Consider the following 72,089-nt stretch of genomic DNA (forward strand, 5'->3'; position numbering starts at 1 on the left):
GTTCAGTGATGAACCGTAGAGACCAACCTTTCTCAATTACAGCTGCTGGAGACCAGAACTCTGTGCTTAGCCCTCGAAGGATCGAATCACAGTAGTTGGACTTCCGAAAATGTTTGAAGTCTTATCTTTTTAATCGGTAGGGCTGTCTCCCTCATATCTTATATTTCCAAATGGCTTTGCAGCTTATTTATTGTGACATGTGTATAGTGCCAAGACTTCAAGCACTCTATCAAATAAACTAACTTAAGAAAACATAACAGTTCATCCACAAAGGCTTTACAATGGCAGAATCTCTGGAAGAGAGCACGATCCCCGATGCAGGTCTCAATCATGGTGGTAGTAACACTGGGCTACATTGTTAGTGTGACCTGTGGCATTTTATGTACACCTAGCAAGAGTATAAGATGATCCATGCACCATAAGTAAAAATTTTGGCAGCTGTTATCCAAAGTTGCACCGACCACAGAGCCACAGGAAAATGATCATCTTGGCCATTCATCACAGACGAGCACCCTGTCAAATGCCTTTTTTATACAATTGACCTACCTAGTGATGATCTGGCTCCACTATTCCTATTAGATTGACTGCCTGCCCAGAGTTCGCTAGAGCAACCAATATAGTTTATTTGATATGCTCTAGCAGAACTATTTCCCTGAGGACAACACAGAGCTGTTAGTATCTCTTTTGAAAGCTAATAACCCTGGACGGAAAGTGATATTGAGGTTAGGTATAACAGAGCCACATAGAAGAATCACACACAATATCGTAATGGGCGCATTTCTTAACGGTGCTAAAAGGTGAGGAGAACCACCAGGACAGACCTCAGCCCCCAAGAACAAATAACACTCCTTAGCACACGTATATCAATAATCAGAGTACCACAAGTACGCAATATACTGTTTTAATTTGTGGTGATATTTCCAACCCATCTGTGATGTGAGCGTACTTGGCATCACACTAACCGGGTGGCATCGCAAAGGTGATACCAAACATCGGAGCAAGCTCTGAGAAGAATAACTAGATAAAGGACTTGATACCAGTAAAATTATTAAATTCTGACGCCACCTCACCGGAAACTCACTGTGGGTTGGAAATATCACCACAAATTAAAACAGTTTACACACAAGAAATAGCCTTGAGAAAGTCACGAGACGACCTCCCGGTTGCGACAAAACACGTGTTGGCTCTTGGGAGCAATTTGTGAAGATTCGCATATATTAAACAGAACAACAAAGAAGAAAGAAGAAAATTGTGCCTATTATTTATGTCTGCACTTACTACATATATTGCGTACTTGTGGTACTCCGATTATTGATATACGTGTGCTAAGGAGTGTTATTTGATCGCTTTTGAAAGCCCCAAAACTGCATCACTGTCTGGATGTAAAGTCTTGGGCTTGGCCAGAGTCGACAAATGCAGGACATCCGTACTGGACAAAGTATTTCTCCCATGAGACCATTTGACAGTCATTTTTGTATATATTTTTGGATACATTTAGGCATACTTTGTGGGGTGATTAGTGATTAACATTATATCTGGAACTGTCATCCTGGTAAGTGCAAGAGTCTGGCGGTAGATACATACAAGGGTTAGTGGCTTTGAAATTTTGCATGCGAAACAGAGGTGGTTTCGTGTTGACATGCGCCTATTTGTATTATGCAGCTGGTTCATATCTAGCAGTAAGTTTAACATCAAAAGGAGTGGGACCAGCCAGCATCGCACAAGGGTCTCTTTAACAGATGTCGGTACCCTTGTACAATAGTGTCTGGCCCCACTCCCTTTGATATTTGACACCTTTTTTGTGAAGCTGAGTGAGAGACTGGTTTTCCTTGCTTCTCTCCCCTCCATTGATTCGTTTCAGTTTAGCAGAAAGATTATACATTTATGGCTAAGATGAGGCTAGTAAAACCATCAAAGGATGAACTGTGATACATAGAATCATTATCATCTCCAGCTATGAACTTGCTTTCTCAGTAGTTTGGCCAAGCCACATTTCATTTTTTGTCTCCTTCTGACTGCTTGCTAATACAAGTTCTTCCTTTCCTAAGCAACCCTTAACTCCTTCAACCATCAGCTCTGCTTTAACTGCTTCTGGTAACCAGAAAGCAAGGGATCAGGGCTTAAGTTTTACCTAATTCTATATAACTCGTTGCATTTATTGCGGTAGGTGCTTACGCGCTAACATTCTTTGTGATGATAATACATAATTGTCACCAGGGCAAATCTGCTAAAAGTAAGTAGTTGGCTGGTAAGCATAGGCAAAGCATAATGTTGTCACAGGAAATGACATCGCAACCAGTGATGTCATAACCCTGTAATTAACCTAGCTTCAATGCAAATGGATATACCTATGAGTGAAGCCTGAAGTGGGATTTCTTCATGTAAATGTATATAAAAAGAACATGTTAATATGAATGTAAATCAGTAAATGCATGAGGCTGCATTTAAAGACTAATGCACGTATGGCGATTGATTTAAATAAAATAAAATAGTGCATGCACGCACACTTCCCTCCTGAATGTTTGAATGCGACTGCAAATCAGTGAATGTGTGAGGCTGCATTTATTTGCAATATGTTATGTTATGTTATTTGATGTTATGTTATAATGCTTTTGTAGTGCGCAATGTTACTCGAGAGTGTCCTGGCGCGGAGCAGAGCACAGGTAAAGCATGCGTAAAGAATAATTTACATAGAATAAAAGGGTGAATACATGCACAGTTCTCTCCTGAATGCTTGAATACCATATAAATACAACAAATAAAATACATCTTACCACACATTAAAATGGGAAATACTACTTGTACTTGTTGTAGCTCACATGTTCATTTCCCAAATGTAAAGTAATAACTAGGCTTCTAAACGCATGGAAGTAAACACATTATAACATACTTGGGAAATTATTTCTAGCTTGCACATTTTTACACATGCACAGTAAAACTTGGTGTGTGTATTTGTAAAGCATGTCGTTTCTGGGTTTGTATAGCTTTTAATTTGGAATAAGGAATGTGGGGAGTTGGAAGTGCTCGACTCTATTCTGAACCGTTTATCTAAATTAGACAGTTTGTTCTGGGCGTTCACTGAAGGAATAACTAATTGGTGGTGGCTATATTTAACTTTTTTTTAAAGTGCTTTAGCATTTGATTTCATTAGCAATGAGGATAGCATTTGGAAAACCCCGATTGATAATGCATCAAAGACAAATAAATGCACTGAAAACATTCACCTCCTTATTGTACTTATTATTTCAGTTATTTTAGGAGATGCAGCTTTACCCAGATGATAAAGATCAAATCCTTCAGATCCACACACATATTGAGGCCTCCCCTCACCTTGGTTGCCAAAACAATGGGTGCCAACCTCTCTGAAGATTCAATAATCTCAATGACTCCACCCCTCAGCAATTTATCCATCTCTTCTGTGAGCGGGAGAGTGAGTGGTTGAATCGCATGGTAAAAATGTGTCTGTAATTGTCAATCGAGAGTTGCTGCCTAGGAATAAACTCACAAACGTCATAATATAGGGGCTAACATATGGTTCCCACAGCTTTTAGTGGAGGGTTCCCACATGTTTCCTTAAAGGGTAGAGAAGCTGGCACAACATTGCCACAAGTTTGGTTAAGTGGAGGAAAGGTGGTACATGCTGACAGGGACAAAGTTATGAAATGAAAACAACAAGATCAGTATAATGAGCAGTATCAAAAGCGTCATGGTGCAAAAGAGGGTGTGGAAGATTTGATGCTTGTGTGTCATCCTAGTCATAGATAAAATTATTTTTAATTGATGGGGCCTGTTTTGATAAACAAATGCTTCGCTTTTGGGAAATGGTCACACCTCGAGCATGGAGAGACCATACGAAGGATAAGGATCACTGAACGGGCAAAGGATTGAAGCAGCAAAACAGGAAACACAGTCAGTCTCTTTGCAGAGATGATGTAAACCACCAGGCTCACTGAGAGACCACACCAAATGGTTTCTATTCTTTTCTTGTTTCTGTTTGTTTTGGGAGGGAGATGTGTTCTAATGAGTTTCCTGGATTTAAATAGCTTTTGGTTGAGGAATATGAGACGTGGGAAAGTTCTGTTCTTGTAGCACACGAGAGAAATGATGGTGTTTGCATGTTACTTAACAATAAAGCACTCTCAGGTCCAGTTTCACACTTTATTTTACATTTTCGTTACCAAAGATCATGCTTTGGTGCTACTGTTCAGATAGATGTGAGAGATGGTTAACAAAAACACTGGCAGAGTAGCAGTCTTTAGCCGTGCTGCCCACCTCATTTAACACACTGTCAGTCTCTTTTAGAACTAGGTATCTTGGCATCGTATGGACTTAATATTGGGGTGGCCAGAGGTCGCAACTGTGTGACCCCTGTGGACGATAGTTGGCGTCAGTTGAAGCACAGACCAAATGAGAGCGTGCATTAGGAGTAAAGTAACCCAAAGTGCTATGCACGAGTTTAGCATATCAATTGGTCTTTTAGAATTAAAACCCAAGTTTAGAAAAGTTCACACCTTTCCATTCAAACTCACATTTCAGTTTTTCTATTTGTTTGTGAGCTAACTAAAATATTTAATAATTTGTGTATTTGTTTGATGCTTAATTGTTCTGTATTTTAGTGTATTGTTTAGAAGTTTAAATCATGGAAATTGTCTAGGTAGGGGTCCCTAGCTTCCAGTAGTGACTCATTAGGGGCCCTGGATTCTAGTACACATTCAGTGGGGGTACTCTGAGTCCATTGATGATTTAGTGGTGTCCACAGAAGGTAACATGTTATGACCAGCTGAGCTAAGTATCCGTATCCTGTGTGTATTTGTGGGAGCTTGCAAGAGGTGTGGCAGATCTGCAATGGTTGAACACATCTGTGTGTAACAGATGCTCACAGGTTTGATTGAGGGAGAGTCTGTTTTTTATTTCTATAAAATGTTGTAAAGGTAAAAACTTTTTTGCAGTGTTCCCCACTCCTCCTCTCAAACTGCTGCTTTATGTGCAGCTTCCCTGCCCAGGTAGGGAAAAGGAGCTGAGACCCCATTTATTACCCGGGCATGGGAAGCACCGGCCCCATCCCTACTCAAGAGAGAGTAGTAGAAGCCATACTACTTTGCCAGATCTGAGTACAGCAGGCTACGCCATCCACTCATTTCTACGTGCCCACATGTTAACAGGTGAGGAATGATTGCACTTGGCAGTGAGAGAGGGATTTCACTCAACGCGCACAGTGATGGCGGAGTGAGGACACTCGTTAGGATCCTACTGGTCTTTACCTGCTTCATTTTATTTTATATTGTAATTGCAGTTCTTGATACAGTGCTTTACACCATAGCCTGGGTGACTCAACATTTTGCATGCAGATATTACAGTTTCAAATAATTACATAGCGCTTGCCATGAACGGGGGTGCCTTTAGGAGTTTCGTTATAATAGGCTTAGTTATATTAGGTATTATTATTTCTCAACTGAATGGTAGTCTTTGTATAAACCGTGAACAGACGCTTTGCTCTGTAGGTCACGCAGGGATCTCTATACTAGATGCGTGAATCCATTGACCTGCTCCACCAGGGGTCACTGGCTCTTCATGTCTGCTCCTCAAGTAAATCATTGTTTCTCTCCTTGTAGGTGATTGGCTCTGAGAGAAGATCCACTTCCCATCTCTGAACACAACCCCTCCTGCTCCACACAACCAAGGGCGAGGGATCTGGAGGACCGGACCAGGGTCTCCACCATGCCAGGGATGGAGCTGGCCTTACTGGTGTGTGTGCTGAGCGCGGGCCTGGGAGTACCCGGACAGATCATCAAAGAAGGGCGGTAAGTGATCTCTGGCTCCCAAACACGCCTTGGCCACCTTCTTTGCCCTGGTTGGGGCCTTTGTTGGTCTTCAAGGGTTGAAGGACAATTGAGGGTTCCTTTCCAATTTACCATCCATTTTGGACTCTGGCGTGAAAGTAGAGATGACCTCCAGGGCTAGAGGGACAAGGATCTAGAGTCCTCCAAGGCTGGATTGACAGGGTGTTCAGGGTAAGACTGACCTATAAGGCAATCTGGCAGTACCAAATGGGCCAGTGTGACAGGTCAGTGTGTGGGCCTATTTTGTGGTGTTATGCACAGTTTTCTGGTTGTGTTTTTGCAAATGTAAACATCAGCCAGGAGTAGCAAGCAGCATTGTGGAGGCTGTGGATGCTGTTATCTCACCGCATGCAGTGTGTATGTATTTATAGCTCTTTTGGGCAGAAGAGTAGGGACTAGTCAATTATCTTCTTCTTTTTAGTAGGGAAGGAACACTGTGAATTTCACTGCCACATTTCTCTAATATAACCGCACACATTGCCTACAACAGGCACAAACACCTGCAGCCCCCCATAACCCAGAGACCAAAGAGACAGCGTGACCTCAGAGTTGCTCGATTTCCAAATATGGGCCACTTAATAAATGTGGGCCACTTATATTTACTACTCAGTTCATAAATGTGGGCCACTTATATTTACTACTCAGTTCATAAATGTGGGCCACTTATATTTACTACTCAGTTCATAAATGTGGGCCACTTATATTTACTACTCAGTTCATAAATGTGGGACACTTATATTTACTACTCAGTTCATAAATGTGGGACACTTATTTATTACTCATTTTATAAATGTGGGACACTTATTTATTACTCATTTTATAAATGTGGGACACTTATTTATGTTATGTTATGTTATAAAGGCTTTTATAACGCGCTCTATTACTAAAAAAGTATCCTGGCGCGGAAGGTGAGAATGTTCAGAGTACGAGGGAGAATTAGCAATTATAGGGTGATATTAAACAGATGAGTTTTCAGCCCCTTCTTAAAGGCAGAGATGGTCGGGGCAGCCCTAAGAAGGAAAAGGAGAGCATTCCAGGCCATAGAGGCCCTAACCGAAATGGACTGGCCTCCTAGTCGGGAGTACTTGAATCTAGGCACAATCATTTGACACTGATTAGCCGAGCGCAGGCAATTCTTGACATACCAGGCAAACCTTTTCCTCAAGTATACTGGACCAATCTGATGGGTCGCACGGAAGGAGAGAACCAGTGTTTTAAACCTAATCAGGTGGACAACCGGAAGCCAATGGAGACTGCGCAGATAGGGGCGGACGCTGGATCTCCTGGGCAGATTGAACAGAAGTCTTACGGCCGCGTTTTGGATGACCTGGAGTCATTGAATCAAATAAGCAGGTAGACCGCTAAACCGGCCGTTTGCGTAATCAAGTCTGGAAAGTATTAGGGCACGCAACACCGTCTCTTTTGCCTCTCTCGGAAGGAGTGGGAAAAACCGACGTAAGGCTTTGAGAGTGGCAAAACATACTCCCGTACGTTTTTTAATATGATCCTCAAACCTGAGGTCATTCCCAAACCAGAACCCCAGGTTCTTTGCTGGTCCACCCATGGATTTAGGACATGGCAGATCTCGTGGCCATAGGAGGTCTCTGAATTTATCCGGAAAAGAGCCATAAAAGGGAACCTCTGACTTGTCTTTATTACATTTAAGCTGGGCTAGTGCTAGCCAGCGAAAAACCGATGAGAGGCAGAGTCGGACCGCCGACGTATCCAAATTGTCTTTTGACCAGGTAAACAAAAGTTGGGTATCGTCGGCGTAAGCCATTATTTTGGCCCCCAGTTGTTCTGCCAGGTAAATCAGAGGAGTTAAATAAATATTAAAAAGCAGGGGGCTCATAGTAGACCCCTGTGGAACTCCAGTGTTGAGTTTCTTAGGTACGGAGGCGTGAGGTGGCATCCAGACCTATTGCGTCCTATTGTCCAGAAATGACGTCAGCCAGTCAAGTGCTAATCCGGAGATACCAGTGGCAGCTAGTCTAGTGAGAAGTAGGGCATGGGGCACCGTATCGAAGGCGGCAGAGAGGTCTAGTAAAATCAGAACCGCTCTACCGCCTCCATCAAGGCACTCCCGAATTGCCTCAGACATCTCAACCAGCGCCGTTTCCATGCTATAAGCAGCTCGGAACCCAGATTGAGCCGGGTGCAGAGCTTGAGATGATGCAATAAAGTTGTCTAACTGTCTAAAAGCAATCTTCTCACAGTCTTTCGCCAGGGCTGGCAGCAGTGAAATGGGCCGGTAGTTGGAAGGAGCGGCCGGATCCAACCCAGCCTTTTTTAAAGCGGTAGCAGTTTGGCTTGCTTCCAGCAAGGCGGGACAGTTGCAGAGGAAAAAGAAAGGTTAACAGGACATGGGTCAGAAGGGGACCCCGACTACTCAGTTCATAAATGTGGTCCACTTATATTTACTACTCAGTTCATAAATGTGGGCCACATATTTACTACTCAGTTCATAAATGTGGGCCACTTTTATTTTGGTTCTTGGGCCATGGTGTCTATTGCAACCAAAATGTTGGAGGCAAAACCCTCCATCAGTGTATTTCTGAATATTTTCCACCACGTCCCTGCAGTCATATTCAGTACCATATATGGACCTAGACCCGGACTGTGGGCCTTAATAATAAGGTAAAAAATACTGTGTTCCATTTGGATCAAAATGTTCCAATAAATGTGTCAATGCCATTCCTACCCACATTCGACTGCTTGCCTTAACAGGACTATCAAACCGGTTCCACCATCCCTACCTGTCTGATTGATAGGTGCCTTCTTCAACCCTTGGTTGGACTACAGGAGTACACTGCAGACAAGCAGTCCCAAAAGTAACCCAGCCCAACTTCAAGGCCACCAAAATGCATGGGTGTGACTGTCTGAGACTTTACAGGAAAGGTCTCACTTCTGAGGCCAGGAGAGCGCTTCAAGGGATCCAAGTGACATGTCTCTGCCTCATACTTACATATAGATGGAACTTGGCGTGTCTGCTTTCAAGAAGCAGAATCATACCTTACCAGCTCATTAGAACGACATGCTCGGTGGACAGTTCTGGCAAGGAATGATATGTTATTGATTCAGAAATCTGGCAACCAAAACTATCTAGATACCTTTTTGGTTAGATAGATTCAGATGAGATCAAATAAAAAAATGTTTAGCAAGGCTGACCCTATCTCACGTCCTCTTAACTTGGTAAATACTGCCCCAATTATCTATTTATTTAAAGAGCGCATCATTCATCCGATAGGATATCATGGCACTAGAGGTGCGAGATCTCATGGTGGGGTGAAGTGGGGTGCTGCTAGAATGTCCAACATTCGGCCTTGGGGAACAGGTGGGTTTGAGCTTCTTTCTAAATGCTATGTAGTCATCAGTGAGACGTAGGTCTAGTGGTAATTCATTCCATTGAGTAGCAGCCAGGTAGGAAAAGGAGCGACTTCCTGCCCTTGCTTTTTTTAATATGTTTTGTCCTAGCTTGCCCCTGATAGCATGACCTCAGGCACCTGGTCGGGTCATTTGTTCTGAAGAATTTTGGGACCGCATTGGTGTAGGGCCTTGTGTACATGGTTCAGAAGCTTGAATCTAGCTCTTTGTCATACGGCCAGCCAGTGGAGCTGTCTCAAACAATCTGACACTGAGCTATATCTGCTTTTATTGCACACCAATTTGGTAGCTGCATTTTGTATAAGATGCAGGCGTGCAAAGAGGTAGTCCGCCATGCCCACGAATAGTGCGTTCCCGTAATCTAGCTTATAATGAATAGGGCTTGTGTGATTGTTTTTCTGCATTCCATTGGAATCCAGGGAAAGAACCTTTTTAGGGGCTTCAGAGTGGCGAAGCTTCTTCCGCACATGGTCCTGCATGGTTAAGGTGTTATCAATAAGGACGCCCAAGTTTTTTGCGAACTGCTTGGATGCCGGGGCGTCTCCCAATGATTGGGACCACCATGATGCATCCAAGATTGGGTTAGCTTCTCCAAAGAGCAGGATTTCTGATTTTTCAGTGTTCAGTTTCAAACAGTGTTCTGACATCCAGGTTGCCATCTCAGAGAGGCAGTTGTTTCGTTTTATCCTGGTGTCCTCATGCCTTTCTACAAAGGCTATCATCAGTTGCGTGCCATCAGCATAGGAACAAATGCTGAAACCCCATTTCTCACTAATTTTTACCAGGGATGATACGTCGGCGTTAAAGAGCGTGGGGCTCAGGGAGGCTCCCTGTGGGACACCATAGCTGATGGTTTTTGGGCTTGGGGAGAACGCACCCATTTGTACAGTTTGCGTTCAATTGCTCAAGAAAGAGCTGACCCACTGAAGGGCTTTGGCATGTATACCTTTTTCGTGTAGAGTTTTCAGCAGTACTTTATGTGAGACCGTGTCGAACGCCGCCGACAGGTCCAACAGGATCAGGGCTGCAGTCTTACCCTGATCGATCAATGATCTTATATTATCTAGTTAGGAAACAAGGGACCCCTATAGTGACAGCTAGCTATAACATAGGGAATAGAACTAGTGTAGAATTTTATTAAATAGGCTATTGTTGATATCAGCATCTAGCTATAATCTTTCTACACTAGTCTTATATTATCTAGGACAGCCAGGAGGGTTGCCTCTGTACTATTGGTGGCTCTGAAGCAGTTTTGAGAGGGGTCTAGTAGTTTGTTGGTTTCAAGATAGTTGGATAATTGTCTATTAACCAACTTTTCCATAACTTTAGATAGATAAGGGAGTTGGGAGATTGACCGAGAGTTGGCTAGGTTGTGAACGTCCGTGACAGCCTTTTTCAGCATAGGGTTCACAATAGCCTGTTTCCAGTCTCTATAGATTGGTTGAATAGTTGGGTGACATATGGACATAGTGCTGGTATAAGCCGGGCAAAAATGAAGTGTGGGCATGGACCAAGTGGGAACCCAGATTTAACTTCCCCCATTACCTTAGCAACCTCTTCCTCTGTGAAAGGGGAAAAACTTCCCAGACATTCTAGGGTATCGGGGTGGGGATCCAGGTGTTTCCAATTGGTAATGTCTAACGGGGATTGATACTAAATGACGAATATATTTTGCTGATTTTATCAGAAAATAATTTGCTAATCTTCTCACAGCATTCTTCTGAGGGAGGCAGGGTTTGGGACATACTGGCTGGTATGCAGAGTTCTTTTACTATGTTATACAGCTCTGTTGGCGAGTTGCTGTTCTCATTTATGCGCTTCGCAAAGTAAGTTTTCTTGGCCTTCTTGATTGCGTTGTTGTAACTTCTCAATTACGTTTGTGTCTCGTGATTTCTTGTCTGAATATCATTCACTTTTTGTCTCCCTTTTCTTTGTTTTTGTTGGGAAATTAAGTGCCAGTAATTTCTTTGCCTCTTGGCACATTTCTTTCTTCGCCTGTTCCAATACTCTTTGGGGAATATTGTCCCAATTTTCTGTGCTTCTCTTGTCCCAATTTTCCCCGTTTTTTGGGAGAGGGGGAAGGATATTTTTGACAAATTCTTTGATCTACATGTCCTAAATGTCTTAGCTTCTCGTGCTATAACTTCCTTTTATTTTCCAGGGGAAAAAATGTCCTAATTTTCCTGGCTTCTCTTGTCCTAATTATCTTGACTTTCATTGTTGTTGAATGTTTTCCATGTTTTCTGTCCTTGTCTTGCCTCATTAGTCTTTGCTTCTCTTTTCTTATTTGGGTTTGCTTTCCTTGGGGTATTTTGCCCTAACCTTTCTTGCTTCTCTCATCCCAACTTTCTTTGCTTCTCTTATACAATAGTGTCCTTGGTTTTTGTATTCACTAGTTCCTATTTTCTTTACTTTTCTTTCAGAAAGTTATCCTTGTGTTCCTCATTTCTCTGTCTCAGTGGCATTTCTGTTTCCTTTTTCAACATTCTTCACTTTTTTATGGGGATATTCCCCACATTTGTTAGACTCTCTTGTCCCAATATTCTTTGCTTTTCTTGACCCATTTTTCTTCTTTGCCTATGTTGCGAGATGTTGCCCTAATTTCATTTGTTTATCGTGTTCCAATTGCATTTGCTAAAAATTATACTAATTGTATTCCCTGTTCTTGGGTATTACTGCCCAAATTCTATTTGCCAAATGAAATCATCATTAGTAAGTTCATTTTGAATATAAAGTTACTCTTGGCAAACACTGAGCCATTCTATATGCTGTTCTTAGAGAACACTGCTACTGGTTCCCTTGCTTGCTTGCCTTATGGAATACTGTTAATTACGTATTTACTTCGCTTTGGGAGTGCTGTGATTATTTTCCAAACTGTGGAGCGCACGAATCAATACTTCACGCAGCGCAACTCAGTAAGCCACCTTGCTGCTCTGTACTGCGTGAAGGGGAAAGGGCGCTGTATTTAACTTCATGTGGCGCATTCCTGTCCTTTCCTTGTGGTGGCACACTCTTAGCGGCCTAGCGCCAACACAGGCTCCCCTTTCACCAAGGTGCAAGGGTTGTAAGTGTTGTATCCTGTGATTTACATTCCTATGTGAATCAGCCTAGGTCCTCCTAGCTGCTCAGCCAGAGCAAGAGATGGTGACGGAATGTTGGTGTGCCTGTGATGCGTGGAATGCCTGGGTGCCTGTGTGTATGAGTGTGTGACAGGTGGAGATGGGCTGAGCAGCTAGGCAGGCTGCTCCTGGTGGGGCTGGCAGGGGCTGGCATAGGAGTTACTAGAGCTGGATGACAGTGGTACTTGCATGATCCCTGTTTGATGTTGATAGACATGGATTACTAAAGAAGAATGAAGAAACCTACATCCTTAATACAAGTGTCTTCTTATACAAAGTACAACAGTAAGCAGGATTTTTTTGTGCAAGAAGGGATGCCTTCCTGCACGAAAACAATCCTCTGTGGCATTGTCCTCTTTCGATGTGTGCTGCAAAGGGCAGCACACGTGGAAAGAGGATACAAAAGGGAGAAATAAAGGTATTTCTCCTCGTTGCGCCTCAGCTGGGGAGGTGGAGCGTTTAGAACATTCCCAGGTCTTCCATTAATCGTAAATCTGGGAATGCACCAAATTCCATGGGTGGATGAGTGGGAACACCCCCGATCTACTCATAGAACGCCTCCCTTGGGCAGAGTAACGCAATGCAGCGATTTGCGCCGTCTGACATTATTCTAGATTTGTCAAACCATGCAGGGCCACAAAAGGTGGCCTTGTGTGGCTTGATATATCTGACTTTGATGTTGCGTCGCCCTTGCACCCCCTTGCGTGGTAAAAGGGTGACGCAACAACAAAGAAAAATATGCCCCTGTCTTTGGAAGTAAAACCCATATTGTATTGTGCTGGACACACTGCTCTATATCCAGCCTCCAGCATTGATCCAGTTTAGTAGACAAGGACCCACCGACAGGGTTCTGCAGTTTGTTCACCCTGACCCCAATGCACTCCATCCCTTCGGTCTGTAACTGTGAAATAGTTGGAGGAGAGAGCACCAACCCTGGCTGATGGTCTCCGGGTTCCTGGCTCCATTTTCTGCTGTCGCTCCTGGGCGCTTCACCCTAAGTCTGTGCCTTTGCAGTTTGCACATAGCATCTTTGAACTTTTATTCTCACTTTGCGGATCACTCCAAGATCTCGTAAGGCCTTCCTCGTGTCATCACTCTCTCCAGAGCATCATCTCTACAAGTAAGTCACAGCAGTTTTAGGTCAGCCACTGTAGCGTCTCAGGTGCAGCAGCACCTTACGCCTCTGACACAGTCTCAGATGGCGGTGATACGGTCTGCCTTAGATGCAGCTTCTTGGTGGCACACACCGCCTCTGGCGCGACTTCTCAGCAGCACATGTCCGTCTGACACACTCTCCCTTGGTAACGACTATGACCACGTTCCCTTTTGGAACATCTCTTCCTGGTGAGACTGCTGCCCACAAACCTCAGGTCACGCAGATTTCTCTCCCAATCTTCCTTCAGCTGGCAGAGCCACAGAGCATCAGGGGTCAGGCAGCTCTGGTGCTATGGACAGCCACACCTCTGCAGCGTTGGCAGGCTCTTCCCCTCTCTCAGCAGCAGGTTGGCATCAAGGCACGACAGGTCAGAGGAAAAGCAGCTTCCATCAAGACAAGTAATCAGGTGATGTCCTCTCACCTTTGGGAAGTTGGCGGTAAGGCAGATACCAACTATGGTCACCCCACGGAGCACTCCCTTTCTTGGTTAAAGAGAACTTGGAACCTCAACGATAAGTGGGTCTGTTGCTTCTACGTTTATATACGTGTATCATGCCAGGGATGTGGATTCCCTGCAATTTCAGAACTGGTTTGGGTTGGGGTTTTACTACTGAATATCTTCACCAACAACATTGAGATACAAGAATATCGAGGGACTAAATATCGAAAGGGATGTGCCTACAGAGAAATAGAGATTTACTATTCCTAACTCCACATCTACATACCTTGAAGATATGTTTACAGCATAGGTGCATATATGTGGATTTAGGTATATAAAATCTAGACTCGCTTACCTTTCAGTATAATTTTTCAATAGTTTGTCCTCGATATTCCGTCCTAGAAATATTGTGGGTTCGCTATTCAGGGTGCCCACCTGGTCGGTTCTCTTTTCATGTGTCCTCTCCAGGCTACACTCCAGACACAACCTTTATGCAGAGTGATGCTCCGCACAGCAAGGTAATCTCCAGCCTGGAGTACCCACCACAGAGGCACACAGAGGTGTGATATTTCTGGGTGCACAGACAAAATATCGACTACAAAATATCGAATGGACAAAATATCGAGTTAAAAATATCGACAACAATAAAATATCGATTACAAAAATATCGTTGGTCAAAATATCGTATAAAATAATGATAAAAAAATATCGAGTACAAAAATATCGACTCAAAAAAATCGATAATATGTAGAAAAAAGGTTAAAAATTAAAAAAAATGTATTAATAGTAATATAAATTGTAGTTAATGTTTAGGAGCGGGATGTTGGGTTAATAGGGGATAAGGGTGGTGAGTAATTTAATAATAATTAATTAATTAATATATGTTTGTAAATATTTTTAATTAATAATTAATTGGTAATTAATTAATATTAATTAGTTAATTAATGAATATAATTTTGTTCATATTTTTAATTAGTAATTAATTGGTAATTAAATAATATTAATTAGTTAATTACATTAAATAGAGTAATTTATTTATATATATAATTTTTAGTTATTGTTAATTAATTAATTGGGGAAAAAAGAATATTAATTATTAAATTAAATTAATTACAGCTAATGTGCTAATATATTTACTTTATTGTTATTGTTAATTAATAATTATTTGGTAATTAAATAATATTAATTAATTTTGGGTAAAGGAGTATTTTTAGGGTTCAGGGTCAGTTTTGGGTTTTTGGGTAAAGGGGTATTTTTAGGGTTCAGGGTCAGTTTTCAGTTTTTGGGTAAAGGGGTATTTTTAGGGTTCAGGGTCAGTTTTCAGTTTTTGGGTTAAGGGGTATTTTTAGGGTTCAGGGTCAGTTTTCAGTTTTTGGGTAAAGGGGTATTTTTAGGGTTCGGGGTCAGGTTTCAGTTTTTGGGTAAAGGGGTATTTTTAGGGTTCAGGGTCAGTTTTCAGTTTTTGACTAAAGGGGTATTTTTAGGGTTCAGGGTCAGTTTTCAGTTTTTGGGTGAAGGGGTATTTTTAGGGTTCAGGGTCAGTTTTCAGTTCTTGGGTAAAGGGGTATTTTTAGGGTTCAGGGTCAGATTTGGGTTTTTGGGTAAAGGGGTATTTTTAGGGTTCAGGGTCAGTTTTCAGTTCTTGGGTTAAGGGGTATTTTTTGGGTTCAGGGTCAGTTTTCCCTACTGTTGCACCCACTGGAGTGGGAATAGTAATTTTAACCCCTACGCTATCCAACGCTTTCCCTACGCTTGCACTCTTTGGAGTGGGAATAGTATTTTTTACACTTCTGGTATCGTACGGTAATATAATAGTATCTTATTTAATTATAGTATGTTACTATATATATGTTTTAACAAATAAGATTGTAAAAAATTATTTTTATTATTTTCATTTATTATTTAATTATTATAAGTTAATTTAAGTATTTTTAAGTATATTTTAGTAATTAAATTTGAATATTAATTTAATTTAACACTGTTTTTAATAAAGTCGATATTTTTTACAACTATATTATTGTAAACGATATTTTGTACTCGATATTTTTGTACTTACCTGTTTGTAGATACAAACTCGATATTTTGACTGTCGATATTTTGTCCACGATATTTTTGTAAGTCGATATTTTGTCCCTCGATATTATTTCAGTGATCCATATTTCTGTATCCAGCTCAACAACAACATTGACAGTGAACTGGAAAGAGACAAACGCCTGCCAATTTCTAAGAGACCATTCTCACTCTGAACAGAGACTGTAGTCCCAATCTTTACCCCCACTGTCTACCAATGTGCAGCGCAACAAGAAGATTAATCAGCAGCCCCTCGCAGGAAAAGGACCTAATCAAATTTCTAAAGGAACCCTATCTCCTCTTTCCCCATTTAAGTGCCTGAGTTAATTCCTTCCACTTTCAGGAATGTCAGTAATTCTCCTCCACTCTATGGGAAAACAGCTTCACCTCCATCTTGTGCAGAGGGACAAGCCAAGGGCTTTCAAGATGGGAGTCGCGGGCCTCCCATGACTCTATTTCACCTATACACACCGCACAGTCCACATACACAAACAGGACCAATATACACTTGGAATGTTAGCACTAGGACCAAGGTTAAAGAGCGTAGAAGTGGAACTTTACACAAGTGGGCCAACTCCTGTCAGGGGACAGTCACGCCCCAACTCTGCGGGTTTCTGTTGGTGACAGAAGGGCCTGTTTTATATTAGCCGTAAGCTACTCTTACTCAAAGTAAACACCTCTCTAGGCAGCCTCTCTACCTCCTTCTCAAACCTCTACCCCATTTATTAAAACAAAAATCAGTAATATTACATGTTTTAGAATAGGATAAAGGGATAACTCTGGGCTTACAATAGGATAAATAAAACTGCAATGCACCTCAGACCAACGGGCCCTGAACCTAGTTTTGATTTTTAACACTTTTGGCAGTTTTACCTTTTGTACGCGAGAGGATACTCAGAGAAGGGGAAACTGTGTGCAAGGTGGGGACATTAGATGCGGGGAAAGTCGTTTTTGGAAACATTTTTTACAACTGAAAAAATAAGCCCTCGAAAAAAATATTCAAGCTCCTCCCACACCTATGAAGACTGCAACTAGAATGCAACCTAGGGCCATGCTTGGGCCATAGCAGCCATCCGAGGGTCATAGCAGCCATCCAAGGGTCATAGCAGCCATCCGAGGGTCATAGCAGCCATCGAGGGTCATAGCAGCCATCGAGGGTCATAGAAGCCATCCGAGGGTCATAGCAGCCATCCGAGGGTCATAGCAGCCATCCGAGGGTCATAGCAGCCATCCGATGGTCATAGCAGCCATCGAGGGTCATAGCAGCCATCGAGGGTCATAGAAGCCATCTGAGGGTCATAGAAGCCATCCGAGGGTCATAGCAGCCATCCGAGGGTCATAGCAGCCATCCGAGAGTCATCGAAGCCATCCGATGGTCATAGAAGCCATCCGAGGGTCATAGCAGCCATCCGAGAGTCATCGAAGCCATCCGATGGTCATAGAAGCCATCCGATGGTCATAGCAGCCATCCGAGGGTCATAGCAGCCATCTGAGGGTCATAGAAGCCATCCGATGGTCATAGAAGCCATCCGATGGTCATAGCAGCCATCCGAGGGTCATAGCAGCCATCCGAGGGTCATAGCAGCTATCCACTAGGAGCAACCACCATCCTGCAGCCTAACGGGGAAATGCCACAGTAGCAGAATGGCCCCTCCGGCCGTGACCGCGTCTTCCTCCCAAAAAAGATGGGTGATTTTACAGCCTTTACAGCCACAACTAAATTTAATTTATAGTTAACCGAAGATATTTCCTGTATAAATTTATTATTGAAATCAGGACGATTTGGAATACCTTCAGAGACTCTGCTCATCATTTTCTATAATTTCATAAATTCATTATTTTCATTTTACAAGCCAGTGGAATTCTGGATTTTGAGCACTTGAAATAAACATAGCATTTTAAGTACTACGCCTGTTTACTTGTCCTAACAGATGCTAGGAGGGAGCTAAATCTTGATGCAGAACGCTTAGTTCTACAGTTGCTTGATGAATGGAATAGAAGTGTTGTCACTTTGAGAGGCAGTGCCTCTGTACAGCATCTCTAGAAGTGAGCCTTTCTGACACAATGCCTGCTAGAAGTCTTGTAGGGATGACTGCAGTGCAGTGGAGGTCCGCTTAGGCCATCACTGGGCTCCTCTGAGAGCCAGCTGCATTGCCCTGCAGCAGTCCACTCTTGCAGTCGCATTCTGTACCAAAACATGTTGTCGCTGTCTGGTTGATTGTGCCTTGTGTAAGTAACTGCGCCTTCTGTATTGTTCTTTGTTCCCACAGAGGAGTATGCTCGAAGCAGACACATAAAGTGCCGCTCTTCTACAATGAGTCCTTCATTCAGCCGGTGTACCACCCCTACATCACCACCTGCAAAGGGCACCGGATCTGCAGCCTGTACAGGTAAAGTGAGGCGCGAGAACTGGAGGGAGCCAGGGAAGAGAACCAGAGTCCTGCTGAGGCCCTAAAGAATGAAGAGAGGGGTAGGCCTGGACAGAGTAATCAAAGTAATTTATTAACTTTGCTTTACTCTTTGACACGGAATTATCGATAATAACACGATTACGCAGGCTTGAGTATTTAAGAGTAATTTGGGGGAATTATCCTACTCCAAGAGCACATTTAGCAAGCGTGAGCAGCTGCTCGTGCGCACTATTTATTTTCTGCTGCATTTAGCGCTATTTCTTAGCACAAATTGCATCCTTGCATCCATTTTGGACACAAAGGTGCATTTTGAGCTAAGAAAATATTGCTGAATGCTGGGAGTAACTTGGGAGGAATCATACCCCAAGTGCACATATAGGGAGAGCGAATAACTGCTCGCTATTCACGTTCTGTTGCATTTAGTGCTATTTCTTAGTGCAAAATGTATCCTTGCGAGAGGACATTTTTGCATTAGTAAAATAGCCCTAAATTCAGGATTACTCCTCTCGTGTAATACCGTGTAATCTATCTGACTTTTTGGGTGATTCAGTGTGATTACACTACATGGAATTACGTGAGCTACGCCTACACCCAGAGAGGGGGCTGCATGAAACTTCAGTACACGGACAGTGTAACCTGATCGAATGTATTACTTCATGCATACAAAGAATTAATTAATGTATTGGGAATTTGTGTAGTACCCCATGCTTCAGTAAGTCTTGTTTTGTGGGCCTACAAGTGTTAACGATTATTATACAGCCTCGTTGAGACGGCAAAGTGACTTGGAGTTTTTTCTAACTTGATGTAAGCTATAATCATGGCTCGAGTCTAGGTACCACGCGGGTGGACGGCGTCCCCCCACTTATTTTACCGGGAGCTGGGTAACTAAAAACTTCAACTGAGTGCAAGCCACCTTTCATGATGTCACTTCCTGTCGTGACATCAGCGTCCCCCCACTTCTTTTTTAGGACTTGTGCCCAGGATACAATCGTCTGTTTTGGAAAAATGGCCCTAAATATTTTTAGGTATGTTTTTTTACAAATGTGTTTTAGAGCATTACGATTGCATGATGGGGACAATAGTACAACCTGTTCTTATTTCCTTCATGCTCAATGTCCTACATTTAGGTCCTTCAAAATGGCCGCCACCGGAATATTACAAGTACCCTGTGCGCCATTTTCAAGCTTGTCTGGAGACTATTCTTGTCTTCTCACTGACCCTTCTCCACATCCACCACCTCTTCTCCCGTCACATCTACCACTGCTATCCACACATGTTCAAGAACATGTTTATTGAATTGTGCCTTTGGTCTTTGCCTGGGAAACAAAGCAGGACTGGAAAAAAAACATAGGAAAGTGAGGAGCGGTGTATTTTTGGGGGTCATTGCCCGATGGAGACACGGATCTCTCCAGATGGTAATTGTTGTACCAAAATAGCCCATTTGTAACCCCCAAGGCCTAAAGAGAATCAAGAATTAATCAATTTGATATTTGAGCCAGACAGGTGGAGCAGCCATTGGCTTTATGTGCTGTGAAAGGTGTTGTGGGGGTACACGTTATTATTTCTTTTGCCCAAACCAAGCCTTTGTATTGAGGGCCACTCAACAGTCAACATTTCTTGTTTCCAGGACAACCTACAAAGTATCTTTCCGCCAGGTGAAGAAGGAAGTGCTGCAGACCAGTTACATTTGCTGCCCGGGGTGGCAGAAAAAGCACCCCAGTTCCACCAGCTGTGATGAAGGTGAGTTCTCACAAGGGCTGGAGGGCACTGAATATGGAGGGTTGAAGTATGAAGGGTGAGGTGAGTTGGGGTTGGGTAGGGGGAGAGGAGGTGGTGGTAGGGGCTAGAAGAGGTAGTGGTGACAGGAAGTCTTAAAAGGATAACAGAAAAGGCATGACAAATGTTAGAAATCAGGTCTCTAGTTGTGCGAGGTATGCACCCTGTCCAAGTAGGGACCACAATCCTAGTCAGGGTAAGTCACAACACAATCCTAAATTATCAGGTGCTCACCCTCTGGTAGCTTGGCACAGAACAGGGAGGCTTAACTTAGAAGGCAATGTGCAATAACTCATACAACAACACAGTAAATACACCACAAAAAGACTCAACACAACAGTTTAGAAAAATAGAGAATGTTTATCTGAGTAAACCAAGACTAAAGCAATCAAAAATCCATCAAGTAGAAGTCTAGATATTGAATTTTGTAGAAATAAATGCAATGAAGCATTTAGAAGCTGTTATGTTCTATAGCACCGGGACACTCTTTTGAGTAGCTGAGCGCTCTATAAAACCCATGTAACATAACATAACATAACATAACATAACATAACATAACATAACATTACATTACATTACATAACAGAAGCAGGTAATTCTAAAAAGATTACTTTGGGTCTCGTGTGACTGGTGCATATCCAAAGTTCAGGATGACCGCGATGGAGCACAGGAGCACAGGCCGGCTACAGGGACCCACTTGGGCCCGCTGAACACAGTACCTTGGATCCTGGGACGCAGTCTGCACAGCGAGGATTTGCGCTGGCTGGCTTCGGCTCCAAGAGTCTGTGCGGTGAGGATTTACGTCATCCGGCGTCGGTTCCAAGAGCTGTCAGCTGTGTGGAGAGGCTTCGCAATGCTTCACGATTTGGCTGAAACTCAGCTGCAGAATCCCCTTCCGAGGCCCAGAACTTGGAGGTGGCCCCCCAGGCAAGGGTTGGACTCCCAAAAGGTAGAGTCCAGCTGCACCAGCAGAAGAGCAGGAAGTCTTTTGTGTCCCTGAGACTTCAGAAACAGGAGGCAAGCTAACAAGCCCTTGAAGATCACTTGGATGAAAGGCAGAGTCCAGCTCTCCTACAGCAGAGCCAGGGAGCAGCAGTAGTAGGGCAACAAGCAGGAAAGCAGTCCTTCCAGAAAAATAGTCCTTCCAGAAAAAAAGTCCTTCCAGAAAAGTAGTCCCTCTAGAAAAGCAGTCCAGCTGAGTCATGGGCTCCGCAGTACACTGACAGAGGTTCCACTCAAGATTCAGAAGTGTCTGATTTGGGAGGGTCAGAGACCCAGTACTTATACCCAAATGTGCCTGTGAAGTTGGGGAAACTTCAAAGAATGGTTTTGAAGTGCACAAGTACCCCTTTTAAGCCAGTCTTGTCTTCCACCTTTTTTAAGAGGATTCCCAGCCATTTGTGTGGGGTCAGGTTATTACTCCTTGATGTCCTGAAGTGAACCCCCTGTCCTCCTGTCTGCGCAGCCTGGCCATTGGAATGCAGAGGGGTGTTCAGCTACCCCTGGCCTTCCTGGGTTTATGGCTGTCAGTGAATAATGCACGAATTAGAACTGTCATCCTATCTAGACGGGTATTGGAGTCAGGCTGGAGGTCACATAGAGCAAAGATAAGAGCAGAACAATGCCCACTGTCCGAAAGTATTTACAAAAAGGGGTGGTGAGGGACAGAGTCTCTGAATTAAACAGAATACTCTCACCCAGTCAAGAGATCAGGGCTAGATCCAACACCGTTTTTTAGCTCACTGCACCATCCCAGTTTCAGAACCCGGCTGTATGCAAATTAGTCTGTTCCTGTCCCAGTGCATGATGGGAACAGGGCAAACCAAACTACAAAAGCCAATTCTTACACTGGGAAGGAAACAAGCTACCGGGGACCAGTTTCTGGCATTTCAGCCTCTTCGGCCCGGCTTGCTTGAATCCTGATGGTGCAATGAGCAAGGGACTCACATCTGAGCATACCCTTCCACGCTTAGGGTGGACAAAAATATTTACAAAAAGGGGTGGTGAGGGACAGAGTCTCTGAATTAAACAGAATACTCTCACCCAGTCAAGAGATCAGGGCTAGATCCAACACCGTTTTTTAGCTCACTGCACCATCCCAGTTTCAGAACCCGGCTGTATGCAAATTAGTCTGTTCCTGTCCCAGTGCATGATGGGAACAGGGCAAACCAAACTACAAAAGCCAATTCTTACACTGGGAAGGAAACAAGCTACCGGGGACCGGTTTCTGGCATTTCAGCCTCTTCGGCCCGGCTTGCTTGAATCCTGATGGTGCAATGAGCAAGGGACTCACATCTGAGCATACCCTTCCACGCTTAGGGTGGACAAAAATATTTACAAAAAGGGGTGGTGAGGGACAGAGTCTCTGAATTAAACAGAATACTCTCACCCAGTCAAGAGATCAGGGCTAGATCCAACACCGTTTTTTAGCTCACTGCACCATCCCAGTTTCAGAACCCGGCTGTATGCAAATTAGTCTGTTCCTGTCCCAGTGCATGATGGGAACAGGGCAAACCAAACTACAAAAGCCAATTCTTACACTGGGAAGGAAACAAGCTACCGGGGACCGGTTTCTGGCATTTCAGCCTCTTCGGCCCGGCTTGCTTGAATCCTGATGGTGCAATGAGCAAGGGACTCACATCTGAGCATACCCTTCCACGCTTAGGGTGGACAAAAATATTTACAAAAAGGGGTGGTGAGGGACAGAGTCTCTGAATTAAACAGAATACTCTCACCCAGTCAAGAGATCAGGGCTAGATCCAACACCGTTTTTTAGCTCACTGCACCATCCCAGTTTCAGAACCCGGCTGTATGCAAATTAGTCTGTTCCTGTCCCAGTGCATGATGGGAACAGGGCAAACCAAACTACAAAAGCCAATTCTTACACTGGGAAGGAAACAAGCTACCGGGGACCGGTTTCTGGCATTTCAGCCTCTTCGGCCCGGCTTGCTTGAATCCTGATGGTGCAATGAGCAAGGGACTCACATCTGAGCATACCCTTCCACGCTTAGGGTGGACAAAAATATTTACAACAAGCATTTACAATGCAATGGTTTCGCCTTTGGAAATGTTAGAGTTATTGGCATTGTAAATGACAAAATGTGTATTTGTGTTGGTTTTGAAAACAGATAAATAAATGGCATTGTCATTTACATTGCCATTAGCTTAATCTCTGCAGTCACTCTGCACTCTCTAGCACTCCCTACTCACTCTGCACTCTCTAGCACTCCCTAGCACTCCCTAATCACTCTGCACTCTCTAGCACTGCCTAGCACTCCCTACTCACTCTGCACTCTCTAGCACTCCCTACTCACTCTGCACTCTCTAGCACTCCCTACTCACTCTGCACTCTGCACTCCCTATGCACTCCCTATGCACTCTCCTCTCCCTATGCACTCCCTATGCACTCTCCACTCCCTATGCACTCCCTATGCACTCTCCACTCCCTATGCACTTCCTATGCACTCTCCACTCCCTATGCACTCTCCACTCCCTATGCATTCTCCACTCCCTATGCACTCTCCACTCCCTATGCACTCTCCACTCCCTTTGCACTCTCCACTCCCTTTGCACTCTCCACTCCCTTTGCACTCTCCACTCCCTATGCACTCTCCACTCCCTATGCACTCTCCACTCTGCGCTCCCTATGCAATCTCCACTCTGCGCTCCCTATGCACTCTCCACTCTGCGCTCCCTATGCACTCTCCACTCTGCGCTCCCTATGCACTCTCCACTCTGCGCTCCCTATGCACTCTCCACTCTGCACTCCCTATGCACTCTCCACTCTGCACTCCCTCTGCACTCTCCACTCCCTCTGCACTCTCCACTCCCTCTGCACTCTCCACTCCCTCTGCACTCTCCATTCCCTCTGCACTCTCCACTCTCCACTCCCTCTGCACTCTCCACTCTCCACTCCCTCTGCACTCTCCACTCTCCAAGAACTTGCGTTTCTTGCTCAGATATGGACAAAAAACAAAAGTACTCCCTTGGGCATCTCACCCACTCTGTGAGTTCACACATTTCTCCTACACAGCACCAACCCCAGCAAATACAACATTTCTGCAGAACTGCAGGACAGAAGAAACCAAACTGCGATTATCCAAGATCCTCCAGAGTATCCCCCTGTCCTTAACATCCTACCCACGCTCAGGGCAGAAACACCCCCGAGACTGTCCTCGTCCGTCTATGCCACACCCAGAGCAGACTTCACCCTGACACCAAGCGAAGAGGAGGCGCTTCCATCACCATCTCTCCCACCTTTGGAGCGCACAGATCACCTCACTCGCCAAGAGCGCTCACAAACATTACACGCTGTCCTGACACGCCAGTCAATGTAAATCAATTTTTAAGAAAAAAAACATTTACCTAGCACAGTAATAAAAAAAAAAGGCATCTAGGCGCTGAAATGAATGACTGATATGGTGCTTCGCACGCAAGCCCAATGCACAACACGCTAGTGGAACATGCATAGAAGCACACAAATGAGCAAAAAAACTCTATCATACTTAAGAGGAAAATGTAAAGAAAGTATCATTGCGAGTGCTCACACAGCACGTGCACAGCCTCCCCGGGCGGATCTGGGCTACACAGCGCTTACAAACCGCCGAACAGAGCTAGGAGGCGCTACATAAAGAATAGATTGATAAACAGCAGGGGGTTCCTAAGCAGTGGCTCTGTGTACAAGGAATACCTTCCCTAATAACCACGAAGAAGCACATAAAAGTTGCCGCAGCTTTTATGCAGTAAAGATGTCGCAGTTCCTCACACACAGCATCTGCCTCAAATAAGCCTCCGCCCGGAGTGCTGTTGTGCAACATTTCCGGTGGGCCCCTGGGCAACTGACCAGCGTGCCCATGCGTTAAGCAGGCACTGCTCCACTACAGAGCCCTCGGGTCCCCCCTTCCTCTGCCCTCAAACAGAAACAACCATTTGGATATCCTACTGCCCTTCCGAGCAGGTTTCACCCTGTCACTCGCCCTCCGTTAAAGACTTCCCCCTACATCCGTCTAACACTGAAATGCTTCCTCCAACATATCGCTCACTCAGGAAATACAGATCTCACATGTATACTGTCCCAGGTAGATGCGGAGGTCCCCTATCTAAGCATTTATCCCAAATTTGTTTAACGTCAGTTGAAACCAATATGTTTATCATACATTATTGCACCAATAAAAAACATGCACTATGTTTACATAATAAATATGCCATGAACTTAGTCTGCAATTGAGTCCAGTATTACTGTACCCCGTGATCAATGTTACTTCACAAACTACAACACACTTCAAATTCACATATGACTGAATGGATATAGTATAGAAAAGACAAGCAAGGGCTGCTTCCTATGACATTTCATAATGTCATACACACTCTGTTCAAATAACAGGACTAATAGCATGAATAGCACTTACCCAGAAGTGCATATTGAAGAAGAGCAGGAACTTCACAGTACGACTGACGAAGGAGAAGTCTTCCCCAGGGAGGGTGGCGGCTGACCTCGGGGCAATTGTAGCTGAACAGGAATAGATGTTTTGGGATAGCAGTGGTGGTGGCTGTCAAATTAGGTGCCCATCAACTAAAACAAACTATCAACCCACTTGGAACCTTAAAACCTAAGTATGTGCATTACTACTAGTTATATCCTTAACAAAAACACACACACAGTGCCTAGTCAAAAGCAAAGCAGATAGAGGATACAGAATGTGCTCAAGGAAAACTTTCTGAAAGTCTGCTGTGGTCAGTACTTTATTTGTAAAGGAATTAAGAGCCAAGCTCCAAATTTCTGCTCATAACTCTGCGGCCAGAGCTAATGAATATTGAGGGTGGCGAAAACCAAGGCTCCATAGTTTTGATTCCACCTCATGCATCTCTAATCCACCACCAGAAACTCTGCCTCGTTATCTCACGCTTTCAGGTTCTTATCATCACTGCTTTGTCCCTTTGTCATTGTCCGTATTTCTCTTTCTCCTCCCTTCCCCTTGCATGTGTTTCCTCTCTCTTGCTCTGGGTCAAAGTCTGAAAACAAAAAATGAGTACTGGTCCCCAAAAATAAGTGCCATCGGGCCACCACCTGCAGCCACCAGTTAAAATTAGACACTGGCTGTGGAACTTGTGACCAGTGGTGGCGCCCTTTCAGATGGGTGATGCAGGCCCCAAGTGCACAATGGAGGTTCCATCAATGAGCCAGGAAGCAAGGCCGGATTTTTAAGACGGAAAAAAATGAGTCGTAGGTCACTAACCAATGCAGGTGAATTTGTGCAGCTTAGATGCTCAGACCTTCTCAGTGCAGGACAGGTGAGAAGAATCAAAGCTACAGACCCTGCATGCTACTGGCAGGTCAGATTGTGGTGTGTAGGTATGTGCAAAGGATCTATTCAAGGGGGTGAAGCGCATATTAGAGCAACTTACCAGTGGCTGTACCAGCTGTAGGACTTTACGTCTCAGAGGCATCCCCTTCTCAACAGAGTTGCCCCTTACCTAGCTGAAAGATCCACAACTCTACACACAAGAAGCACTTTACCCCCCTAAGCCTCCACTTTCTCTATGTAGAATCGTACTAATCAGTAAACGCATTAACAGCTTCCTTCCTCAGTACACACCGACAGCAGCTTACCTCGCTTGAGAAAAAAAACACTACACACGGAGACGCATTCGTCCTTCCTCTTATGCAATTAATATATGTAACAAATAAATAAATTAGCTTGGCCCACCTCTGTAATCTAGGGGCCTCCCTCTTCACCTAGAAGCACACACTCACTCTCCCAGATACACCCCCTACACTCATGGAATTGGGAAGCACCGTTTCTTTCACTGACAGCGGACTCCTCCGAACAGCGAAGATGTCCCTTCGGTTTTTGTGCCCAAATGACACCAATGAACCACGCTGCCGGGCTCACGCAGGAAATGCCTGTATAGCGCCTCCCTCTCCGTGTCTAGGCACCTCTGTCAAGATGTCCCTTCGGTTTTTGTGCCCAAATGACACCAATGAACCACGCTGCCGGGCTCACGCAGGAAATGCCTGTATAGCGCCTCCCTCTCCGTGTCTAGGCACCTCTGTCGCTGTACTAAGCCAGCAACCTCGCTGGACTGTAGTACACGTGTTCTTCCTTCTCTGCGCGGATTGCCTCCCAACGCTCAGGGGGTCACTGGCTGGGCTCAAGACCTAAACAGCTGATAGAGTTTGTCAATCTGCACTCGCGGTCGGTCTTTGGCTGCCCTTGCCCTGCCCACCTATTTTTGGCGACCGCTCCCCCCTTTCATTCCTCAGGTGTTCAAGAGCCGCCTCATTATCTACATAGGCCGCACCCCTATCACGCCCTGGTCCCGCCTCTTCCACTCCAATTGGCTGTGCCCTGTCATTCATCGTTTCCCTGCGCCCCCACCCCCTTTTTTTTGCTTTCAGTTCTACAGGTCTGTGCGGCACGTCTTGCAAGCTTTTAACATTTTATGTCCCGCCTCGTTACCCTCTATTGGTAGTTCACTCCACATCGTCTGTCTGAGATGGCAGTTCTTAAAAGGGCTACGACGAGGTAGCGCTATATGGGCTCCACTCTGACATTAGAACTGGGGCATAAAGCTCCCCGAGAAGTACTCTTAGAGGATGGCGAACCGTTCTCTGCACCTACCCACTGCAATCCCGAGATGTCAGCCTCCACGATGACAACAAGTGATAACCGTCACCACCAGTGATTGCTCTTTTAACTGAAAGTCAGACACGAAACAATCACAGGAATGCCAAGGACACCAGAGCAACTGGAGCTGATCCGGTGACTGCCCCTGGGTGCATTTCTGCATGCTAATGCAACGCTAACAAGTACATACACAGAACCACACCCGAGTCGAACGAGCAACTGCACACGCACTTCCGAGCGGGAGGGGGGGGGGGGAATGGACCCGAGCCGAGCTCCAGAAACAAATCACTTTCACACGGGGAGGGGGGCGGAACGGACACACGGGGAGGGGGAGGAACGGAAGCGGGAGGGGGGGGCTGGAAAGACACGGAAGCGGGAGGGATTAAACAGCCTTGCGTGAGGGGGCTCCTTTACGGCGGCTTCCCCAGCAGTTCCGGTCTCCCTCTCCACACGGGAGACCGGCAACGAACCACCAGCAGGCTTCCCCCGGGCAGGGGGAAGCGGAAATGGCCGCCTCGAGGCCCCGCCCACGTCGCACCACTGCGTGCCTGGCTTCCTGCGCTGAGGGCCGCCAATGGCAGCGCGGCCCTTGGCAGGGAGGCGGGCGCAGCTCCTCTTGCTCGATCTCCGGGCCAGCGGCGGTGAAATCAACACGGAGCAATGCCGGGTGGGCACCGGCCTCCAATAATTAAATAAAAACGGGGTGGCACCCGTAAATAAAAATATAACAAGCGGGAGGGGGCGGGAAAGGGGGAGGAGAGACTCTGACGACGGAAGGCGGGTGCCGGCAATGCCGGACCAGACACGGGGGCGTTCCCGGCGTCGCGTGACGTCGGCAAAAGCCAAAGAATCTCGGGAACGCCCCCGTGTCTGGTCCGGCATTGACGGACGCCTCTCTGTTCCAATGGCTAGCCTCCATTTATGGAGCTAGCCAATGAAGCAGAGAGGCGGGTTAAAGTCACCCATACTAGAAACTACAGATTTCGCTGGAGGAGGAGCCTAACGGCTCCGCCCCCCAGCGAAACCTAAAAAGGGGTGGTGAGGGACAGAGTCTCTGAATTAAACAGAATACTCTCACCCAGTCAAGAGATCAGGGCTAGATCCAACACCGTTTTTTAGCTCACTGCACCATCCCAGTTTCAGAACCCGGCTGTATGCAAATTAGTCTGTTCCTGTCCCAGTGCATGATGGGAACAGGGCAAACCAAACTACAAAAGCCAATTCTTACACTGGGAAGGAAACAAGCTACCGGGGACCGGTTTCTGGCATTTCAGCCTCTTCGGCCCGGCTTGCTTGAATCCTGATGGTGCAATGAGCAAGGGACTCACATCTGAGCATACCCTTCCACGCTTAGGGTGGACAAAAATATTTACAAAAAGGGGTGGTGAGGGACAGAGTCTCTGAATTAAACAGAATACTCTCACCCAGTCAAGAGATCAGGGCTAGATCCAACACCGTTTTTTAGCTCACTGCACCATCCCAGTTTCAGAACCCGGCTGTATGCAAATTAGTCTGTTCCTGTCCCAGTGCATGATGGGAACAGGGCAAACCAAACTACAAAAGCCAATTCTTACACTGGGAAGGAAACAAGCTACCGGGGACCGGTTTCTGGCATTTCAGCCTCTTCGGCCCGGCTTGCTTGAATCCTGATGGTGCAATGAGCAAGGGACTCACATCTGAGCATACCCTTCCACGCTTAGGGTGGACAAAAATATTTACAAAAAGGGGTGGTGAGGGACAGAGTCTCTGAATTAAACCACCCCCTTTTGTAAATCGATTTTGGCCACTATAGGTGTGGCAGGGTATACTCAGACATGAGTCCCTTTCTCACTGCTCCATCAGGATTCAAGCAAGCCGGGCCGAAGAGGCTGAAATGCCAGAAACCGGTCCCCGGTAGCTTGTCTCCTTTCTGGTAAAGAATTGGCTTGGTAGTTTAGTCTGCCCTGTTCCCATGATGCACTGGGCCAGGGACAGAATGATTTGCATATAGCCAGGTTCTGAGCTGGGATGGGGCAGTGAGATAAATAACGGTGATGGATCAAGCCCTGATCTTTGGACTGGGTAAGAGTGGTCTGCTCAATTCAGACACTCTGTTCATCACCACCCCCTTTTGTAAATCGATTTTGGCCACTATAGGTGTGGCAGGGTATACTCAGACATGAGTCCCTTTCTCACTGCTCCATCAGGATTCAAGCAAGCCGGGCCGAAGAGGCTGAAATGCCAGAAACCGGTCCCCGGTAGCTTGTCTCCTTTCTGGTAAAGAATTGGCTTGGTAGTTTAGTCTGCCCTGTTCCCATGATGCACTGGGCCAGGGACAGACTGATTTGCATATAGCCAGGTTCTGAGCTGGGATGAGGCAGTGAGATAAATAACGGTGATGGATCAAGCCCTGATCTTTGGACTGGGTAAGAGTGGTCTGCTCAATTCAGACACTCTGTTCATCACCACCCCCTTTTGTAAATCACTGTCCGAAAGTGGCATTTCTGCACTAGTAGTGTTAAATACAACCTTACCAGCAAAGCGCATTTATCACTACTATTCCTCCTATATCAACCATGATAAAGCTACTCCTCTGGGTTCAGGAATTACCACTTAGAATTACGTAAGGGAATTCCCAATGCTAGTCTAGGAGGAAAGTAGGCCTCGCCGGAGATATGGTTAGCGGGCTACTTCTGTGGGTGATACTATCACCAAAACAGTGCAGCGGGCATACTAGTATCATTTAAGTTGCAGGACATGGGCACCTGTAGCGCAAGTTACTAGGGAGTTAAAGGTAAATTAAATATGCCAATTGGGCACAGTCCAATGTTACCATGTTTTAGGGGAGAGAGAACAAGCGCTTTAGCACTGATTTGCAGCAGTAAAGTGAGCAGAGTCCTAAAGCCAGCAAAAATAGGTACAAAAAATGGAGGGAGGCAGGCCAAAAAGTTGGGGGAAGATCCTCCCAAGGTTGTCAGTTCTAACAAACAAACAACATGAAAGGTTAAGAGAAGCTGAGGCAGAAGGCCTTTTGGAAAATTGGGTGATCTCACTATACTCCAGTGCCTCAGAAAGAACAATGGGGCTGGAGCAGAGTCAGTCATGTGATGCACACAATTTCAGACAAAGATCACCTTGGTCCACTCAGAGTAATTCTACATCCTGCAGATCACTTTGTGATCGGTCACAAGAAAGGTGGCTTCATCACTCCTATCCTGCTAACCCTCCGGTGTTTTCTTATAGAGGCGAGAGCCAGTCGAGAGCCCGATTTAAAACTGCCCACACCACTCACAAAGCTCTGCACTCATCTTCGCCCATGCACCTAACTGAGAAACTGAAAAGTTTGGGCACCAAAATGGTATAAAAAAAACACACACACAATGGCTTCTCCTTGAGCCTCCCACCTTCAATCGAGAGCGATTAATAAATCAATCATTCTCCAGAAGTGCAACAAGAACTCATAACTCCCCCTCTTCGACCCTCCACTTGACCATGTGCCATGCTAACTTCAAAATAGATCTTAAATCTCTTCTCTTCGAAAGACCCTTGGGTTAAAATCCTTCTGCTTATCCTTGCTCTCCAAGGTACACTTTGTATTTGCCTGATGTGACATCTCAAAGGTACTCATGCACCACCTGTCCAGGATGTTGCATCCCTAATGTATTCTTGATGTGATTGTTTTGTAACAGTTCTTTTATAAAGCGCTCTGATGCCCCTGGGCCAAGTCCACGCAAGATAAAATCACAAAAATAAATAAATAAATGTGAAAGTATGGAGCTGCCCTTGTCTCTCACAGGGACACAGTTGACGAGCAGCTTTGTAGCAGTGCATGCCCATGCCTGCACCCTCCTGGGGTCCCCCACCTGATGTGGGGAGGAGCCCAAGAGGTGGGGTTTGAGCAAATGGGAATAGATCCCTCTCTATCCCAAATATACCTCCATTTCCTGAGTCATTTCTCTCTCCCAGAATCCAATACTTATTTCCTAGACCCACAAGCATTTTTTGAAATATCTGGCCAGCACTTCATTCTTCCTGTCGTAACATTAAAAAATGTCTCCCACTTCGCATTTTCTGGGAACGCAATGTAATGTGTGCTTGTCCGTTGTTTTTTTTCATGCAGCGGTGTGCCGCAAACCATGCCAAAATGGAGGAATCTGTGCCAGACCCAACGTGTGTGAGTGCCGCCCAGGCTGGGGAGGGAAGTACTGCCATGTTGGTGAGTAGAACACCAAAATATTAAGAAGAACATTTGCAATCATCCCATTTTTCTATTTTGCCACCTAATATTCCCCTACTACCCATACCCAATGCACCAGGCTATTCCTGTGCCACCCAGCTGCCTCATCATGCATTGGCAGACCAGGGCTGTTTTTTTAAAATGTATTATTCACTATTGAAATTAACTTTGAATTATGCGCACAGGGCCCTCAAGAGTGTGGGCTCCAGGGCAAAGATCCCCAGCTGTCTATTCCTCGTCACTGACTCTCTCTATCTCTCTCACTCTCTCTCTCTCTCTCTCTCTCTCTCTCTCTCTCTCTCTCTCTCTCTCTCTCTCCTCCTCCTTCTCTCTCTTTCTCTCTCCTTCTCCTTCTCTCTCTCTTTTCTTCTCTCCCTTTCCCATCTCTACCCTCTCACTCTGTGTGTGTTTCTGAGGGTCTCTTTTCTGTTCTTCCAGATGTGGACGAGTGCCGGGCACGAGTGCCGTTCTGCGCTCATCGCTGTGTGAATACAGTAGGCAGCTACAAGTGTGAGTGCCAACCCGGCTTCTCACTTGGATCAGATGGCAAGTCCTGTGATAAACTGCCTACCACAACATTTCCCCCGCTGCTGCCCGCTTCAGGTAAGCTCAGGGTGTATCTATATGTGTGTGGTGTAAGTTGAGTGTGTGTGTGTGTGGTGTAAGCTCAGGGTGTGTCTGTGTTGTTAGCTGAGGGTGTGTGTGGTGTAAGCTGAGGTGCATGTCTGTGTGTATAGTGTAAGATGAGGGCGTGTAAATATGTGGTGTAAACTGAGGGTGTGTGTGTATAGTGTAAGCTCAAGGCTGTGTATGTGCGTGGTGTAAGCTGAGGGTCTTTGTGTTGTAAGCTGAAGAGTGTGTGTGGGGAATAAGCTGTGGGTGTGTGTGTGTTGTTAGCTGAGGGTCTCTGTGTTCTAAGCTGAAGAGTGTGTGTGGTGTAAGCTGAGGCGTGTGTGTGTTTTGTAAGCTGAAGAGTGTGTGTGTGTGTGTGTGTGTGGTAAAACTCAGATTATATATGTGTGTGTATAGTGTAAGCTCTCGGTGGATACTTGTATATATGTGGTGTAAGCTCAGGGTAAGTGTACATTGTTATCTATATATACATATATTCCCTAAAACACTAAAGATGAAAGCGTATTAAGTGTGGTAATCAAATGTAGAGCTCTCACACTGGATCGCCTGAAAGGAGTTTATTGTATCAGAGATCAAACCCCATACTGCAGTCATGCCAGGCACAGCTACTAACTGAACTGCCTGATTCAAATAATCGAGATATATATAAAGGGGTCCCAGACCAAACATACAATCACTTATTTATACTCACACACTTTTGTTGAATTGATCCAAAACAAATGAGGGTGCATAGTGTTTTTATTTTCACCGCACAATTAGCCATTCAATGATTGAAAAATCAATAATAAAATACACAAAATTCAATGCGCCCACAAGAGGAAGGGAAAGAGTGCAAGGGAAGGAACACATTTCAAATAGTTACACATCACTAATCAAAATTTCCATATGCATAAATCCACAAGTCAAATCATAAATACCATTGATCCACATATGAGAGGTCAAATAAAATATGCATATATCAAAAACACATTTTTAGTAGAAGAAACACCTAGGTTACTGAATATATCAAGCTAAAGTTAGGAGTTCTTGGTTGTAGATGAATGTCTACGTTTCGACCCAGAAAATGTAGGACAGTAGATCCTTACTACGCGGGTCTTCGTCAGGACGTGAAGCAAAAAATAGGATACGGACAGCATACAGCGCAGAACAAGGCATTGCCTGGTTACGGACCACGTTTTTTCTGGCCGTTTTCTGTCTGCTCCGCCAGGTACTTACTACAATGTTCAATATGTGTTATGTGGCTTTATCCTCAGTATGACAAAAGAGAGAGTTTTTCCTTACACACACAGAAAGGACTGGGAAGAATAGCAAAACAAGAAAAAGTTGGTTCCTTTCTGTGGTTCTTGAATTTGAAGTACAATTAACTTTTTAAGGACTAAGACACCTACAACAATTCTGATCTCAATGATATGTACCCAGGAATTGCTCCACAATTATCTCTCAAAAAACATAATTTTCATTAAAATCAAATTTATTAAAAACATCATCAGAATCAAAATACGGTATATACTCAGTAATTCTACATTTAAAAGCAATCACAGTATATTAACATTATATTAACATTAGGCACAAAATACAAATTCACAAAAATTCACAAAAAAGTTAAAAAAGGTAGACAACTTGGCTACCTTTTTTAACTTTTTTGTGAATTTTTGTGAATTTGTATTTTGTGCCTAATGTTAATATAATGTTAATATACTGTGATTGCTTTTAAATGTAGAATTACTGAGTATATACCGTATTTTGATTCTGATGATGTTTTTAATAAATTTGATTTTAATGAAAATTATGTTTTTTGAGAGATAATTGTGGAGCAATTCCTGGGTACATATCATTGAGATCAGAATTGTTGTAGGTGTCTTAGTCCTTAAAAAGTTAATTGTACTTCAAATTCAAGAACCACAGAAAGGAACCAACTTTTTCTTGTTTTTTATCCTCAGTATAACTCCCCCCCCCCTTTTTTAACTTTTTTCAACTTAATTTAACCTAATCTAATCCTTAACCTTGAATGTAACGGACTTTTCCGTTATTCACTGTGTCGGGACTCCTTTGAGACCGGTTCAAGTAATTAGATTTCACCTCTATTTTTTGCTTAGGAATCAGCCCTACCCTACCCTCCACTTCCCTTCACGTCCTGACGAAGACCCGCGTAGTAAGGATCTACTGTCCTACATTTTCTGGGTCGAAACGTAGACATTCATCTACAACCAAGAACTCCTAACTTTAGCTCGATATATTCAGCAACCTAGGTGTTTCTTCTACTAAAAATGTGTTTTTGATATATGCATATTTTATTTGACCTCTCATATGTGGATCAATGGTATTTATGATTTGACTTGTGGATTTATGCATATGGAAATTTTGATTAGTGATGTGTAACTATTTGAAATGTGTTCCTTCCCTTGCACTCTTTCCCTTCATCTTGTGGGCGCATTGAATTTTGTGTATTTTATTATTGATTTTTCAATCATTGAATGGCTAATGGTGCGGTGAAAATAAAAACACTATGCACCCTCATTTGTTTTGGATCAATTCAACAAAAGTGTGTGAGTATAAATAAGTGATTGTATGTTTGGTCTGGGGCCCCTTTATATATATCTCGATTATTCACCCAGGTCCCACTGACTACATGGGTCCAACCCTATTATCTACAATATGATTAAAATAATGGCACTTATATGTGTCACCATAGAATGGTATGTTATGTTAGCAATTTATAGAGCGCACAAATACCCGAGGGTGTCTCGGCGCTATGGACTGAAAATTAGCATGAGGCTCCTATTGCTCAAATAACAAGGTTTTTACTTGTTTCCTAAAGGATAATAGTGTTGGGCTAGTCTTAATTTGTAGGGGGAGAAGGTTCCAAAGTTTAGCTGTTGCCACTACAAATTGTCTGTTACCCAAGTTTCTTTGTTCTGGGAACAGTCAGAAGGTTGGCGGCTGCAGAGCGTAGAGCTCTGCTGGGCGCATAAGCTCGAAAAGCTTTTCTCAGGTATTCAGGCCCTGTACCATGAACTGCTTTATAAGCAATGCATAGCGCCTTAAATTTAGTTCTCCTTTTTATGGGCAGCCAATGTAGCTGGCGCCTAACCCCAGAAATTGGCTTAAACTTTGGAGTGCCTGACAGTATTCTAGCGGCTGCGTTCTGTCTCCGTTGTATGTGAGCATGTCATAAAGGAACCAACAGCTACCTAAGTTAATTATAACACATTTCCCTCACCTGGGAAAAACGTATAAGATCAAGTAAAACCCATACCAACAAACACAACACTAGATTTATCAATCAATAAATCAATCAGTGGTTTGTATAGCATGGCTTGAGGGTCTCAAGGTGCTGAGGGAGTAGGTGGGGGCTGCTGATCTGTCTGGGTGTGAAGGTTCAGTTGAAGAGTCAGGTCTTGAGGTCCTTACTGAACTGTGTCAACGACGCGGATTGCCTGAGGTGGAGGGGAAGGGTGTTCCAGGTCTTGTCAGCGAGGTTGGAGAAGGATCCTCCTCTGATTCTGGTCTTGTGGATCCATGCGATGCGGGCCAGGGCGAGTTGGGCGGAGGGGAGATGTCTGGTGGGTGTGTGGAAGGCGAGGCGGTGGTTCCGAAATTCTGGTCCTGCATTGTGGAGAGCTTTGTAGGTATGTGTGAGAAGCTTGAATGGGGTTCTCTAGTTGGTTGGGTTCTCCAGCGTGTGGCGCTATTGTGGTAGTGTGTGTGTGGTGGCAGCTCCTCTGCTTTTAACTTCCCGTTTTTTCTATTTAATTTAAAAATTGTTTTAGGCACTTTTACCTTGTTCTTAAAGCCTGGCCCACATACCCCCACCTCTGTCACCCTTTACTTGCACTCTAATAGGCAAACTCACCGCGCTTTGCGGGTCCTTCGCCCTGTCTCGAGGCGGCCATCTTTGGTGAGGGAGAGCAGTGGGGTAGTAGTCCTTTGTTGATCTTGCTCGCTGTCTACTTAGGCAGGCAAGTTTGGCAGCGCGTTCTCTCCAGCGTGTGGCGCTATTGTGGTAGTGTGTGTGTGGTGGCAGCTCCTCTGCTTTTAACTTCCCGTTTTTTCTATTTAATTTAAAAATTGTTTTAGGCACTTTTACCTTGTTCTTAAAGCCTGGCCCACATACCCCCACCTCTGTCACCCTTTACTTGCACTCTAATAGGCAAACTCACCGCGCTTTGCGGGTCCTTCGCCCTGTCTCGAGGCGGCCATCTTTGGTGAGGGAGAGCAGTGGGGTAGTAGTCGTTTGTTGATCTTGCTCGCTGTCTACTTAGGCAGGCAAGTTTGGCAGCGCGTTCTCTCCAGCGTGTGGCGCTATTGTGGTAGCGTGTGTGTGGTGGCAGCTCCTCTGCTTTTAACTTCCCGTTTTTTCTATTTAATTTAAAAATTGTTTTAGGCACTTTTACCTTGTTCTTAAAGCCTGGCCCACATACCCCCACCTCTGTCACCCTTTACTTGCACTCTAATAGGCAAACTCACCGCGCTTTGCGGGTCCTTCGCCCTGTCTCGAGGCGGCCATCTTTGGTGAGGGAGAGCAGTGGGGTAGTAGTCCTTTGTTGATCTTGCTCGCTGTCTACTTAGACAGCCATGCTGACGCGCAGCGGCCACGCGCAGCGGGGACGCCGTAATGACGCCGGAGTTACGCCAGAGTTCAGCCCGTCTGTGCCCGTCCGGGCCCGGACGGGCCTAGGGCCTGTCACTATGCCCATCTCCTCGGCGCCACCTACCAATAGGTATCATTATGAGAGGGAGGCTCTCCTGTCCTTTCGTCCGTCCCACCCTTCCACCTGCTGTTTCGCACTAGAGGTAATTACTCCATTTCTACCGTGTAGAGTCTGTAGCACCGGTCATAATTCTGTGGCTGTGAAGTCTGCTCTTTCCATCGCGCTATTGAATTGCCGGTCATTGCCGAGTCACGCCATTGAGATTAACTCTCTCATTCTGGACCACGAGCTCGATGTGCTGTTTCTCACCGAGACCTGGCTTTCCCCCAGCTCGGGCCCTGATATGGTCAGAGCACTCCCTCCAGGCTATCTTATATCCCACCTAGACAGACCTGTGGGGAGGGGAGGAGGAGTTGCTATCCTCTTTAGAGACACGCTTGCTTGTAAGGTTCAGAACGGAGGGGTGGCTGATTGTGAGAGCTGTCAGTTCACCCTCCGTTTGTCATCTACGGTGTCTCTGACGGGCCTGTTGATTTATCGCCCGCCTGGCTCTCTGGGAAATTTCCCCAATTCCTTCCTAGAAACAACGACTCTTCTTGCTTCCTCAGCCACCAACTTTGTGGCTCTTGGGGATTTTAATATCCATCTTGACGACCCCTCTAACGCCCCGGGAGTAGATCTGTTGGATGATCTCAAAGCGTTCGGAATCACTCTGGCCAACCCGGGGACGACCCATGAGAAGGGTCACCTGCTTGACCCCATATTCTCTAACCTGGGCCACTTTATTCCATCTCCGGCGCTGCCCCTGCCCTGGACAGACCATTTCTTGGTGTCCGCAGTGTGGCAATTTGATAATCTAGCTGCAATGGTCCCAAGGGTCCACACTTTGGAAAGAGCCTGGTCGAGGCTCTCGATTGACACCTGGTCGGCACATTTGGAGGCAACGCGGCCCCCTCCTGGTTCTAACCCGTTAGTCGCGGAAGCGAATGTACACACTTGGCTTACGGACTCGTTAGATATCCTTCTTCCCAAAAAGAAACAACTTATGAAGGGGAAGAGAGTGGGTTCGGCGCCGTGGTATACGCCCGAATTGAGATCCCTAAGGAAGGGATGCAAGAGGCTAGAGCGGTCCTGGAGGAAGGACTGGTGTGAAACGAAGCGGAAGGATTATCGGGAGGCCCTGAGTATATACAAATCCGCCATTCGTGCAGCAAAATCTGGATTCTTTGAAGAGAGAATAGGCTCCGCGGCCAACTCTTCTAAAGAATCATTCAGAGTTATCAAGGAATTACTCAACATCCCTGAACCCCAGATCATCCATGAGGACCCGCGCAAAAAATGCACAGAACTGGCGTCCTTTTTTAAAACAAAAATTGATAATATACTGGCTTCCCTTCCCCACCCAGGTGAGGTATCTCCCCTGGGTGATATCCCTGGTCCGCAGGGTAGGATGCGATCAGTGGAGCTGACCTCCTTTGGTACTGTTACCATGGAGGAGGTTCTCTTGATTTTGAGGACCATGAAGAGTGGCTCCCCGAAAGATCCGGTACCTGTTAAATATCTTAAACAGGTGGCATCTACCATTGGTGGCCCAGTGACGGACCTTATAAACTTGTCCCTCACTCAAGGGGTAGTACCCCCCAGTTGGAAAGGGGCGGTCGTGAAGGCCCTTTTAAAAAAGCCTAATCTGGACCCCGCCGACCTTGCCAACTTCAGGCCTATCTCGCTGTTGCCGGGCCTTAGTAAGATCGCTGAGAAGCTGGTCAACTGCCGCTTGTCGGACTTCTTGGAGGCCAATTCCCTCTTAGGTGACTCCCAAACCGGTTTCCGTCCCGGTCAGGGGACTGACACCGCCCTGCTGGCGGTTGTGGAGAACGCTAGGAGCATTTTGGATTCAGGGGGATCAGTGGCAGTGATCCTCCTGGACCTCAGTGCTGCTTTTGACACCGTGGACCATCAGGTGCTTCTCCAACGGCTGGCAGGGGTGGGGATCACCGGTCTGGCCCTCAAGTGGTTTGCTTCCTTCTTGGAAGATCGCACATTCGAGGTATGGGAAGGCCCTGAAAAATCATCTTCAATCCCTCTCCAGTGTGGTGTGCCACAGGGCTCTTCATTGAGCCCTACGTTATTCAACGTCTACATGGCCCCCCTGGAGAGCGTGGTACTGCCACTGGGTATCAAAATCATCAGTTATGCTGATGATACTCAGTTGGTGGTAGGCCTTTCCCAGTCGGCTCACCATCCTGACCGGCTGCACTCGTGTCTGGAGAAGATCTACACATGGATGTGCAGCTCAGCTTTAAAGCTCAACGGCTCCAAGACGGAGCTGATGCTGCTGGGAAACTCCTCTCCATCTCTGTCTCCCAGCAGCTGGCCCGACTGCCTTGGACCTGTACCCACCCCCAAGCAGGAGATTAAGAGCCTCGGGGTCTGGCTTGAGCAGGACCTGTCGTTTAAAACCCATGCCAAAAAGACTGCTGGCGTGTGCTTTGGCCTGCTCCGCTCGGCTCGGAAGATTCTAACGCTGCTCCCAGCGGCCACTAGGAGACTTCTCATCCAGGGGCTTATCATCTCGCGGCTGGATTTCAGCAACGCGTTGTTCCTGGGTGCTCCAGAATCTACCATGAACAAACTGCAGCAAGTGCAGAATGCGGCCGCCAGGCTTCTGACGGGTATCCCCAGACATCAATCTGCTCGCCCTGCGCTCAAGGCACTGCATTGGCTCCCTGTGAGGGACAGGGTGAAGTTCAAGTCACTCTGTATCGCTCATAAAGTCCTGCAGGGGGCAGGTCCACCTATTCTGGGGAAGATGGTTCAGCCCTACAAAGCCCTCCGCTCTCTCCGGTCTGACCACCAACATCTTTTGCAGGTTGGGAGGGTGACGAAAGTAAGAACTGGTGGCAGAAGGTTCTCTATAAACGTAGCCACTCTGTGGAATTCTCTTCCCCTACAACTTCGCTCGGAAGCCAGTCTGCTTCGGTTCCGCAAGCTTTTAAAAACTTTTCTGTTTTCTGCTTAAACCCCCGCATTACTCTGTAGTTTCATTCCCTGGTGAGCGCTGGGATGCCTTTCTGGTAACCAGGCGCTATATAAAACTCAGAATAATAATAATAATATCTAGTTGATAGGGAGTCTGTGGAGTTGTTGGAGGTGTTGTGTCATGTGGTTGTGGCGGGGAATGTGGCGGGGACCAGTCTGTTTGTGACGTTTTAGACGTTCTGTAGTTTCCTGGGCTGTTTCTGGGTGACGCAGGCATAGAGTGCATTGCCATAGTCCAGTCTACTGGTGATGAGTGCGTGGGTGACAGTCCTTCATGATTCGGTGGGGAGCCATCTGAATGTCTTTCGAAGTTGGCGAAGCATGTGGAAACAGGATGCGGATACTGTGTTAATTTGGTGTTTCATTGAGAGCGAGGAGTCCAGTCTGATGCCAAGGTTGCATGCGTGGTCTGTAGGAGCGGGAGTGGTTCCTAGTGCAGCGGGCCACCAGGAGTCATCGCAGGCTGAGGGGGTGGCTCCCAGAATGAGTACTTCTTTTTGTCCATGTTGAGCTTGAGGACTGTCTTGTATTCAGGTGGCGACTGCCTTCATTCCGTTGTGAAAGTTGGTTCTGGCGGTTGTAGGTTTGTTAGTGAGTGAGATGATCAACTGAGTGTCCTGGTGTAGGAGGTGATGTTGAGTCTGTGGCTTCTGTTGATGGCTGTAAGGGGGGCTGTGTAGATGTTGAAGAGGGTGGGGCTCAGCTAGGAGACCTCGGGCAATCCGCAGCTGATCTCTGTAGGTTCTGAGAGGAACGGGGGAAGCCTGACTCACTGTATTCGGCTGGTCATGTGGGAGTAGATCCAGTCCAGTGCCTTGTCACGGATGCCAGCGTCGTGGAGTCTCATGATTAGGGTGAGGTGGGAGACTGGGTCGAAAGTAGCCGAGAGGTCCAGTAGGACGGGGGCTGTGGTTTCGCCCCAGTCAAGGAGGGAGCCGATGGCATTGGTGGTGGCGAGGAGTGCTGTCTAGTTGCTTTGGAAGCCCAATTGGGAGGTGTCCAGGACATAGTTGCCTTCTATGAACTCGGAGAGTTGGGCGTTGATGGCCTTCTTGATGACCTTGGCTGGGAAGGGGAGGAGGGAGATGGATCTGAAGTTATCGAGGTTGATCTCAGAGTGGCTCCAGTCATCTGTGTAGGTGGCGGTTTTGATGGAGCAGTTGATGGTGCAACGAAGGTGGGGGGTGATGGAGGCGGCTGCTGGCTGCTCTGTGGAAACTGTGGTATGGGCAGGGATCCAATGGGGCTCCTGAGTGGATGCTCTTCATGGTCTTGAGTGTGTCATCTGTGGTGAGCAAAGTCCAGTTGAGCACTTTCTGTTGGGGTTCGGCATGGTTGCATGCAGTGGTGGTGGGTGTGGTGGCGGGATCTTGGGTGTTTTGCCTGATCTACTGGTGGAATAAGGTGCTGAGTTTGTTGCATGGGTCTTGGGATGGTAGGACATCTGTAGTCTCGCTGTTGGGCCTGGCGAACTGCTTGATGATGGCGAAGAGTTGTTTGCTGATGTGTGCGTTGGCATTTATTCTGTCTGTCAAAACTGTTTTCTTTATGGCCTTATGGACAAACAAAGAAGGCATAGAGTTCCTGGCAGATGAATACAGAATACAAAACACAAAACAATTACAGCAAACACAACAGAGCACACTCCTTAAAAGCAACCTCCATCACACCCTAACTACAAACATAGTCTTCCAAATAACCTGGAGGGCTATTAGTCCTCACTTCTCTTCCACCTTGTAGTCTTTCTATTGAACCAACTCCACTTCCAAGAATTCCAGTTGTTTTCTGATAACTGCCTTCTTCTTGATGGTTTGTGAATAAATTGTCATTCAATAGCAACCAAGGAGAGCATGGACCTTTAGCAACACCTGTGTTCATTTTCACCCTACCCTGTCTTTGGTACAAAGCAACTCTCCTGAGATTCCATGTTTGCCCATTATCCAACTTGGCCCAATTGCCACCAACAGTCTTGGCCCCGTAAAGCCCCCGAAACGTGGGCAGTCCTTTGCCAACTCTTACCATGACCCAATCACCTACATCAATGAGATAGTTTAGCAAGTTTCATTTTGAGCACCCCCCTCCCCTTGTTCACATAAACTCCATCACACATCCATGCCGGAACCAATTTGGTTTCTGGCTACCTACCCCTCATCATCTCAAATGGGGTCTTTCCTGTACTGGTATTCACTGTAGTGCACTAGACCCAGACCATGTCTTTAATAGCATCCTTCACTGACAACCCAGCACCACATGCTAGTTGCATCGTAACCTTCACCAATGTATTGACCCTCTCAACTAGTCCATGCATACCTTATACCAAGGGTGTCTCAAAACAATTTAATCTCCTGCGAAGTAAGAGAGGGTATCTTCTAAACACTTCACCTAGGATATCAATGGTTGAACTAATAGTAACACACTTCATAAATACCACTCCACCCATTTAGAAGTTTGCATTAAGAAGCACAACAGTGACTTTATCTTGTTCGGTAAAGAGCGAGTAAGGACTAATGAAGTCTAAATACAACTTCTCCTACACCTCAGTAGCTTCTGACCCATGCTGTTTCTCTTCCAAATTGTCTATACCCACTCTCAACCTCTTCTCGGAATCTGTGCAAATTTCACACTTCTCTACCCACATGACTGTCCATGAGTGGCCAACAAAACTTTTCTCAAATTATCTTGATATTTAACGTCTGACTAAGGTGTCCCTCATGGACCAGAGTGACTAACCTAGGTCTGACTGCAGTAGGTGGCATACATCTTTCCCCTCTCATTAGCAACCAATCATCGTGAAGCAATAGTTCATCCACCATCCTGAGGAATTGGTTTACTATGTCTGGAAAGTTACTCTCTCTCCTGACCATTCCTTTCACCAATTTTACAACACTTTATAGGGTATCATTCTGCTCTTTGGCCCGATCCAGTCCTCCTTAGAGACTGATCTTCCTAAGCCTTCTGTGGCACCATCTACACTGGCCACCACTTCTTTCGCAGCAAACTCAGACTGTTCCGCAGCTTTGTCAGGCCATCTAGATAAACATTCAGTCACGTCATTCTTCCATCCCGGCACATACTCCACCCTACACTCATAATCCTGCAATTTGACTTCTAATCTTGCCAACCTCCATGAACAATTTCCTATGCTTCCGGATCCCAAAACTTTGAGTATAGGTTTGTGATCTGTCCTCATCCTCTCTAACAACACCAAATACTCATGAGCTCACCATATATACCCTCGTCCTCCTCTCACATATGTTCACCCTCTCCAACTGTACCCGTTAGCTTACAGTCCGGCACCCCTGTGTAGGAGTGAGTGCACTCAAAGAGTTCATTGTAGGCTATGCATCTGCTCAACTCAGAAGCGCCTGATCTGGAACCCTCTACCTGGAAGCCTCACATTACACCCCGCTAATCTCCTCTTTGTTTTCTTTCAGAGCCCTGGGATGCAGCCTCCGAACGGCTCTCAAACGAGGTGCAGGAGCTGAGGAGCAAAGTCAAGACCCTGGAGGAGGTGAGTGCCAGATTGGGACGTCCGGAAACTACCCTTGAATTGGGTCTAGGCCAAGCAATGCTAATATATGTTCTAGAGCATATAGTATTGCGCTTAACAAATGGCATTTACATTTACATATTTGCAGCAGGTTCAATTTGAGGGCTTGCAGTCATATCAGGTTCTGGAGCAGAAAATCACAAGAGGAGGTTTTAAATCAGTGTCTGTCATTGGAGCAAGTGCTAGAACATGCTTTACCAGTAAAGAGTCCCATAAAAAAAGCTGTCCTTGGAGAGGCGTCTAGCCAATACTGTCCTTGAAGTCGGTTCTGCAGCATAAACTGAGCAGGTTCTGTAGAATAAACTGCCCATTTAGTGGGTTTTAGAGCAAAACTCATTGACTTTGGGGAAGGTTCTAGAACAGAACCTGATTGCTGAGTAAGCTCCTCTGAGGAGAAGGTTGTGGAACAGAAAAGGCTACTGTAACAGGCTGAAGAGTACTGTAAATACTTGTTTGTAAAGCGCGAACTACTCACCCTTATGGGTCTCAAGACGCTGGGGGCTGTCGTGGAAATTAAGTGCGCTATTGCCCAGAGTCCCACAGGGCTGGGCTGGGCTGCCGCCGGAGATCGAACCATGAACCCTGTGCTTTGAAGTCAGCTGCCCTGGCTGCTGCACCACACCTCTCCACAAGTCCACTGTCCAGAGAGAAGGATCTACTGCAATCCATTCATTGAGCAGGGTCTGCAGCAGGCTGCTGTGGCTTCAGTTTAACAGCAAACATTCCATGGAACGTGTTCTCGATTACGCGGTCCCTGAAGTAGGTTATAGAATAAATCATCCCTACAGCAAGGCATTGCGCAGTCTAAAGGATAAGGATTTTGCATGGGGTAGGTATAGGGGCAGAGTTGTTCTGAAACCAGCAGGCGCCAGAGTGTGTTTATCCTTTAGATACAGTCAAGAGCAGGCTCATCCGTACTGAAGGTCCTAGAGCAGGAACCGTCCCCTACTCTAGATATTCCTTGTCGTGTGCTCTTTAGCACTACGCGTTCCTGCAGTGGCTTCTATAACAGTTTCTAAAGTAGATGGGATCAAAATGAGAACCATCATTTTTTTCCTGAGATTTATATAGCGCAAACTTGACCTGAAGGTACCAGAGACCTTTACATGAGCACCAGTTGTGTTAAGCAAGGACACATTCATTTTTATTAGGCCCTGGAAGATTAAGTGATTTGCCCAGAATCATAGCATGTTGAGCGTCATTGCCGAGACTAGAACCCGGTTCCCCAGATTTGAGGTCGACTGCCCTAGCTGTTAGGCCACATCCTCTCCCATAGTTGAAGCCGGTTTATAGAGGTGACAATTCCTGGAGAAGATTCCACAGAGTGATATCTTAAGCAGGACTTCTGCAGGCTCTGGAGGGACCAGTTTCCCTAGTGCATCTTTTAAAGAGTAGCCTCGGTGGATGCTCTGGGCAGGACTGTGCATCTGGGTAAGATTCTACTGGTGAGTGTTAGCCATAATACAGGTTGTGAAATGAACAATACTGTAGCTGCAGGTTGTGGAGTGGGGAGTGTTACTGTTTCACGTTCTAAAGTAGGCTGTGCTCTTTGGACAGGGTTTAGAGTTGGCAGATCCATCGCACAGCTTCTATGGCGGACATCTTTCCTGGTACAGGTACCAAAGTCAATGCTGTCCCTCTTGATGAGTCTAAACTGAGATCTCTATTTTCTGGAGATTTTGAAGCCGGTGATACCTAGGGGCAGATTTACAAGCCCCTTGCGCCACTTTTGCGTCACTTTTCCCATGTTAAAAATGACGCAAAAGAGGCGCAGGGGGCTTGTAAATCTGCCCCTAGAACCTGGTAGATCTAGATGGGTCCGAGGAGACTCTTGACAAAAAAAGGTCCTGCCTCATAGTCGAGCGAGTATCTTTTACAACTTAACTGTAAGAAGACCAACAATCTGATCCTGGGTGCTACAAACCAGCTGGCATTCCACAAAACAACACCTCCAATGGACCACCATTGGGGGCTGCAAGGTCTTCAGTCTAAGAGCTATATATGGCACTCCTTCCCATTGGACCTACAGCTAGAATCTTCTGTTCTATAGTTCAAGTGTGCCTTTAAATGCCACCTCTTCGTTTAACTCTACACCCTACCACCACAGTCAGCTCTGAGTTCAACAACACAGAGAGACTTGCTCTATATAAATATACTCAACTCTGTCCTGTGGTTGAAGTTCTTAGGTGCCTATATAAAACTTTATAAATAAATAACATTGAATGTGCCCCCCTCCTCAACAGGGGGGCCTGGACACCATACCTCACAGTCTGCCATTGAGCAGTGATGCACAGGTGTAATGTCATTTGTGTGACTCCGGGCTGCCCAGGGGCAAGCTGCCGGATTACAAGCACATAGTGCCATTTTAGACCAGGGTTTAGACCACGCACTGCCCTCTATACAAGATGTTCAGTGTGGGAAGCAGTAACTGTAGGCCACTGACCGGCTGCAACAGATCCGAAAACTGCATCCACCTGCAGTTTTTTCGCTGCTGGAGCCTGGACGGTTGGAGACTGAGTCCAGGGCCGGACTGAGAACCACAACCGGCCCCGGCAAAGTGCTCGGCCGGCCCCCCATCCCCACTCGGGGGGGGGGGGTTGGGGGGGGGGGGTTGGAGGTGCCGCCGAGCTCTTTGCCGGGCCGGTTTTTGGTCGCTTTTGGTACAGGGCCGTTTTTGCAGCTATGCGGCAAAAACGGCCCTGTAACAAAAACGGCCCCCAGGGGCCCAAAACCAGCCCCCACCCGTGCGGCGCACCGGGGGATTGCCTGGTGCCCGCTATGGCCAGACCGGGCCTGACTGAGTCTAATAAAAAATGGAGTCCGAAAGAGCGCCCATCAATACCACAGGGCCTGTATTATGATGAGAGTGCACCTTCCCTGTTTGCACCACAGCGCACCTTCAAACCGGTGCATGGTCAGCAAACAGGGAAAGAGTGCCCAATTATGTTGAACGTGCTGCCCTTAAAACAGCTGCAAACTTTTCTCCCCTCGGGGGCAGCGCATTCAAGTGAAATAAGGAGCGTCTGCTTCAAAGCCGATGCATATACCACTGTGCAGGCGTTGCCAGCTGCACTTTCAAAAGGGGTTAGAGATACCTTTGCAGGAGGGGGGCTGTGAGTAACTGCATGCGCCTGCAAGACGATGTCGAGTGGGCCAGGGGTACCCCTTAAACTCAAGAGTCAGGAGATGAACTGACAGTGCGCCTCCTTTTTAGGTTTTGCCTCGCCAAAGATGCGCTCTGCGCATCTTTTCGGCGCAGGCGAAAACCTGATGATAACAGTAGTGTGGCTTGGTTCGGCCCTCGTCGTTGATTGGCTGGCTCCGTAAACGGAGCCTTGCCATTGGACGAGGGGCCTGTCCGTCAATGCCGGACCAGACACGGGGGCGTTCCCGACATTCTTTGGCTTTTGCCGACGTCACGCGACGTCAGGCGAAAGCCGGGAACGCCCCCGAATCTGGTCCGGCATTGCCGGCACCTGCCTCTGCTATTTTGGTCCTCTAGCGCTTGGGAGCGCTTGATTTTGTTCTAGCGCTTGAGAGCGCTGTATTTTGCATCTAGCGCTGAGGAGCGCTTTGTCCGCCCAAGCGAGTGCCACCTCGCTTTTATTTGTGAATTCCCGGGAGGCTACCCCGGATTGCGGCAAAAAGAAGTTCCCCTCGGCCTCAGCAGCGCGACCCGGAGCCTGGGGGGCTCGTCTGCAGGGCCGCGCTGCCATTGGCTGTCTCGCCAGCCTATCAAGCTTTAGCCTGGCCGGAGGGTTGCCCGGCAACGGGAGAAGCGTCCTCGAGGACGTCGGGGAAAATGGCGGCCTAATCGCGGCTGGGGCGCCGGCCGCACGTACTGCCCAAGAGGAAGAAGGAGCCCAGCGTCTTGTCCTCGGCGAGGCTCTCGAGGGTGAGAGAGCCCCGCCCGCGGCCCGGTAAGGAGGAGAGCCAAGCTCCGGACGAGGAAGGAGACTGCCAGCGTCCCCGCAGCCTACGGAGAGACTGAGCCGGTGAGTGATTCGAGGGAGAGGGGGCGTCGATGCCCGCCCCTCCCCTCCAGCGAGAAGGCGCTGCGTCGGAGTGCTGTTTCCAGCGGGCCAAGGCTTGGCTTAGCTTGCGGTGAGTCGGTTTGGTGAAGGTTTTGTTGATTTTGCCGTTTCGGGTGAGGGTGAGGGGACAGCGCGGGTTCAGAGGCCTATGCCCTGCTCCAGTGCCCGGTCGCGGGTATTCGGGGGCATGTGTGCTGGGCCTGCGTTTGTGCGTGGGCGCTGGTCCGGGATCTCACGGAGAGGCCTTGGAGGGCGTGAAGAAGCTTTCCGCCACGTGGGACCGAGTGATGTGTTCTTTCCTTTTTTATGGTGCAGTCGGGGCCCTGCACCATGGGAGGTCGGTCACGGGTGCGAGGCATCTGCATTGTAACTTCCCTGTGGCACATGAGGTGGTTAGCAGGGTGCTGTTAGCATGGAGCGTAGCACTCCAGCCCGTGTGGGTTCGTTTTGTTTGGGCAATTTTGACACTATCGTGGGGGCATGGGAGGTCTCTTGTGCGGGCCCGCGCTCGACTTGCCAGTCATTCGGAGCGCGGGCATTCAGGGTTGCGGGAGCCTTGCCGTCTGGACAGTGTCTGCCCTTCGGAGGGGAGTCGTTGCAATTTTATTAGCCTCGTACTTGTAACTTTTCTTCGGCCTCCCATGAGGTTTTACTTTAGCGGTCTGTAGGATGCTGTTTTCACGGGATGGTATTGGCATTAGCATTTCACGGAAGGGATCTTTTCACACCAGCACTTCTTAGGGTTGATTCACTTTTATTGGGACGGTTTAGGCACGTCTTTTATGGGGCTTACAGCTGCAGCACTGATCAGCAGTTATGCGGTACTGGTTATGTGTGGTACTCGCAATTTCATTGGGAACTGCTATATTTCACGGGGCAAACCAGCGTTGTTGTATTAAAATTATGGGGCATTTCAGCAGTTCCTAACAGGTTCTGTAGTATAGCCTACGGTGCCCGGCTAGTGCTGGTGGCGGGGTTTGTCGCAGCCTTGCGGGCAGAGATGCAGCGTTAGCGAGGACTCATCGGTGAGCGGCGCACGCATGTCTCGGGCTTGCAGAACATCAGCGTTGTCGCACTCGAATTGGGGATTCGACCAATTTGTTGGTGGTGACCATTGTGCCTGCTTTATAGGGAGTACCCGCCCCTTCTCAAGGTGGAGGATAAGGTATAATGGCATTATTGGGTGTCCAAGATACCGATTGCGCAGCCGTGTCCTTACTGCGTGCAGTGAGGAGATCTCGCCACAGGGTGGTTCAGTCCTTCTGTTACGATCTCCGTCCCCCCTTCTCAACTGGATCTTATGTAAAGCGCTCTTCAGCATTTGTATATGGACCATGAGGGGCATAAGTTTTGACCGATCGCCTCCTGGTTGGGGGCGGTGCGGCTGCCGGTGGAAGGTGGAACTGAAGCCATTGGTTTTATGTCTTTTGTGTCTTGATGCGGAATTTCATACACTACGGCCATTTATGGGGCCTTTTGTTCTTTGGCCCGACGCACGTTGTTATGGCGTCGGTGCGCGGCCATTGTTGGGGCACTCCTCGTAGGTGTCCTGCGCAGGTGGTTAGGGTGCCCGGTGCGGCCATTTTCTTGGGCAGTTTCATTCGATAGGTCCGGCGCATGGGGGAATATAATATGCTGCCCGTTCTTCGGCCATTATGCTCCTGTTTCTATTTTGTGCCGTGTATGTATGTATTATGTATTTTCCTCGCGCAACCTTTTCGTAGTGTCCATCTACTGGCACGCGGGTCGGGTATGCGGAGGATTTCTCTCTGATGGTCAGTGGGTGTGTCTCAGGCTCTGCGCGCTCGCCTCCGGCCCTGCGGACCAGGGTTTGATTCCCTTTCATGCGGTTTGACCACCTGAATAATAGAATCAGTGTCTAGTATTTATTAGTTTATTATTCGAAATTATTTTCAGCGTCCCGCTCCTTATTTGTTTTGTTAGCGAGGCCCCCTACCTTCCCAGTTGGCGGGGCTATGCGTTAGTCTGCCAGCCGGCGGGCACACCACAGGAGAGGCTTGGCTGGCCGCTCTCTTTACTAGGTGGCCTCTCCTCAGACCCTCCGGGCCTTGGAGTCCTACGCACGCTCTTTTGCAATTTAGCAGTGCCTCGGGACCCCCCTTTAACTGGGTGTCTTGGGGTTTGGCGGTGGCCATCTTTAGGGGCGCCATGGTCCGGCTGAATGGGTCTGGGCGCCCAAGCGGCCATTTTAGGGGGCAGTCTGTCCCTTCGGTGCTACGGGGGAGGGGCGTGGGTGCGTGGCCAATTTCGGGCAGCGTTTCTTTCATGCCTACAATGTATTGCTGAGGGTGGAGTGTCACGGGGCTGCACCGCTTCCGCACCGTTACTCACTCCTCCGTCGTGCCATGGAGTTCCTCCCTGTATTTTCTACGTTTCTTTCATCTCCCGTTTTCGCCGTCTCGGCGTAGACAGTTGTGTCGTGCTCTGGTTATGAGTTTCGCTGGCCATCTACCCCCACCCACCCAGGGGTTCGAGCGTGATTCCATCGGAGCCTTCACCAGGCACGCGTGTGTTCTTTGTGTCTGGGTGGCCTATTGATTGGGCGTTTGACATTCGATCTTATGGGCAAGGTTCGATCGACTTTAGCAGTTCTTTTGCTTGGGCTGAATTAGTGAGTCCATGCAGTACCGGCCCGCCATCTCATTCCTCTCCCGGGTTCCTCATGAGAGCTAGGCCATTTGCACGGTGGTTAGTGCCGGGGTCGCTACAGCTTGCAGCATGTGTTCGATTCCCGCCATCGCGTGGCGGGATGGTTTTATAATTTCATTATTTATCTGTTTAATATTCAATATCGTCCAATTTTGGTAAAAATATAATTTTGTGAATCTGGGTTACCATTTAGTAGCTCTGGGAGGTTAGGGTGTATTCATTTTACACCCGGAATTTTCTTCAGGCCATTATACCTCTTCCCCAGCTTGGACTGTGCTTTGGGTTCCCCCCATTTCAGTTTTCACTAGCATGTCTCACAAATTAGGTCGTTGGGTGACGGACTCCGGTCTGCTAGAGTGGCGGGCTTTTCTGTGAGCCAGCACGCATTAGGATGCCATACGCGTAACGTTTCTATATTCATACTAGAGGGACACATCCCAAGTATCTGTAGGTATATCGGGAATGTATGCCACCTCCGTTCGATGTGTGTATTCTGTGTGCCCCTGTTGCCTGCTTGTGCCTCTGTGTGCCCCTGTTGCCTGCTTGTGCCTCTGTGTGCCCCTGTTGCCTGCTTGTGCCTGCTTGTGCCTCTGTGTGCCCCTGCTTGTGCCTCTGAGTGCCCCTGTTGCCTGCTTGTGCCTCTGTGTGCCCCTGTTGCCTGCTTGTGCCCCTGTTGCCTGCTTGTGCCTCTGTGTGCCCCTGTTGCCTGCTTGTGCCTCTGTGTGCCCCTATTGCCTGCTTGTGCTCTGCTTGTGCCTCTGTTGCCTGCTTGTGCCTCTGTGTGCCCCTGTTGCCTGCTTGTGCCTCTGTGTGCCCCTGTTGCCTGCTTGTGCCTCTGTGTGCCCCTGTTGCCTGCTTGTGCCTCCGTCTGCCCCTGTTGCCTGCTTGTGCTGTGTTGGTGTGTGTGGAGGGCTCTGTGTGGCTGTGTGTGTGGAGGGCTCTGTGTGGCTGTGTGTGTGGGGGGCTCTGTGAGGCTGTGTGTGCGGGGCTCTGTGTGGGGGGGTGTGTGGGGCGGCTCTGTGTGTGAGAGAGAGAGATTTGTTTAAATACCAGGATAATTGCCGGCAGCAGCACCCTTGCCGTGTAATGCCTTGTACTACATCTGTGTTAGCAGTCGCCTCAGGCTGTTGTTTTTTTTTATGCAGGGGACGGGATTTGATCATGCCCATTACGCCGTATTGCTTTTCAAAGGCAACTGTTGCAGAGCCAAGTGGGCTGTTGAAAATTGTGTTTTCTCCACCTGCCCCTGTTGCCTGCTTGTGCCTCCGTTTTCGTGCCCCTGTTGCCTGCTTGTGCCCCTGTTGCCCGCTTGTGCCTCCTTGTGCCCCTGTTGCCCGCTTGTGCCTCTGTGTGCCCCTGTTGTCTGCTTGTGCCTCTGTGTGCCCCTGTTGCCTGCTTGTGCCTCTGTGGGCCCCTGTTGCCTGCTTGTGCCTCTGTGGGCCCCTGTTGCCTGCTTGTGCCTCTGTGTGCCCCTGTTGCCTGCTTGTGCCTCCGTCTGCCCCTGTTGCCTGCTTGTGCCTCCGTCTGCCCCTGTTGCCTGCTTGTGCTGTGTTGGTGTGTGTGGAGGGCTCTGTGTGGCTGTGTGTGTAGGAAGCTTTGTGTGGCTGTGTGTGTGGAGGGCTCTGTGTGGCTGTGTGTGTGGGGGGCTCTGTGTGGCTGTGTGTGTGGGGGGCTGTGTGTGCGGGGCTCTGTGTGGGGGTGTGTGTGGGGCGGCTCTGTGTGTGTTTGTGTGTGTCATTTGCGATAGATAAAGCTAGTGGCATTGTAAATGACAATGCCATTTATTTATGTTAAAAAAACATAAATAAAAATAATGTCAAGAGCAATGCCAATAGCTCTAACTTTAACAAAGGCAAAACCATTGCATTGTAAATGCTTGTTGTGGCACGTTGTCGGTACGCCTCTTGAGGGCAGGTTTGCCTCTGTCCTCGCGCCTGAAATATGGCATGGGGGCAAAGGCGGAGAGATTCCCTCATTTGATTGAGGCCACGCCCCCACGCAAATGAGGGAACGCCCTCTTGAGATACTCTTGGCGCTACATGTGCACCAGCGCTGTCAGTGTTACAGAATTTGGAAGGGACTAGTGAGGCATGCCAGGGAAGCCACCGATGCAGACAGATCCGTTTCATGCTGAGGCCTGGTATGCTCTTGTACCACCTAAAGGACTGTGGATGCCTCTCACTGAGACTTTTGGTGACCCGCTGAGGCCTCTGGTAGTGACACTTGCTGACCTACTTACGCATATCATATCGCACTTACCGTTTATGAGTTCTAGATGCCTCTCATGGTGACCCTAGTGACATTGTCACACCCTAAGAGTGGCTTGTGGTGACACTTTTCTCATGATGACCCAGGGCAGCGTCATCAGTCCTACCGTGGTGACCCTTGGTGACCTGTTAACACCCCCCATGTTGACTCCTCCCTCAGGTTGACCCCTTACCAACTCTCTTGACCTCTCCCCTCTGACCCGTCCTGCCTTTCCTTCTGCAGAGGATCGAGTGGACGGTCAGCACCTTCCAGAAGCTGGTGCCCATGAAGCTGGAGGACCTGAAGGCGGAGCACGTGGTGGAGCTGTGGGCGCGGCTGCAGCAGCTGGACCAGGTGGAGTCCCTCAGCGACCAGCTCATGTTCATGGAGGAGAAGATGGGCACCTGTGAGTATGGGGGGGGGGGCACTGCTGCTGGGTCAGGGGGGGAGGGAAGAACCCACTGGGCCTTCCACATGCAGCAGGGGAGGAGGGGTGAGAGGAGGACAGAGGGAGGGGAGGGCAAATAGATGAGAGAGTGAGGAGAGGCAGAGAGAGCAGGGAGTGAGAGATAGAGAGGGAGATGAGGGCAAAGAGATGAGGGAGTGAAGGGGAGAGAGGAGGGAGTGAAGAAGAGAGAGTGAGGAGAGGCAGAGAGAGGAGGGAGTGAAAGAGAGCGAGCGAGCAGAGGCAGAGAGAGGAGGGAGTGAAGGAGAGAGAGGGGGAGAATGCAAAGAGATGAACGAGTGAAGAGGAGAGAGTGAGGAGAGGGCAAAGAGATGAGGGAGTGAAAAAGAGAGAGTAAGGAGAGGGCAACGAGATGAAGAGTGAAGAGGAGAGAGTGAGGTGAGGGCAAAGAGATACGTGAAGAGGAGAGAGTGAGGAGAGGCAGAGAGAGGAGGGAGTGAAGCCGAGAGAGGGGGAGAATGCAAAGAGATGAACGAGTGAAGAGGAAAGAGTGAGGAGAGGGCAACGAGATGAAAAGTGAAGAGGAGAGAGTGAGGAGAGGCAGAGAGAGGAGGGAGTGAAGAGGAGAGAGTGAGGAGAGGCAGAGAGAGGAGGTAGTGAAGCCGAGAGAGGGGGAGAATGCAAAGAGATGAACGAGTGAAGAGGAAAGAGTGAGGAGAGGGCAACGAGATGAAAAGTGAAGAGGAGAGAGTGAGGAGAGGCAGAGAGAGGAGGGAGTGAAGAGGCGAGAGTGAGGAGAGGCAGAGAGAGGAGGTAGTGAAGCCGAGAGAGGGGGAGAATGCAAAGAGATGAACGAGTGAAGAGGAAAGAGTGAGGAGAGGGCAACGAGATGAAAAGTGAAGAGGAGAGAGTGAGGAGAGGCAGAGAGAGGAGGGAGTGAAGAGGAGAGAGTGAGGAGAGGCAGAGAGAGGAGGTAGTGAAGGAGAAAGGGAGGAGAGGCAGAGAGAGGAGGGAGTGAAGCCGAGAGAGGGGGAGAATGCAACGAGATGAAGAGTGAAGAGGAGAGAGTGAGGGAAGGGCAAAGAGATGAAAAGTGAAGAGGAGAGGGGGAGGAGAGGCAGAGAGAGGAGGGAGTGAAGGAGAGAGGAGGGAGTGAATAATAGAGACTGAGGAGAAGCAGAGAGAAGAGGGAGTGAAGAAGAAAGAGTGAGGTTAGGGCAAAGAGATGGGGGAGTGAAGGAGAGAGAATCAGGAGAAGGAAGGGGTGAAGAAGAGAGCACAGAGAGGAAACAAGGGGAATTCAGGGGCATATGAACAACGGCCAGCGATAATCATCGCTGGCCGTGCTGAGTGATAGTTTTATTATCGCCGTCCATCTCTGGTATTTATCACCCTGGTAGCGCGTAATTAACAACGCGTTACCGCAGGGCGATAAAAATTCCAGAGATAGCGAGGTTATCTCCCTTTTGCAGGGAACATCGCTGGTTTTCCAGTGATATTCCCTGCAAAAGGGCGATCACCTTGCTGATACGACCCACAGGGTCGTATCAGCATAAGCCACCCCCTATGTTAGGGGTGGCTAAGTCAGGATTTTTGCAGAAGTTAGATTTTTGCAAAAACAGCAGTTTTCGCCAAAATCTAATGTGTGCTAAAATCATGTGGGCTGCCTTGTAAATATTGCGATGTAAACATCAGCGATATTTACAAGGTAGTCCATCTGGGGTACGGCCACTAACGCCCACTTTACATCTCATTGAAGATGCAAAGGGAGGCGTTGGTGAAAAGGTTGCTGACATGCTATTATGCATGCTAGCACCCTCTTGTAAATAGGACGCTGGTTTTATCTCCGCTTTTTTTGGCTTTGTATGCCAAAAAAGCGGAGATAAAGCCCTTGTAAATATGCCCCTTAGTGAAGGAGAGAGGAGAGATGAGAAAAAGGATATGGGAGTGAGGAAGAAAGGAGAAGGAGTGAACACGGCTGAGAGAGGGTGAAGAATAGAAAAGAAGAGGAGAGGGAATGTGGTGAAGAAAGAGTGGAGACTGGAGGGAAATGTGATGTGTGAAGAGGAGTGAAGGAAGAGGTTATCGGGAATGGTGAATAAGAGTGAGAGGTGGGAAGATGATAGGGTAAGGGTGTGGGGAAGGGGAAGGGGAGTCTGAGTGAGAATGAGGTGACGACAGATGGACAGAGAAGGACGAGTTAAAGCGAGAGTGAGAGGACGGAGTAAGGAGAGGGTGGAGAGTAAACGCAGGGATGTGGCGAAGGCAGATGGAGGGGGGGAGATCCTGTATTGTTTCACCACCGGCAGCTTGTGACGTGTAAAGCCGACGCACACCCTCGAGGCTTGCGTTGAATTTCGGATCCTCTATTATGAGAGGGAACAAACCCCAGTGTTAACCTGGGTTAGATCTCAAGTTTAAATGGCGACTCCTCCTGGAGCGTTGTCCTGACTGACCTCTCTCCCCTTCTCTGTGTCTGTCTGTCTGTCCCTTACACAGGTGCCTGCAAAGACAACGAGACAGCACTCAAAGTGGACCTGAACAGACGGTGAAGACCCCTCGGACCACCCGCCACTAGGAGAAGAACTTCATTCAGAATAGACACCCACCCTGTCCCTGAGATCCCCTGTACCCTCCCTCTCCAGGGCTGGGTGTGTACCCCACCCTGTCCCTTCTCTGTACTTTCTGATCCATCCAACGCTCTGTGTACCCCCCCCCCCCCTTGTCTCTCGCCAGAGGCCCTGCTGCTCCCCGTGTCTCCCTGTACATCTCTCCTCTCTCTCCAGTGACCCTGCCAGTGCTTAATTTGAGCCGGTGGTTTCCGGTGCTGGCCACCAGCACTTTATTATCAGCCCCAGCACTTATGACATGGCAGTGTTCTTTGCATCATTTAGAGATCAGCACATTAGCAGTTATTTAAAAAAAATGCATATTGAAAGTGCCACCCACGCTGTTCTTAAAGCTTTGGGGCCTGGAATAGTCTGAATTGTGGCACGTGTAGAAGTGTTATGTTATGTTATGTTAAAATCAATTTATTAAAGCGCTCGTACGCCCGTGGGCTTCATGGCGCTATAGGAAGTGTGAAGAGTCCGAGCAACATAACACTAAGCTGACAGAGGCTAATGGTAGGCTTGAGAGAACAACCAGGTTTTTAGTCCCTTGCGGAAGGTGAGCAAATCCTTACTCTGCCTAATCGGTAGGGGGATGGAGTTCCAGAGTGAAGCTGCTAGATGGCGAAAGCAGCAGCCGCCCTGTCGCTTCCTTTTAAAGCGAGGCACCTCCAGTAAGGATTTTTGAGCAGAACGCAGGCTTCTAGTGGGAATATATTTAGAAACCAGGCTGCGAATAAAGGCAGGGCCTTTATCTTGTGTGGCCTTGAAGGTGATACAGCCAGCCTTAAAAGCAATGCGTTGGGAAATCGGAAGCCAGTGTAGCTTTTCTAGTCCTGGTTTGATAGAAGACCATTTTGGCTGTTGTAGGATGAGTCTAGCCGCCTGGTTCTGGACTAGTTGAAGTCTCTTTAATAGGCCCACTGGAAGTCCCAGGTAGACGCTATTGGAATAGTCCAAGCGGGACATGACTAGGGCAATAGTGACCTGGATTAAGGCAGACTGGGTGAGTAAGTGAGCAATTTTTTTTATTTTCCTCATTTGGAAAAAGCTTGCGGAAACCACGGCACCCACCTGGGTTTTTAAGGACAGGTCCGTATGGAGCGTGATCCCTAGGCTCTTTACAGCAGTGGACCTTACAGGAGGAGTGCCCAGGTCTGCTGGCCAGTAGTTGACACTCCAGCTGGATAAACTGTTCCCGGGCAAAAGTAGTTCTGTTTTGCCCGGGTTAAGTTTTAGATGGTTTTCGTTCATCCAGCATTGGATGTGTCTCATGGTGTTCTGAAATTCGGACACGGCATCAGGGATGTTCAGTTGGAATAATAGCTGTAAATCATCCGCATAGTTGAACACCGTGACTTTAAATTTCTTAAGGGAATGAAGAAGAGGGCGGAGATAAAGATTAAATAATAAGGGGGATAATGACGACCCCTGCGGGACTCCACAGGTGGATGTGTGCCTAGTGCCTGTAAAGCTGCCAAGTTGAATTGCCTGAGTCCGGCCCTCGATAAAGGAAGTGATCCAGCTCAACGCTGATCCTCTCAGGCCTGCCTGTTCGACACGGTTGAGCAAGATGTCATAGTCAACCGTGTCGAACGCAGCCGAGAGGTCAAGCAACACCAAGGCTTGGTGTCTGTCGGCGTCCGCGTTGGCTCTAAGGTTGTCTTGGAGCGCCAGGATTACCGCCTCTGTTGAGTGACCTGGGCGGAACCCCGCTTGATTAGGCTCCAAATAGTTGGTGGTCGCGATGAAATTAGAGACACTCTTAGAGACATGGGCTTCCAATACCTTTGAAAGGTAGGGCAACAGGGAGATAGGTCGATAGTTTGTAAGATCCGAGGGATCCTTCCCTTGTTTTTTTACTAACGGTATAAGGAGGGCTTTTTTAAAATCTGTGGGGACTCTGCCTTGTCTGAGGGATTCATTGAGAATAGGCAAGAGTGCATGTGGAAGAGATAAGCCTAATTCTCTAAAGATGGAAGGGGGGCAAATGTCATTGGGTGACCCAGATTTGATCCGTTGAAGGAGTTCCGACAGTTGTTTAGGGTCAATCGGAGGAATGTGGTCTAGAATCTCTGGATTCTTGTAAGCATCCTCAATGGTATTGCTGGCAAGGTGTAGTGGTATACTTTGTTTGATTGTGATGATTTTATTAATGAAGTAGTTGTTCAAGTCATCACATAAAGCTTGAGAATGTGCGATAGGTAGTGACGTACGCTCGTCGTTACAGAGGTCGTTCACTATTCTAAAGATGTCTTTAGTTTGATTGCGAGAGTGCAGAATTATGCCTGAGAAATAATCAGTCTTCCTCTTAAGAATGGTTTTTTGGTAGAGACGACGACTTAGGCAATAGACCTCTTTATCTTGTGGAAGATAATTTCTGCGCCAAATTCTCTCTTTTTGCCTGACCTCTAGTTTAAGTTGTTTGAGGTCCGCAGAGAACCATTTATGAGCCTCTTTGTCGCGTGAGCGTGAGAATTTTACACTAGGGGCATGAGTATTGGCAGCACTTTGGATCCACAGGAAGAGCGCTTCATAGATTGCATCTACGTCTCCCAGGTTGTTGAGTGGTGGCAAAGTAGAGGCCAAAGTGTCCAGAAAAGCAGGAAGATCTATCGACCCCCATTTGCGTGTGATGGTCAGTACTTGTGTTGGCAGCACTGACAGGAGCAATGGGTGGTGCAAGTTGCAGAGGCCTCCTGACGAGAGATCTGGCACTTATTATTATTATTATAATTTTTACAAATTAAGCACTGCCAGGCCTCTTCACTCCCCAGAGGGTCTGTTCGCTTCCCGTGGCTCTTTGCACATCCCTCCTCTGTCTCCAGTGGCGTTGCTCGCTCCTTATAACTCCCCGCACACCTCTCTCCTCACTTCTCCGTGGGCACCTTCAGCTCTTCAAAGACCCTTCCATCCTATGCTGCGCTCCACCCAAGAGACGTTGCACCTCAAAGACCCTTCCATCCTATGCTGCGCTCCACCCAAGAGACGTTGAACCTCAAAGACCGTTCCATCCTATGCTGCGCTCCACCCAAGAGACGTTGCACCTCAAAGGCCCTTCCATCCTATGCTGCGCTCCACCGAAGAGACTCCGCTCCTCAAAGACCCTTCCAACCTATGCTGCACTCCACCCAAGAGACTCCGCTCCTCAAAGACCCTTCCATCCTATGCTGTGCTCCACCCAAGAGACTCCGCTCCTCAAAGACCCTTCCATCCTATGCTGCGCTCCACCCAAGAGACGTTGCACCTCAAAGACCCTTCCATCCTATGCTGCACTCCACCCAAGAGACTTTGCACCTCAAAGACCCTTCCATCCTATGCTGCGCTCCACCCAAGAGACGTTGCACCTCAAAGACCCTTCCAGCCTATGCTGCGCTCCACCCAAGAGACGTGGCACCTCAAAGACCCTTCCATCCTATGCTGCGCTCCACCCAAGAGACGTTGCACCTCAAAGACCCTTCCATCCTATGCTGCGCTCCACCCAAGGGACGTTGCACCTCAAAGACCCTTCCATCCTATGCTGCGCTCCACCTTAGAGACGTTGCACCTCAAAGACCCTTCCATCCTATACTGCACTCCACCCAAGAGACGTTGCACCTCAAAGACCCTTCCATCCTATGCTGCGCTCCACCCAAGAGACGTTGCACCTCAAAGACCCTTCCAGCCTATGCTGCGCTCCACCCAAGAGACGTGGCACCTCAAAGACCCTTCCATCCTATGCTGCGCTCCACCCAAGAGACGTTGCACCTCAAAGACCCTTCCATCCTATGCTGCGCTCCACCCAAGAGACGTTGCACCTCAAAGACCCTTCCATCCTATGCTGCGCTCCACCTTAGAGACGTTGCACCTCAAAGACCCTTCCATCCTATGCTGCACTCCACCCAAGAGACGTTGCACCTCAAAGACCCTTCCATCCTGTGCTGCGCTCCACCCAAGAGACGTTGCACCTCAAAGACCCTTCCATCCTATGCTGCGCTTCACCCAAGAGACGTTGCACCTCAAAGACCCTTTCATCCTATGCTGCGCTCCACCCAAGAGACGTTGCACCTCAAAGACCCTTCCATCCTATGCTGCGCTCCACCCAAGAGACGTTGCACCTCAAGACCCTTCCATCCTATGCTGCGCTCCACCCAAGAGACGTTGCACCTCAAAGACCCTTCCATCCTATGCTGCGCTCCACCCAAGAGACGTTGCACCTCAAAGACCCTTCCATCCTATGCTGCGCTCCACCTTAGAGACGTTGCACCTCAAAGACCCTTCCATCCTATGCTGCACTCCACCCAAGAGACGTTGCACCTCAAAGACCGTTCCATCCTGTGCTGCGCTCCACCCAAGAGACGTTGCACCTCAAAGACCCTTCCATCCTGTGCTGCGCTCCACCCAAGAGACGTTGCGCCTCAAAGACCCTTCCATCCTATGCTGCGCTCCACCCAAGAGACTTTGCACCTCAAAGACCCTTCCATCCTATGCTGCGCTCCACCCAATAGACTCTGCTCCTCAAGGACTCTCTGTACATCCCTTCACTCCTTAAGTCTGATTAGTTCTTTCTCTCTCTCCAGGACTCCTGCACTATGTACTATACTCTGTCCCAAAGACGCACCAACTCACACTCTCCCTACATATCTGCAGCCCTCCAGTGTGCTCCTTCGTGGGTCCTGCTGCCCCCCAAAGACTCCTGTACCCCACACTGCACTTTCTTTCCCAGCCACATACCGCTCTCCCAAAGTCCTCCCCAAGGCTCTCTTCCTTTCTCCCTGCAATGTTCCAGATTAAATACACACTTCCATGAGAGTGTGAAGGGTGTGAGTTAATTTGTTGTGCCTTTTTTGTCAAAATCCCTTCAACTAGTAAAAGTATTCCCTCGCTTGGAAGTAGAAGCTTTAAGCTGCATATGTCATCATTAATAAACCCCTGAGATCTGGTGTATATATACTAAGATAATTTAAAGTGCTAGGCATGTGCAACAGTGATTTCACAGTAATCAGTTTCAATTGGTGGAGCGCACTGTTCTCCCACATGATGTGATAGGGAACTACTGGCATGAACTGGGTCCCAAGAATATGGCCATATTGGCCATAAAAGAACCTGGCCCTAACTAAACTTCAGTTCCCATGATCCTCTGCACGCCTGCTCAGTGGCACACTTCCTGTTACGGTCACATCTCCCATGGATTTTACCTCTTATGTTTAGCTCATTTGCAGGCCTCACAATCAACAGATTACTAGGATAGCTACTCCAGCTAACCATCTCATAGCAGCCTGCTGCAGCAAAAGGCAGAACCTTCTTCAGGGACCTAGGAACTCTTCTCCCCTTCCTCATTCCATAAGAACCCACCTCTTTCTCCAAAGCCTATGATCCCTGAATTACCACGCTCTTTGATGCCCTTCTTCATCCCCTGCCCTCTTTCGCGGTTCTTGTTTCTCTTTCATATTCTTTGCGTGCTTGTCCATGCCCCTGTTCCATGCTTCCTGGCTCTCCTATTATGCTTCCTGCCATCCATGCTCCATGACGCCGCCATGTTGTCTAGCATTATTCAGGGCTTACGTATACCCTTCCACGCCCATTTCTGTCATTGCTTAAGACCAGGCGACTTAAACAGAAACTGGGCGCCCTCTCTGTCTTCTGCTCATCCCATGCCTGTTGGAGCAACAACACCACATCACTCCGTGCATATCGTCGACGTTCAATGGGTGTTCTACACAGACCTACTGTCCGGTGCAAGGCTACTGAAATTATATTTTTTTTGCATTTTTAATATATGGTCTAATTTATATTTTGTAGTATAGCTATTAATTATTAATAAATACATTCCTGATTTTTGTACGGTTCCCCAAAATGTTGTGATTGTCTTGTCATGAGTATTTTTATGTGAATGGCCTTCTCTTTGGGGAGTGTCAATGCACATATTTCAGCTGCCCTAAACAAAAGTGACATTTTGGCAACTCATTCCCAGGTAGAAGAAGACATGTTTGATGCTCAAAGTGGTAAACTGGTATCCCATCGGTGGCGACACCATCCGCGTCTCCTTAGTGTATCTGCTGCAGAAGTGACTCAGCCCATAGTAAGAGCCACTTTGTAGGCATATAACCCTAAAGGAGGGTCTGAGTGAAAAGCCTGATGGGGTGGTCGCCAGGTACTACTTAAACTATGAAAGATAATCACTGTAGTCTTCTTTTGGCTTGTGTTAGCGTGATCTTTAAAAGCTGGCCAATGATGATGAAAGTTGAAACAACTAATAATGAGATTTGTGGACAACTCAGCTCAAAGCACTTTGATGTTGGGAATTGCAATGTCTGACTAGTAAGCGTATGTAGCAAAACCAAAGGGGATGATGGACGGAGTGTTGAACATTTATTTTTATTTATTTATTTATAAAGTTTTACATAGTGCAAACTTGATCCCGAAGGATATCAGAGTGCTTAAGCACTCACCCCCAGTCAACTGATCTGGGTTTAATCCATCACCATTCTTTAGCTCACTCAGCCACCCCAGTTCAGACATGGCCATATGTAAATCAGTCTGACCCTGTGCCTCATGGGAACAGATGTAAGCATATGTGGCAGACTTGAAGACAAAGCAATACGGTTTTGATGATCTGTGAGTAAGGCGGTATATCCAGGAATAAACGGTAGGAGAATTACAAGACCGAATGACGGGCTATATTGTTTGGTTTTGTAGCATATGGTAAAAAATAAAGACCACTTATTGGAGGCAGAAGGTCACCATCATAGATGACCTTACGATAAGTACACCACTTTGTACAATTTTGAAAGACTTCCAACACATATAATAGTCCCAGGAGCACGTTATACTGCATGTGGTATAGCAGTAATTTATTTATGTTTGATTACTTGAAATCATTACATGTATGTATCTTAAAAGGAAAGTCAAATAAATAGTACAAAAAAAATGATATAGAAATGCTTAAAATGTAGTGCTTAAAGGGAGTTTTTCCTTCAAAAATATCTGTGATTCAAGGATGGTGTCCTCTGAGCCGGGTATCTCGCTACTCCAAGTGATGTGTGGAGAAGTGTGGCTCAATGGTTAGAGCGGCAGACCCTGATGCAGAGGTCTGGTCCGGGACCAGGGTTCAATACCCGATTCAGCGGGTCTTTGGCTCAATTTCCTCGGACCTGATAATTCTCGCCTCGGTGCCTATTCTAATCTTGGGTCCCGCTCTGCAACTCTGGGCAATAGCTTGCTTAATCTCCACAATGGCCCCAACAGCGCTGGGATGCCTGGCTTCACCTTGGGGGTGCCCAGGAGTGGACATTTCACAGGGAAAAACCAGGAAGGGTTCCTAAGCGGTATATGGACAGTGCCGGGACACCTCCGTTGGAGGTAGCTGTGCGCTTTACAAATGACATTTACATGCTTAATCTCTCAGATGATTCAGAAAAGGGGGTGGTGATGAACAGAGTGTCTGAATTAAGCAGACCACTCTTACCCAGTCCAAAGATCAGGGCTGGATCCATCACCGTTATTTATCTCACTGCACCATCCCAGCGCAGAACCTGGCTATATGCAAATCAGTCTGTCCCTGGCCCAGTGCATCATGGGAACAGGGCAGACTAAACTACCAAGCCAATTCTTCACCAGAAAGGAGACAAGCTACCGGGGACCGGTTTCTGGCATTTCAGCCGTCTTCGGCCCGGCTTGCTTGAATCCTGATGGTGCAGTGAGAAAGGGACTCATGTCTGAGTATACCCTGCCACACCTATAGTGGCCAACAACGATTCAGAAAAGGGGGTGGTGATGAACAGAGTGTCTGAATTAAGCAGACCACTCTTACCCAGTCCAAAGATCAGGGCTGGATCCATCACCGTTATTTATCTCACTGCACCATCCCAGCGCAGAACCTGGCTATATGCAAATCAGTCTGTCCCTGGCCCAGTGCATCATGGGAACAGGGCAGACTAAACTACCAAGCCAATTCTTCACCAGAAAGGAGACAAGCTACCGGGGACCGGTTTCTGGCATTTCAGCCGTCTTCCGCCCGGCTTGCTTGAATCCTGATGGTGCAGTGAGAAAGGGACTCATGTCTGAGTATACCCTGCCACACCTATAGTGGCCAAAAACGATTCAGAAAAGGGGGTGGTGATGAACAGAGTGTCTGAATTAAGCCGACCACTCTTACCCAGTCCAAAGATCAGGGCTGGATCCATCACCGTTATTTATCTCACTGCACCATCCCAGCGCAGAACCTGGCTATATGCAAATCAGTCTGTCCCTGGCCCAGTGCATCATGGGAACAGGGCAGACTAAACTACCAAGCCAATTCTTCACAAGAAAAGAGACAAGCTACCGGGGACCGGTCTCTGGCATTTCAGCCGTCTTCGGCCCTGCTTGCTTGAATCCTGATGGTGCAGTGAGAAAGGGACTCATGTCTGAGTATACCCTGCCACACCTATAGTGGCCAAAAACGATTCAGAAAAGGGGGTGGTGATGAACAGAGTGTCTGAATTAAGCAGACCACTATTACCCAGTAAAAAGATCAGGGCTTGATCCATCACCGTTATTTATCTCACTGCACCATCCCAGCTCAGAACCTAGCTATATGCAAATCAGTCTGTCCCTGGCCCAGTGCATCATGGGAACAGGGCAGACTAAACTACTCTGTTCATCACCACCCCCTTTTCTGAATCATTTTTGTCCACCATAAGCGTGGAAGGGTATACTCAGATGTGAGTCCCTTGCTCATTGCACCATCAGGATTCAAGCAAGCCGGGCCGAAGACGGCTGAAATGCCAGAAACCGGTCCCCGGTAGCTTGTTTCCTTCCCAGTATAAGAATTGGCTTGGTAGTTTGGTCTGCCCTGTTCCCATGATGCACTGGGCCAGGGTCAGACTAATTTGCATATAGCCAAGTTCTGAGCTGGGATGGTGCAGTGAGCTAAAAAACGGTGATGGATCAAGCCCTGAACTTTGGACTGGGTAAGAGTGGTCTGCTTAATTCAGACACTCTGTTCATCACCACCCCCTTTTCTGAATCATAATCTCTCAGATGGTCAAGTTTAATGGGCACATTAATCATAAAATGGTGGAAATTAGCCTTTTTGGGAGATAAATGTTCACAGTCAAACCTAGTGGAAGAGACCCACAGAATGGCTTCATTCCCGTTATCATTCCACACTAAACATCTTTTAAAAAAAGAAAGCCAAGGAGTTGTGTTTTTCATTTTGCAATTGCCTATCTTTTAGCAAGCATGTAGGGGACAGGTGTGTTTTGAGTGGCAACAGAACATGGAATGGTAGACCCTGGAGGCTGTCAACTATTAGCAGATAACTTGTGCATTCTCTGCATGTAGCTTTGCCAAACGATAATGCATTTTAAAGATGTGGCAAAGTCATTGTACAATGTGACAACTAGTGAGGGAATGTGGTTATTCTGAAATACTTATAGATAAACTTACCTATTAAAAATATGCACAATTGGCCCTTTGAGATCATTGAAATACATTATTTTTGGATTCCATTTTGAAAGGATCATGTGCAGGAAAAAAATATGATTTGCATGTAGACAAAGCTGCTCCCCAGTGCATCTTTAGCTTGAGGCAACACACTTGTGCAAATTAATTAATGTATATGGTTATCTTGTCCCATCCAGTAAGTGCCTCCTGGAACTAAGTCAAAGCATAAAATACCACAGATTCTAGCCGGTGTGGAGCAGGTCAACAAATCTTTAACTTGGAGCACACCTTAGAGTAGATGTATTCAAAGAAATGTAACGGCACAGAATCAAGAAACGTAGGTATTCAAATATATATTAAAGATATCATTATGTTTTTCATATTTATATGAAGGATCATTCACGGCATTTGAAAACAAATGTCCTACAGAATTTATCACGTTCACATCTCAAGTTCTCAATATGTTAGTTTCGAAAGGTGTCAGAAGTGTCAAAGTCAGAGATTTAAGAAAATCCAAAATGTAAGATCCTCAAGGTAAAAGGATAAATCATTATACATTTCCCAAACCTTCGAAATGATCTAGCTATCTGAGTAAAAGAAATAAGAACGGAAGCCATATTGGCGGGTGTGTTATCGTGTTCACTAGATTTAGAATATGCTCTTTCAAAATACCGATATGACATTTTTCTGTGCTACATTTTGAAGCACCTTCCATTCACTGGATTCAAAACCCTTACTTGCACAACATCGAGAAGCAGAGTATGCTTTTATTTTACATTTTGCCCTTATATTTATCGCTAGTTTTTGGTCTACACTTTGACCCAATTTTCTATTTTGACAATTTTTTCTATACTTTTCGAACCATTTTCCTGGATATTTGCAAAATTTTAAATAGGTTTTATGTGTACCTCCTAGCAACAAGAGTCTAGTGGCATACCCTGAATGTCAAATGAGTCGACATGTTTCAGCAATCAACTTTCTGTCTGGTCTAGGGTAGATGTATTCATTAGGACTTTCAGATTCTGGTCCCTGTGAAAGTAAAAACAAAAAAAACTGGATGGGGAGAGCAAAAAAGACTGAGGGCCTGATTCAAAAAGGTAATCTTGCACTTTGGGGAACTTTTACAATTGCTTGCTATTCACAGGAGTGCAGAATCTCCGCACATCAAAAGACTTACCTTTTTCTGGGAAGACTCAGCACTCGTAAAGATACTACTCCTTTTCATTTGTACTTTATTGTTTGATTAATTAAAATCTTACAATATATAAACAATGATTCCTGTTTTAAAATCCAGGTATAAAGAGGTAAGGCAAAGATAATTAAAACATGGTCAAACGTAAAACTCTGTCATACTAAAAAATATATATATGCAGGACTTAAAATTCATGTTACTATTTACATATTATATTTACCCTACATTACATAACATTTGTTTTTGGTGGTCTAACTAAGCTCTCAATTTCATTAAAAACTTGACAAAAGCTGAGGTTAATACTATATCATCAGTATGAAGGCATCTTATCAAGGCTTGTCTCCAAGTCCTTATTCCTCGAACATTAAAATGTCTCCTAAGGATAAATATTCTTTAAAATTTGAGTTTCGGGCAGAACCAAAGAAGGTGCATAATGTTCTCTTCTCCGCGTTTACATAGGCTGCAAGCCGTTGGTTACTCTGTTCTCAGCCATCGCATTAGATGACATGAACCTGGAAATACCCCGAAACAGGCTTTTATAAATATTAGTTTATGCTTCACAGACCAAGGGATTTGAAGATATGGTTGAATTTTCACCTTGGTACTACTCGTAAATCCCTTTGCGAATAGCAAACAATCGCAAACTTACAAAAAAGTGTACATTTTTCTGTTCCTTTTGCAGTAGTCGACCAAAAGGAAACAGATGGTTGTTCTCCATCAATCAACAAACTCTGAATTTTAGGATTCCAGAGTTCTTCCAAATCACTGGCTTTGAGTGGATCTCACATATGCTTCTAACAGGGCTTTAAGTGGGCCGGGTCTGTCAGGGTCTGAGCACCGGCAGTTTTTTTAAGAACGCCTCGAAACGGATCTCTATCGGGCTCTGTTTTGTGCCCTGGCACAGGTGGTCCATTTTGTTTCGAGCGTTATAGGGGAAGGGAAATCCTTTAAAGAGAGCAATTTTCTCTCTGGATCTCGCTTTTTTCGGAACTCAGGAGCAGCTACATTGTCGTGGTGTCACCAGGGCTATAAGTGGAAGTGTTTTCAATATTATATACAAGTGAAAGCTGGTGCTTATTTATCTTATACAACTAACAACCATTGACAAAGACAATGGTCCTGGCTGTTGTAGGTATGATGTTACTTGTGGTATTATATATCTGGATGCAGTGATAGAAACAGCAAAATACAAGTCGGGCGGCTAGGTACAGATTTTTAGGTTGAGTGTTTTTAAGCCATGCCCTTAATTACTTTGGCCACAAACCCTTGAGAGACCCCCCAGTTTTTTCAGGCCACTTAAAGCCCTGGGTTCCAAGGAGGCCTAGCTGGGATACTGCCTACCCTGTTCCAATTCTACCCTTGTCCTCTGACTCTGTAATAGAGTGTTTGTTTAACCTTTTCATCCTCGCCCTAATCTTGGATTCATTTCCTCTCTTCTCTCCTTCTCATACTGCTCGTACTTGGACACACATCCTTTGCAGTAGCACTCCTGACCACTCCAACCTGCTCTCCTCCTGCTCGCCTCACTCACAAATTCAGTTTCTGTTCTATGAACCAGGCCTACAGTGCTCTAGTCTGCCGGAAGTGATCCTGCAAGCGTGGGATAAAGGGACAGGAAATATAGGGTGGAGGACGAAAGAGGCAGAAGATGGAATCAAGACCAGGCAGCCGCGGTAATCATGAGTCAAAGAGACAGGAAGTGTAGGGGTGAAAGAAAGATGTGGTGTAAGGGCCAGGGCTGCCGACCTTGGAGCTGGGGAACCAGGTTTGAGTATCGGCTTCTGGGCAAATCACTTAATCTACCCGTGCCTACAAAAAATGTATGTGTCCTTGCGTAACATAACTGTTGCTGATGTAAAGCGCTCCAATACTTTTGGGTCGAGTTCCACTATATAAAAAAATGCACACAAAAAAAAAAGAATAGGCATGAAGTGGATTCAAGACTAGGCAGCCATGGTCTTCAGAACCCCTGGCATTCAGCAGGTGGGTGGTGGGATCTTAAACAACACTCTGGGCCACTCCGCTTATTTTATTTTTAACCAATGAACCGCTGATCCTTCCTCCACAATATTGCCCGTCCCTAACTCTCCCTCTCACTTCAGAAACACTTTTGGGATTCCTGTTGAAGCGAGGGTGTGTTGCTGGGTATACTGGTACACACTGTTGTCACTGTAACCAGCCGCCTACGACTCACTGACTGTATCTTTGTCTTTGACTCCGTGTATCGGTCCGCTCTCTTTCGGCTAGGTTAGAGCTGCACAAATACCACATAAGTGCTTTTATGCTGCATGTTGGCAATTCGATACTGCTCCAGGCGATGGTGTTTTGTGTTGTACTGCGTTCAACAAAATAAAAGTTTTTTTAAAAACAACTGAAGACGGCACAATCACCATACCTACATGGGTACCACACCCCTCTGTTGGTTGGCACACCTACACCCACACCAACTAACGCAATCCGTTTCACCGCACAAACTTCTACAAGCCGCATACACACACAGACCAACAAACCAGCAGACACTATCAAGTGATGCTCCTACAGTCCACTGAGGCCTGCCCAGATCCGCACAAAAAAGCACCCAGATAGAGAGTTTGCTACGATGCCTTTACAGGGGAGGTTGGAGCTATACAGGAGCACACAGCATCAGCGTCTCCCAAAGGCGCAACTAGAGCCACATTTCGGGGGGGGGGGCTAAGAAAAAATTTCGGGGGGGGCTGAAACATTAAGCAGTAGGTAGAGTGGCGCTGCAGGGGCTCTTAGAAGGGGTGACACATCAACAAAGGCTCTTTAACATGCACACGGTCTTTTAAAGACCTGTGAAGTGCTCGGATGCGGCTGTGTGTGTGCCCGGGAGCCGTCTGAGCCCGGGCTGCCACACACGACGGGGGGCTGAAGCCCTTTGATTCCAATGGGTGTTGCGCGCCTGGCGTGTCCTCAGGGGTAGTTGTTGAATATTTATACTTACTTCAGAGCAGTCTTCTGTTGTCTAACTTAAAAAATATATCTTAATAACCTGAAGACGTGTCTTGCTGCCTACCTATTCCTATTTACAAGAGTAATCCGCGCTATATAAATGCAATTTAAACGTATCGCTCCTCCACGTCACACAGTAGGGGAAGCAAAACATGACTCGGAGGCGATTAGCGCCAGTACCGTAGCCTGGCAGGCCCACATCACTCCGAGGAGGCAATCACTACATCCAGGGTGACTCTGCGATCTGGAGAGTGGTGATGTGGGGGGAGGTTAGGAGTCACACCACTCCACGCCGCTCACGCCTCACTGCAGCACGTCCCTCCTTTCCTTCGCCTGACTCCCCTCCGCCTCGAGCCGCACCCCAAGGCTTCCGCTGACGTCAGGGCACATGTTTATATTTTGGGAGCTGCCTTCTTGGCTCACAGTGCGTGATTGTTTCACCATCCTGCCCCCGCCCACGCCCCCGAGCGCTCCATGCCAACCCTGGGCCTGCAGGGGGGAGATTAACAGGGCTTGGTGTGGGAAGGAACCCCACGAATAATGCCAGCCCGAGGAAACGTCTTCCCCCAACCCCGCCCGGCCTTCCTGGCACGGCAGGGGGTCCTGAACGAGAGAAGGGACGAGGCTGTGCAGCCCCCTTCCTTCTACCACGCCTCCCCAGGCTGCAAGAAATTAATTATAATCCGCGCCAGAGCATTGGGAACAAAATCTAGCTAGCTTTGTGGGTCGTTTATAAAGCGCTTTAGGCACAGTGCGTGAGGGCGCTGTATAGTGCACTGGGAACAACGCAGGAGCGTGCAATGGCTCTTTGGAAAGAGCGGGTCTCAAATGCCGGAGTAGAGCGCCGAGAACATTGTAGCTGAGGCAGGAATAGCGCTTTGGAACGCTGCGTAGGCACTTTAAAGCTCTGCGTGCGTTTGTGGAAAATAGCGCCTTGGATACACTGTGTTCCATAGCTCTCTGTATAGCGATATGCATGGACAATATATCTGTACATTTTCATTTTCAGCAGAGAAGAGGGATTATGACTTAGCGCCTCAGTCAACTTGTAATGCAAAGCTGCATAGCTTCAAGTCACTCTTCAATTTACACCAGGCCAGAGTACGCATGCGCGTTTATTTCTGACCAAACCTAAAGCGCACGAGGTACCTTCTCACAGTTCAGAGATACTCTGGAGAGTTCGCTCTCCTGAAGATATTTTGACTTTGGGGTGGGCCCCGTCGTGGCACCCAGAGTGATATCTTCTCATCTCATGCCCTTAACTAACAGGTGCACCGTCCTCCAGGACGTACTTCCATTGCAATGCACGAGGGCCGAGGGGCTATTTTACATCTGAAAATTTCACTCACTCATCAAACTGTCCATCGCATTCAGTATTTTAGCTTGTATATTCTTTCTATCCAGAAATGGATCCTTTTTGCTGCTTTTTCCAGTAAGAAGAGGTACAAAAGGGGGTGGTGATGGACGGAGCATCTGAACCAATCAAACACTCACACCCAGTCAACAGATCTGGGTTTAATCCATCACCGTTCTTTAGCCCACTCTGCCACCCCAGTTCAGACATGGCCATATGCAAATCAGTCTGACCCTGTGCCTCATGGGAACAGTCCAGCCCGAACTGCCAAGCCATGCCTTCCCTGGACCGGAAACAAGCTTCCGAGGACCGGGTTCTGGCATTCCAGCCGTCTTCAGCCCGGCTCGTGGTGATGGACGGAGCATCTGAACCAATCAAACACACACACCCAGTCAACAGAGTGGGCTAAAGAACGGTGATGGATTAAACCCAGATCTGTTGACTCGATGTGATTGTTTGATTGGTTCAGATGCTCCATCCATCACCACCCCCTTTTGTACCACTTTTTCCAGTATTGGCAAAACCAATTGTGACGGCTTCAATGTGATCAGCAGCAGTTGCGCAATGAAGCAGTACTGTTGACTGCCTGTGGTTACATTTGTTGGCACATTAAAGACCTATTGGCTTGGCCAGGGTTTGTTTTTTGCCGAAACGGCTCCTGCCTCCATCGCAGAGCCTATCACATATGCTAAGAGTGCTTTTGTTGCAGGGAGGACAGAGTCTCCAACCCTGGAACAGAAATCAAATAACTAATTGTAAGCTAGCAAACCCAATAGTGTTTAAAAGACCAATCACCTTTTAAACAAGTCTATCAGTGATTGGGCAATGCAAGTCAATTTTCTTCCCGAGACTGCCCTTCAAGTGTAAGAATTTGACTTCACGGGGTTGTAAAGTCAAGGCCTGAGGATGGAGGTTCTTGGCTCTTGGTAGAACCTGGCTCCGGGGGTTCCAAAGACGACAGGCAGTTCTCGCTTCAAGGTCTGCGGACTTGCGGATGGGTTTCCTAAACCATCGAGGTCTGCCCTGATAGGACATGTTAAAGAGAGATGGTCCCTTACACGTAAAGGCAAAGATCACAGAAATGGCTTAGTCTGCAATGGAGAGTTCATTTTGAGGTATATATCACTCAGCGAGCGGCTCATGGACTGCAGCCTTTGCAAGAATAACTTCAAACTGATCCACCCTCAAGAAGTGTGCTCCCCTCTGCTACGGCAAGCCGGATCCGCTCCTTGGTATGACAAAACAAGAGCAGTTAGGCGTAGGCTTCGGGTTCAAACAGGCAG

At 47.2% G+C, this 72,089-nt stretch overlaps 1 protein-coding gene across 1 annotated transcript; it reads left to right on the top strand.

The window, feature by feature from the left end:
• The first annotated feature begins 5,616 nt into the window (after positions 1 to 5,616).
• EGFL8 (EGF like domain multiple 8) lies at positions 5,617 to 59,704 on the top strand. The gene is made up of 8 exons (XM_086924514.1): positions 5,617 to 5,801; positions 18,279 to 18,398; positions 20,047 to 20,159; positions 31,923 to 32,018; positions 32,478 to 32,642; positions 43,798 to 43,874; positions 53,108 to 53,270; positions 55,770 to 59,704. Exons 1-8 carry the CDS (start codon positions 5,719 to 5,721, stop codon positions 55,820 to 55,822), a joined length of 870 nt encoding a protein of 289 aa, XP_086780640.1. The 5' UTR covers positions 5,617 to 5,718; the 3' UTR covers positions 55,823 to 59,704.
• Positions 59,705 to 72,089: the final 12,385 nt, after the last annotated feature.

Source organism: Lissotriton vulgaris, chromosome 5, assembly GCF_964263255.1.
Source record: "Lissotriton vulgaris chromosome 5, aLisVul1.2, whole genome shotgun sequence".
NCBI lineage: Eukaryota > Metazoa > Chordata > Amphibia > Caudata > Salamandridae > Lissotriton > Lissotriton vulgaris.

What these genes read in the sequence shown, in the direction of transcription:
- EGFL8 (XM_086924514.1), top strand. Translation starts at nt 5,719, where the DNA reads ATGCCAGGGATGGAGCTGGCCTTACTGGTGTGTGTGCTGAGCGCGGGC. An exon ending in CAGATCATCAAAGAAGGGCG is followed by an intron (nt 5,802 to 18,278) that starts GTAAGTGATCTC and finishes TTGTTCCCACAG; the next exon opens with AGGAGTATGCTCGAAGCAGA. An exon ending in CCCGCTGCTGCCCGCTTCAG is followed by an intron (nt 32,643 to 43,797) that starts GTAAGCTCAGGG and finishes GTTTTCTTTCAG; the next exon opens with AGCCCTGGGATGCAGCCTCC.